The sequence below is a fragment of the Primulina tabacum genome, chromosome 2 (genome assembly GCF_025594145.1).
Source record: "Primulina tabacum isolate GXHZ01 chromosome 2, ASM2559414v2, whole genome shotgun sequence".
NCBI lineage: Eukaryota > Viridiplantae > Streptophyta > Magnoliopsida > Lamiales > Gesneriaceae > Primulina > Primulina tabacum.
The window spans coordinates 32,441,952-32,514,040 of NC_134551.1; the positions used below are offsets into that span (position 1 = coordinate 32,441,952).

The window sequence follows — 72,089 nt, forward strand, 5'->3', positions numbered from 1 at the left end:
AAAGAAGATTGGACTGTCAGATTAGACAGCTTGGGAGCTCTTTCCTTAATATAAACTTCTAAGCCAAACCTCTGAATCTATGACTGAAGAGGTCTCTGCACTGATAGCTGTGCTAAGATTGATACCTTTCTGCTCAATGAATCAGCAACAACATTAGCTTTCCCTTGATGGTAGCTAATTTCACAATCGTAGTCTTTTACCAACTCCAACCACCGTCTTTGTCTCATATTAAGCTCTTTCTGCGTGAAGAAATACTTGAGACACTTGTGATCAGTGAATATCTGGCATTTCTCGCCGTACAAATAATGTCTCCAAATCTTCAACGCAAAGACCACGGCAGCTAACTCTAGATCATGAGTCGGATAATTTTTTCATGCACTTTTAACTGTCTAGAAGCATAAGCTATAACCCGACCATGTTGCATCAAAACTGCTCCTAATCCGAGCTTAGATGCATCGGTGTACAACACAAAATTGCCTTGCCCCGATCGCATGGCTAAAACTGGCGCCAAAATAAGAGCTTGCTTCAAGGTATCGAAGCTCTTCTGACACTTTTCACTCCATACGAATTTGACATTCTTCTTGGTCAATGAGGTGAGTGGCACTGCTATCGAAGAAAATCCTTGAATAAACTTTCTGTAGTAACCTGCTAAGCGTAGGAAACTGCGGATCTCTGATGCATTCTTCGGCTCAACCCAATCCTTAACGGCTTCCACCTTTGCTGGATCCACCTCAATACCACTGCTAGATACTATATGACCCAAAAATGCTATTTTCTCCAACCAGAATTCACACTTACTGAATTTTTCATACAACTTGTGGCTATGCAAAACCTGCAACACTGTTCTCAAATGCTGACTGTGCTCCTCATGGCTCTTCGAGTATATAAGAATGTCGTCAATGAACACTATGACGAACTGATCTAAGTAGGGTTGAAATACTCGATTCATGAGGTCCATAAAAATTGCTGGAGCATTCGTCAGTCCAAACGATATCACCAAGAACTCATAATGCCCTTACCTGGTTCTGAAGGCTGTCTTATGAACATCTGCATCCTTTACCTTCAGCTGGTGATACCCTGATCAAAGATCTATCTTTGAGAACATTGTAGCTCCCTGCAACTGATCGAATAGGTCCTCGATTCTTGGTAGTGGGTATTTATTTTTGATCGTTACCTTGTTCAACTCTCGGTAATCGATGCACAGTCTCATGCTCCCATCTTTCTTCTTCACAAAGAGCACTTGTGCGCCCCATGGTGAGAAACTAGGGCGAATAAATTCCTTTTCAAGAAGCTCCTGAATCTGCAGTTTGAGGTCTAACATCTCAGCTGGAGCTAGACGGTACGGTGCCTTAGAGATTGGCACGGTGTCTGGCGCAAGATCAATGGCGAACTCCACATCTCTCTTTGGTGGAAGGCCTGTGACATCATCTGGAAAAACGTCAGGAAAATCTCTTACTACTGGCACATCAGATATCGATGGAGTGGCTACGTCAGTTGCGGAAATAATACTTGCGAAGAAAGCCTAACATCCCTTGTGAATAAGTCTCCGTGCCTGCATGCAAGAGATCATGCGAGGGAAACTTCTCCATCTGTCTTGCTCAAAAAGAAACTGCTCCATGCCCAACGGTCTTACAAACACTGACCTTTTCTGGAAGTCAATAAGAACTCTGTTCTTTGTCAGCCAGTCCATTCCCAAAATGATATCAAATTCTGGAATTGGCAACACAATCAAATCGGCATACACTAGGTGGCCCTCTCCCCATCAAAAGCCTCTCTGTCCTCATCCCTTTCTCCACGGGCAACCAAACATCTAGGAGGCATACCGTTCTAAAATTTACCCAACACATAACCCAGCATACAATAATCTAATATCAGTATCGTAGGATGCATGAAATTTGAACTTAAAACATGTACATACTGAATTTGTGACTTGATGCTTACTACATGAAAGAATTTAAAACTTTAAAACTTACAGACTTGAGGTGTGACTTCGTGAGCTTCTCGCAACTGGCAGAAGGCATAACCCTTCACAAGAACACCGCTCTGATACCAACTGTAACATACCATACTTTTAAAATATTTGAAATTTGCGGAAAGAAAAAATATTTCTTAAATATGAAATAAACTTTCAAATTGCGATCATCCTATAATCCGTTCTAAAAAAAATTACTGCAACCAAACGTTCAAAATTAAAAATATTGCTAAAGCATTTGACTAGGAATCATGACAGTAACATAAAATCATAGTATTTCAAAATTTCATAAATTCTTAAAAATATGGCGGTCCTCAGGGTTTAGCCTCCCGCTCAGTCCAAGACAGCTCACTGGTCCTCACCCCTCGTCTCCTCAGATGCATCCTCACCTGCATCGAACAAGTCTAGTGAGTCTAAAGACTCAACATGTATAAACTGAGAGTAACGAGTAATACATAATAAAATCACAGTGAAACCTTAAAATAGAGCGTACGTACTTGAAACTTGAATTTGCATACTTAAAACCCTGAACGTAACATACTTGAAACTTGTGCATACATACATAAACATGGACGTGCCATCATCATAAGACTTTTCTTAAACATGCTTGCATACTTGTACATACTTGAACATTCATAAACTTCATAATTTTGTGTAGAGGCATGTTTCAAAGCAAGTGACCCATACATAAATTCGCCTTATCAGACTAAACCACAGTACTGGGCTGACAGGAAAGATCCACTGCCACATACATGAGATCCCCGTTCATGCTTTAACGGGTGGATTGGTCCCCGTTAATGCTTTAACGCTTCCCAATCCTGATCTAAACCTGTTCATGCTTTAGCGGGGTGGAGAGGTCCTCGGCCACGTTCAACGACTTTCAAACACATTCATAATTAGGTCACGAGACATTTAGCATACCTCAAAAACTTAAAATATTTTCTTTTGCACGTCGAAAATACTTACTTGGCGTTGAGCGATTCGTTGGATCTCGCTTGGGCCCGCTGCTGCAACATACTAACATGAGTTCAAACATTTATCTTTCATAGCTTAGACGTAGGTACTCGTGCTCACCGCCGAAGTAAATAAATAACTTATGACATTCTAAATCTCTCGAGACTTGACCTCGTGTAGTAATAATCTTAATAAGCCATGATATAGAACCCAAAACAAAATCCTATATTTTTACATAAATAAATTTTAACTATCGTACTAAACCATGATATAGAACCCCGAAGCAAATCTAAAAAATATATATATATATATTTTTTAGAGGGAGGTACACGGACCCCGTGTAGGGGTCCGGGTAGGCACGAAAATTTCGTATTTTTGAAGGAAAAAGGACACGGACTCCATGTCGAGGTCCGGGAAGGGGTCCGTGTAGCCTCTGGACGTGGAAATTCACTAACTTAATGATTCATTCTTCCAACCCAAGCCTAAGGACCATGAACCAACACCTCAAGACTCATCCTAGGATGTTATTACATTGATTCGAACCCGTACAAACATCCCAAACATCCCCAAGCATCGTCAAACAACTTCAATACCCAATAACTCGTAATTCGACTTCGTTTCGCTTCCTACGACTCCTATTACATCCCATGCCAATCCCGACCCAAACGAACCACCAAATAACACCTAAACACATCTCACAACATATCTAAATGTAGTAGCACAAGCCCGGCGGTACCCAATGAATCCTGCAACAAAAAACTTCAAAACATGATAACATCATTTTCATAAGATCGCATGTTTGAGCAGTCACCCGAAAACAACCATAACTCACTCGTTTCTTATCCAAATATTCTGAATTTACTGTCAAATCGAATGTATCAAAAAGTTCTACATTTTATTTGCTAAAAGCTTATTCCAGAATATCGACCGAAAAGTCGCAGTTTTTAAAAATGACAGCCAACTTGTGTTTTGAGATCCAAATTGTTTCAAAAATCGATTCAATGCATAATCACTAAAAGTTTTCTCATAACAATCAAACTTTTACGCATAACAAACATCAAAATATCTACTATGACGAGATCGATGCATAAAACGAAAGAATATACATGTCTTTGATCTTTAAAACTCACGATACAGTGAATTTCGAAGCGACACGGTGCGGGAAATGATCCGGGCGACTTGAGGCACGATTTTTTTCTGCTAAATCAACGAAGGATTGTTGAAGGGAATTGGGAGAGGCAAGATGGTGATATGGAGGTTGCTGAAAGAGTGTTTCAATAAAACTTCTCTTCTCCTCTTCCATAATAAAATAAAGGTATGTGTGTGGTGTACGTGTGTTAGTATAAAGAAAAGTGTGTGTGTGTGTTAGGGGGTTAGTGGGAATGACATTAAAGAGTTTTAATTAATATATTAAAAATACTAATAATCAATTAGTATACCAAATAAAATAATAATTCCCCACTAAAAATAATATCCCTAAATTTGAATAAAAAAAATACACATGTTTTGAACCTCAAAAGTTTAAAATCTTAAAATCACTTAATAAATTAAATTAGGCTTTTAAAATTGTTAAAACTTCATAAATCATTTAAAAGTGTCATTTTCTTGACTTGAAATAAACTACCACATTTTAAAATTGCCAAAAATCGTCTCGGGTCTCTTTCCCTCGATCCCGCATCGAATATTCGCATGAAACATAAACTCGAGAAAATATTTTAACGTGTATCAAATAAACATAAATAATTAAAATAATGAAATTTCATAAATCATGCATCTCTAAAATCATTTTAAACTTAAATAATTAATTTAACAAATTAAATAAATGCACGAATTTCACGTATACTGAGTTTGGGCTCTACATGGAGTTTCTTCATTGTATTCTCCTTTATAGAATCAATCTTGAGTGTATGCAACAGTTGGGTTGATTTCATGTCGGAGACAGTTGAGATAAGATTGTGCAAAATGGACTGAATTTCTTCAAGCATGATGTCAGTTGCCATCGATATTTCTGGAGACAAGATTTCAGATGTAGCTGGTTCTTTGCCCTTGTCTTCTTCACTGAAAATAACCATGGCTAAATGTGGTGATTCAGTCTCAGTCTGGTCTAGTTTTTTGACAATTTCTTCAACTGCTTCTTGTTGAGGATCTTGAACTGAGGTAGAAGGTTGAGCAGTAGTTGAGCTGGATGGCACATCAGTTGGCACTTGTACATCAACCATTTTTTCAGGGTGCGACTAGGACGTTTCAGCTTTATTTTGTCAGTCATGGAAGTTGACTTAACCATTGCTTCAATATTTTCCAACATAGCCTCTGAGGCTAGTTGTTTTAATTAGCTCTGGTCTTCAACTGTCTCAGCTGGTTGAGCATATTCAAGATTCAGCTAGATGTCAGTGGCAACTTATTGGATAACTTCGTCAATATTGGCCAGTGACAACTCAGCATCTGTGTACAGTTGAAGACTGACTGGAGGATATTTTGGAGCAGCAGAAGTTGAATATGGTTGATCATCATGAGGAGTAGGAACAATCACTGGCTCAGAGCTCTGTTCAGCAACTGCTTCTTTGGATGGCTCTAACTGAGCTCCTGATGGCTGAGCCTGCTCCACAGATGTTGGGCTTTGGGAATCAACTTGTATATACAATTGTTGATCCATTTCCCATGATTTGATCTTCATTTGCAAGGATAAGAGATCTGAGTCCAGCTGCTGAAAGACGGCTCTGTGATTGTAAGAAATTGGACTAATCAGATCATAATTCATTTTCAACCGAGCTATCACTCTGGCTAGCTTCTTCACGTGCATCAGATCAAAGAAATAAGATCTCCTCTCTAGTGCCTGAGTGATGGTGAAAGCCTTTACTGTCTTCAGGACCGATGATTCCATAGCGATGAATTCATTTAAGACGGATTTCTTCTTTAATCGCCTGGCAAACACTTCAGTACGAAATCAAACCCATTCATCAAAATGTTCTAACTTCGATTCAGCTAACTCATTTATTTCGTTCCAAATTAAATCAATATGAGTCTGAATCAGGTTGGTTGGCCTGGGCTCTTCAATCATCTTGCCCTTGCCTTTCGGATCAGTTAAGGCGTAAAAGATATTCAACCCAAAAGTAGTTGCATCCACCTTGTGACTTATTTTATCACCACGCCTTTAGGACGAGCGATTGGTAGTACAATTGGTCTAGTGACAGTGATATGTGGTGCTCAGACTCCAACAAGTTTCAAATTTTCACCAGATTTGGTGACTATTTTCATTAGAGACTCAGTTGACTTCTTCTGCTGAGTCTCTTCAGCTATTTGTGCAACTGGAACTGCCCGAATAGGTATAGCTATTAAGGGTTGTTAAGCTCCAGTTGGCATCAACCTTTCAGCTTGAGTGACTTCAACCGCAACTGATTGGGTCTTTTGAAACCTTTTCTTCTTCACAATTTTCGGAGATGGTGTTTTCTCCGATTCACTTTCACTGACAATCAGTTTACTTTTGATTGTCAGTTTCTTCACCAAGTCTTTGGTTCTGGCCTTTTTCACGGATTTGGGAGCTAACATCATCCCAATCTCCAGTTTGATTTTGGTGAACTTCTCCTGTGAAATGTCCAGTTTTGTCATTGGTGGCTGAACATTTTTGGCGTTGAATACCTTGAACTTGGAATAATTCTCAGTTGAGTCATCCACCAGGCCTGAACTTTTCAGCAAATAGCTGAGCAGCAAAGCGAAACCGTTCGGCATCAGCAGACAATAAATTTATTGATGTTTCTCCCATCTGCAGACAATAAATTCTGCATCTCCTCAATATCTTTGGAATGCCAGAAACATCCTTAGGAAAGACGTTAGGAAAGTCTCTGACGACCTCAACATCCTCTAGCTTCCGACTGTCAGGAACATGTGCTAAAGTAACACATGCTAGAAAAGCTTGGCATCCACGTCTCTTAAGTTTCATCACACACATATAGGAGAAAATGTGCGGCATTTGCTTGTTCCTTGCTGCCTCAAAGACAAAAGATTTCCCGCTGGGCAGTCGAATAGAAACTGACCTCTGCTAAAAATCTATTGAAGCTCCATTAAATGATAACCAATCCATGCCAAATATAATGTCGAATTCAGGCATCGGGAGTACGATGAGGTCTGCCCTAACCACATTTTTATGCAAACGAAGCTCCAGATTCTTCACAATGCTCGAGGTGGCCATTTGTTCACTGGAAGGAATATAAACCTTGAAGCCCAATTCCATATCCTCGTTGTAATATTTAGTCACTTGACGAAAGTCTCGGATATGAATGAGTGTGTAACTCCCGAATCCAGCAATGCGTAGGTAGCCACACCTAGAACAAATATCTTTCCTCCGACGAATACACCGTCAAATCTATTCGTGTTGAAGCTTAAAGAATTTCTGTCAATAATTTCCCAAAATTTTGAAAATTAAGTGATTGGACCCTATTATTTCTCGGAAGAAATTGTAATTTAACCTTAAAATTTTAAAATCAGCATTTCAACTCTAAAAGTTTCGAAAAATTGCATTTTAGCCCAATAAATTTCGAACTTCATTAAATTAGGCCCCACACTTTTGGAAATTGCTAATTTAACCCTATGATTTCATAAATTGCGAAAACAGCCCCTAATTGTCTAAGATTTTCAAAACAGCCCCTAGACTTTTTGAAATTCGCAATTTAGTCCCTGAACTTTTTGAAAATTCCATATTCATCCTAGAATTTTTGGTATATGTCAATTTCAGTCCTTAGACTTCTCAAAAATACGGTTTGGTACTTTAAATCTCGACCAAGTGCAATTTAGCCACTTAAATTTTAAAATTTAAAATTCAGGCTTTATAGTTTTCGAAACTATCCATTCATGCTCAAATTTTGATTTTTCTCAATTTTAAGCCTTAAAAACTTTATTTGGATTTAATTGTCTCTTTTGCATAAATATGGCTCATAATTCATGTTCAATCTCTATGGTTTTAATTTTCATCTCTTAATTTCAACTATGATAGAGCATGCAACCTATTTTCTTCTAGGTTCTTGATTCCAAATCCATTCTCATAACTAATTTAACATTTCATGTAATAAAAGCAATATAAAAACATTAAATAACTATGTTACCAGTGATTAGGGTCGTGTCTGACTCCTCCTCAACTTCCTCAACGTGCTTCACATAAGCTCTACCCACAGTAGGTCCTTTCTTCTACGGGGAATCAGCAGGTGTATGTCCTTCTTCTATGCATTTGAAGCACTTGTATGTTTCCCACATGCACTTTCCATAGTATAAGCGATTGCATTATTTTCATAGTGACCTCTCCTCAGATTTTTGTGCTTCAGAATGCAGTGGTTTTTGCTGTCCCGACTTCTTCACTTGTCTGTGGGGCTTTTGTTACTCTTGAGCTCTAGGAGGTCCCGTGAACTACTTCTTATTCGGCTGGGAGTTCTGCTGGTGCTGCTGTCTCTTGCGTTATATCTCAAAATCAATGTCCTTCAGGGCTTTCTCATCTTGGAAAGCGCAAGCAGTGGCAACGGCAAAGTCCGCTGGTCGCATCATCATCAAATCACGACGTATAGTAGGTCAAAAACCATCTATAAAATGACTTAATTTTTCAGCAGCGTCTCTAGCAATGAGGGGCACAAAGTGGCAACCTATATCAAACTTCCTCACAAAATCAGCCACAATCGTGCCCCTCTGGCGGAGACTCGTGAACTCCCTCTTCAGGCACCCTCAGACATCAGCAGTGAAGTATTTTTCATAGAATATTTCTTTGTATTGTACGCAGATAAGTGTAGCCAAATCAATCTCATGTTCCGCCCCTTCCCGCCAAAGGGAAGAATCATCTCTAAGCATATGAGTAGAACACCTAACTCTTTCCGCGTCTCCCATATTCAGATAACTAAAGTGCACCTCAAGTGATCGAATCCAACCTTCAGGAGAAAACGGGTCGTTGGTGCCAGAAAATTCCTTCGGGTCTAGCCTCAGGAACTGATCATAAACATTAAGCTATGGACTCAAGGCCTGCTGAAACTACTGCTCAAAAAAGAGTTCTATGCCTTCTAGTGCACGAATAACAGCATCCCCATTAGGAGGTAGGGGTGAATTCCCTTGACGATCCCCATTAGTTTCGACTTGCTTGTCAGGACTAGGTGCGCGTCTAGGAGGCATTATATCTGAACGTTTTCCAAATTCTAAACTAAATCAACATGCATTTAAATCTAAGGTTTCTAATCATGCAACATGTAAATTTCATTTATCGTTCAACTTAAACATTAATATCATTAAGTTTTATTAAACATGCAAATTAAACATATGGATCATGCGATAATGTAGCTGCTAACCATAAAATCATATAAAACATTTAAACTTACAAATTTGAGGTTTGACGATTGAGCTTTCCAAAACTGGCGGTGACACAACCCTTTGGAGGAACATTGCTCTTATACCAACTGAAACGTCCACTACTCGTTTTTATTTAAAATACAATAGAAAATTTATTTCCATTCTATACTACTTTCTAATTCATTCGTCTGCAACACTAAGCCATTTAAAATATGAATAATTTGCACCATTTAAAAATAAACCAACCAACTATTATTTGAAAATCCAAAAGAAAGTAATTCAAAGCATAAAATCGTAAAATGTCGACCAATCTAACCTAATATTGTTTAAAAAATAACTTAACTCTAACATCCTCTAAAAAACCTCTCAAAAGCATCATGAGTCATAAAAAAATCTTTAAGTAATCATAAATCATAAACATTGTTTTATTTACGAAAAATTAGCGACGGACCTCGAGTTGTATGCACCTTCAGCCCAACTAGTTCAACCATCATGTCCTCCATTAACATCAACATCATGCTCAACTGCATCGATCACATCTAGTGAGTCTATGGACTCAGCAAATCTTAATCATGATAAAAAGTAATACATATACATCAACGTGCAATAGTGAAAATAGTTTTACTTAAAATAAATTTTCGTGAACATGCATAAACTTAAACATTTTTCCTTTCATCGTATCATATCATGTTTCCTTTCATCATATCATATAATATTTCTTTTCATCATATACGTATATATTTTTTTTATTTAATTTCGATCGTTAATTGTGACTTTCGTATCAGCTGAAGGTTGATGGATCCATCTACGTGTAACCACAGTACTGGACGACGCGGACACTAACGACACTCTCACCCATAAACAAATCATTGGCCTTACATATCATCGTATAAACATAATTATTGTATCATCGTATTAGTCATAATCACTTAACCTCCTTCAACTTTTCATATTTTCATCACTTATAAAAATTCATGCATATATAAATTATTTTTCTTTTTAACCAAGCATGCAATATGTACTTTTAGCATTAGTGTTTCATCATACAATTTCATAAGTAATTAAAATAAACATAGTAACAATATTTACAGCATTTAGGGAACTGTCAGGGCATCTAACAACTTTTAGGTATAAGATGACCGTTTTACCCCTAGGAGCATAACTTTCCATATTTATCCCTAGACCTCGAAACGACGTCCCAAATCATTCCAAACTTAACATATTACCTTAAAACACTCCCTTAAATATTCCTTAGGCTTAAAATTTAGTTTTCGATAGATCCTTGATTTGTTTTTAAACTTAGACTTACATCCCGGTTTTGACTCGTATGGATTCAAAATTTAACCAAAACTTACCAAACTTGGACCAAAGCTTAATAACACCAATTTATATCTTATAATACCCAAACCAAGCCAAATAAGGCCCTCGATCAGCCTAAATTGGCTACTGAAATTTTCGGCCCTATGTTGATTGAACCCTAACTCATGCCACCCTCCAAACTTTCGCGCCTAGATCCTATCCGCTTGGACCAGCCCCTGACCGACCATCCTAGGACCTATTAACCATGCTAACTAGGCTCATTAAGCCCATTAATAAAAATTTAAAATATTTTATTTAGGGAAGTTCGTGAAAATATTAGCCGAGTTCTTGAAAAATTCATATTTTAGTCGAAAATCGAACACTGGTTGAAAATACGTCTCTGCGTATAAAAACACTTCAAAACTTCCAAATTTGAAATTTCCATTTAAATACACCACAATTAAACAATTAAAATATTATTTAATAATAATATTTTCCTTCCTATGGTCCTTTCGTTCCTTGATCGCGTCTCGAATAACTTTTAAAACACATTTTTTTGCATTCTAACAGAAATCCCAGTTTTAAACAAGTTATCATGTAGGACAAGTAATTCATGCCATTAAAATCATTTATTAGTCATTTTCTATTTTCCCTAGATTTGTATGCAGTTTGATAACGTTATCGTATTTGTGGACCTTACACTTAAGGTTACTATAGTCAATGAGAAATGTGATTACACAAATGTTGGTGACCATGAAGAACTTTTTTTTTTTTGTGATTGTAATATCTCATTTAGTTCCTAGTCATTGAGCTCTCGAGAAGAAAGATCAGACATGATAATTCAATTCAATGCGTTGAATTGAATAGTTAGAAATTTATATCAAATTTCTAAGCTTATAATATTTATAATGAGTTAATTTTAAGTAGGCATAAAAATCTAGTAAAATTTATATTTAAGGAAATTTTCTATTTTTGAAAAGTCTGAAATTGGAAATATTGATACGAGAATCATAAGAATGAGCTCATCATGCTAGTCATAAAAATGATTTTGATTTATTTTTATGGACTATAATACTTTCGGGAAATTTAGGGTCCGATTCCGGGGAGTGTCACTAGTACAGAAGCAGGGTTTTGAAATAGTCCTGAGCCTGAAATTACAAAGAAGACCGTTAGAAGGGGGACAGGAGGGTGTCCTGACGTAGCCCCTCCGATGCTCAAGTCAATGACTCAAGATATGAGTGAAAAGCAGCTAAGGGTGCTGCTGAAAACAATATAGTGAATGAATCGAATGAAGACTCAAAATTGGTATTTATAGAAAAATACCTGGGCCCTTGATAGGCCTGTCTTCCATTTGGGCTTGGGATGGGTTAGGGGTAGTGGGCCCATCCATGGGGTATCACCAGTCTCCCCCTCCCAAGTCGAACTGAATCGCAGGTTTGAAGTTCGATTAGTTGTGCTGTCCTCGGGTTATCAGGTGCGAGTTTTGCATTTTCTTCCAGCGGTCCGTCAGTCTCCAAAAATTTGGAAACGAATCAAATCGCAATCTTGCTTCGAAGGAAAAGATATCAAATCAAATCGTAATCTCCTCCTGAATGGTAAGATTTTGTGTGAGCTCCCCTATAAGTATAGGTTCCCTCCTCTCTTCTTTCTCACTTTTCCCATACAAAATTTCCTCTGCTACTCACTCACCAGCTCTCCATCGTCTGGCAACCGTACGCTCCCACATACACTCGCCTCACGACCTAGCCCTCTCGCACCTGCTCCATCACCCTTTGAATGCTTGCCACACGTCCCTGCCTCGCCCTCCGCCCCTCCTCGCATCGCCTACGCGCTCGCGCACCCTCGCGCAGGTCCTGGCCGAGCCTAGCGCCTAGCCTTCCACCTCCCTGCTCACCACTACCATCGCCCGCTCGCCGCTTTCCACCGAGCACACGCCCAAGCACCTCGCATCGCACGCTCGCCCTCCTCTCCGTGCGCCTTGCCCACAGCGTTCAGCCCCCAGCGAGCTGTCTTGCCACCGTACAGCCCTAGTGCGTGTCCCAACTTCCAGCCCTCTCCCCAGCTTCCACCCACTCGAAAGCCCTCACCACAACAGCCTCACCTTCCGCCTCCCTGCTCGCACCTGCCATCGCATGCTCGCCCGCGCACCGCCTGCCGCTCGCCTGATGGGCCCTCGCCCTAGCACGCTCGCCCGGCGCGCCCTCGCCCCTCACGATCGCTCGCCCCAGCGCGCACGCCCAAGCACCTCGTCTACGCCGTGCATCATGCTCGCACGGCGCGCCCCCGCCCCCGCCCCGCACGAGCGCTTGCCTCAGCGCGCACCACCCCTCTGCCAGCTCGCCCCAGTACGCACGTCACGTTCGCTCGACGCGCCCTCGCCCAGTACGCACCACCCCTTTGCTATCTCGCCCCAGTACGCACGTCACGCTCGCCCCAGCGTGCACGTCACGCTCGCCCGGCGCGCCCTCGCCCCACACGAGCGCTCATCCCAGTGCGCCCCCCCCTTGTCAGCTTGTCCACGTGCGCACATCACGCCCTTAATCTTTTGCTCGAGTATTTCTTCATACTTCCTCCGGGTTAGTTCTCTTCTTTTCCTGTTTGATTATCCTTAACACTTATGTCTTCCTCCGATTCCAAGTCTAGTTCCTCGTGTGACTCCGAGAGGTTTAGCGAGTCTAGTGAGTCTAGCCAGAGTAGGACTTCCCTAGCTGATCCTGAATTTACCCTTGATTCTCATGAGGAGGAAGTCACCACCCACAGTCGTCCTTGTAAAGAAGTTTGTCACGTGACCCAACAAATGAACATATCTGAAGCAGATAACTTATGTACGGTCATTTGTCATCCCACATCCCTCCTAGTACCGAGTCAAAACTTAGAACTTGTGGCATATTCCTCCCTCCCATCAGAACATCCTTCCTACCTTTAATGACCGGCCCTATCTACCTCCCAAGGGTTGCTACACCTTCTTTCAACACCACCTTGATGCCGGTCTTCGTTTTCCCTTGTGTGATTTCTTCCAAAAATTGAGCAAGTACTATCAGGTGCATCTAGGTCTGCTCACTCCCAATGCTCTCCTCTTGATAAGCTGTTTCGCTGTGTTATTCCGGGCCTTAGACCTCCCTTTGAATTGCACCACTTTCTCTTACTTCTTAGTTCTGTCCAGATCAAAAGAAGAACCATTTTATGTGACTTCTCTGTCTAGCTATAAGCTTTTTGAGGGGGCTCCTGGTTATGTTAAGGACTGGACAAAATACTTCTTCTTTATCCAGCCACCCGAAGAATTGACTTGTTATACCGATTGGTACCCTACTTTCACCAAGCCTGAACTTTCCAAGAGTTACAAGAAGAATAAGGAGAATCTAGAGAATGAGTGTACTAGGAGATCGATGCTTTACCATTCCCCAAATTCTATCTGAAGATCTCCTGTGCCATGCTGGTTAAGCCCCGCGAAATTAAACTGAAGGAGGACGCCAGTAGATATTCTCATCTCTTCACCCTTTCTATCTCTCGTTTTTCTTATTGTGTTCTTTGATAATATTCTCATTCGGTTCACTGTTTTTATTTGCAGGTTCTAGAATCATGAAAGCCGCATTGCTTCGCGAGATTGCGAAAAAGAAAGCTGGGAGTTCATCTTCTGTCCCCCAAAAGTCAGTCGTTCCAGCAGTCACGACGGGCACAAAGGGAGATTGTAAAGCTGCTGAGAAGAAGAAAACAGGTTCTTTATCCACTACTGCGAAGAGACCTGCTAGCTCCCCTACTGTTGTGAAGAAGAAGGCAGGCACATCCTCCTCCGCCCCAAAGCGAGCCTCCTCTACACCTCCTCCGTCTAGTAAGAAAAAGGCGTCCATTGATCCTAGCCCGTCAGTCCCACCGCATAGTAAGCACAAGATTTCTGAGATCTCAGTCGTACCGGTCTCTTCTCCAGAAGGGTCCGGGTCAGATGAGGGGCCTCCCCCTGAATCGGGGGTACATCCTTTATGCACCTTGGATTCGGCCATCGTGGGGCGGGGTCCTACTCATCTGGCTCACAAGATAATGTATCAGCTTCCTTCCGACGCGGATGCAGCATTCATGAGTTCACTGGGGTGGTCTGAACTCACTCACCGGACATGCAGCAGTATCACTGAGTTATATTTCTCTTTCTAGTCTCTAAATTGATGTCCAATACATGTATGATTTTCTCGTCATCTTTTCACTCTTGTCTACTTATTCAGGGCATGATGTACATAGGGGAGTTGGTTGAGCGCGCTAACACCACTCGATCTACCGCCTGCCAAGACTTACGCGAGGGCAAGGGTCTTCGCGAACAGCTTCAGGTTTCTATTGACGAGATGAAAGTGACGCATGTTAAGGAGCTCCAAGCTCGAGGTGACGAGCTTCTGAAGGAAAAACAGGAGCATCAGCGGCAAACAGAGGACCTCGCGAAGGAAAACCAGAGGCTGAAAGAAGAGTTAAAGAATGCTCGAGCTGAAGCAGCACAAATCCATAGGGACCTCAAGAACGCCAAGGCGCAACTTGCTTCCGAAGCCTCTGCATTCAAGGAAGAATTTCTCCAGTGTGAGGAATTCAATGATATCTGCACCCCTAAAGCTTATCATTTTCTGGAGGTGGGTTTCGAGGGTGCAGTCGGCCTCTTCAAGGCTCAGGGCTATCCCCCGCCAGGCGCCCCTACTGACTTCATTGATATTGAGAGTTTCATAGCGAGTCTCCCCCCGTCCGATGCTTAGACTGAGCTCCTTTATTTATGTTATTTTTCATTTTACGTAGACATTGTATGCCTTCAGGCCATATTCTGTTATTTTCTGCACTGCTTTACTTTTCATATTACTATGCGACTATGGATTTTATGACGTTTATATCTCCCCTTTTGCGCACTTTTGGTACGTACAAACTCGTTTTCTACCATAATGAGTTTTTCGTGTTTGCATTCACTGCTTCTTCTGAATTTATCTCTGATGCTTATAAACCACTAGGGTGAATAAAATCGGCAGAGTGCGAACCCCTCTGCTAGGCGACGCCTTAGTATAAAAATTCAACGTCCTTGCTCTCTAACTCATCTACTAGGCGATGTCTTAGCAGGAAAATAAAAATTAAACACCCCCACCCTCTAATTCCTCTGCTAGGCATACCTTAGCAGGAAAACAAAAGTTTTTTCTCTACTTTGCCTCTGCTCCTCTACTAGGCAATGCCTTAATAGGAAAATTTTCATTTTTCTCCTGCACGATGCTGCTCTACTATGCGATGCCTTGGTAGAAAAATTTTAATCTTTCTCCTGCACGATGCTCCTCTACTAGGCGATGCCTTAGTAGAAAAAAAAAATTCAACACCCTCGTTCTCTAAATCCTCTGCTAGATGATCCCTTAGCAGGAAAATAAAAATGTTTTCTCTTCTTCTCAGCTCTGCTCCTCTACTAGGCGCAGCCTAAGTAGGAAAATAAAATTTTTTCGCTTCTCCGCCTCTGCTCCTCTACTATGCTATGCCTAAGTAGGAAAATAAAATTTATTCTCTTCTCCGCCTCTGCTCCATTACTAGGCGATGCTTTAGTAGGAAAATAAAATTTCTCCCCGCCCCAACTCTGCTCCTCTACTAGGCGCAGCCTAAGTAGGAACATAAAATTTTTTCTCTTCTTCGCCTCTGCTCCTCTACTAGGCGATGCCTTAGTAGGAAAATAAAATTTCTCCCCACCCCAACTCTGCTCCTCTACTAAGCACAACCTAAGTAGGAAAATAAAATTTTAATTCTTCTCGTCCTAGTGTGTTTGTGAGTGGGTGGGGCATGTGATATTTGTGTATTGGATATGGTTTAGGGCTTTTGTTTTGATTAAAAACTTAAGTGCAAGCACAGGCCCATTAACCATGGTTAAGTAGGCCCATTAAGTAGACATGTAAAAACGGATTGACGGAATAGGTCAGCCTGCAACCCGCCATTAGGCGTGGTGGGGTGGACCAGCCCGCATTTTGGCGGGTCTCAAAATGGCCAACCAGCCCAACACACCTTGGGCCATGGGTTAGACGGGTCGACCCACTTATTTTTTAAGAAAAAATACTAAATAGTATCACAATAAACATAGAAGAAAAATATATTTCAGTCAAATAGATTCATAAAATACTTAAAAACATTGAAACAAAAAATTAAAAAAACCTACAAAATAATCCATAAAAATTAAAGTGCTTAAACCAAACATGAAGAAATTAAACAAATACTATAAAGTTAATTCTCATTAAATTCCATTCAATATTTATCTACTACAATAGCTCCCTCCACTGTTTCTTCATCAAAAATTTCAAAAATTGGATCCTTCTCGGGATAATGTTGTTTTAATATTTGCACATTCATCATCGTCTGCATCTAAAAGACACGATATATGTTTCCACTTTTACAGGAAGGATACGACTTCTATACTTGGTGAGCACATGAGCACCAATGGAAAAGTTTACTCTAAAATTTTCATTAAAAACCATTAATTATTTGATTGACTGTATTAATTTGAGTTAAACATTACAGAAAAGGGAGGAGAGCATAACATCTTCAAAAAAAAAAGAAGCAGCACAGAGATTCAGATTTTATCAGAGTTAGGGGTGATCACGGTGCGGTTTTTTTAAAAAAATTCAAACTGAATTGCCTTATGAGGTCGGTTAGTATTTTAAAAATTAATCGCGGTTTGACATGAAAAATTAGCCTACGATTTTGAGCGGTTTCAAGCGGTTGCAGTCGGTTTATGATTTTTTTAAAAAAAAATATTAGAACATATATTCTAATTTATTTGAATAAACAACAATATATTGTCTTCAAATATAAAATATAGTTCAAAACATATAAAGATCAAAGCATAAAAATAATAATCAAGATTAAAAACTAAGTTAATAATTTAACAACACAACACATTCACAACAAAAATGACATTTACACTATTTTATCTTTTTTTTACTTTCAAACTTCAAACAAAATATTGTAGTAAAAGAAATATATACTTGAATAAAAGTATTTATGATTAATATTTATTAAATACTTTAATAAAAGACTAATATGATGAATATTTAAGAAAAAGATAAGTTTTATTTGTAAGAATAATAATTTTGAAGAGAGTTGAGATATAATGAATTATGATTTGTTTATTTGAATATGTTGTTTAAAAGTTATTATAATTCTAGGCCCAATAATATGGAAAGTGGTTTAGACTGTGCGGTTTGGTGCAGTTCTTGGCAAAAAAAATAACCGAACCGCATATGTGGTGCGTTTTATGATTAATATTTTTAATCGCGGTTTTTATAAAATATTGTGAAAAACAATGCGGTGCAATTCGGTTCAGGCGGTTAATAAAAAAATTTGATCGCCCCTAACCAGAGTGATGGAGGCGAGGCGCAGGAGAAAAACAAGGAAGAAATAAGATAAGAGAGTGATGGAGGCGCAGGAGACTTATTCTAATTTTTATATAAAACTTAAAAATATAAAATTCTACCCAAATTTGGCAGGCTAGCCGCCCCGACCACCAATAAAATAACTGCAGATCTTTATATATCTTCGTGCTTCCAGGATGAAAGGATTTTGGAGTATCGTAATGTTCCTTCATAATTACTTCTCGCAGTTAATCGCCCCTAGGAACCCTTAGCCGATCTCGATATCGAACTATGCCATCCTTCTTAGAATACATCTTTCGACCCTTAGCTTTATCTCTCAGTCTCCATTTATGTAATTTCTCATCAGAAGACCGACCTTCTTGAATTCTATCCCTCAGAATCGGCTGAACTGTCATAGTAGCAAGATTGGGGCCTCGCCCCTAGCATATACTGGAAACTCGAATCGCCGAATCTCGGACTACAGTGATCTTTGAAGTGATAAATAAGTAATGACTGCTGTCTTTCGACTCAATGCATCCGCTACTACATTAGTTTTTCCTGGATGGTAGCAAATATCACAGTCGTAGTCCTTTACCAATTCTGGCTATCTCTGTTGCCTCATATTCAACTCTTTTTGGGTGTAGAATTACTTCAAAATTTTATGGTCGATGAAAATCTTTCACTGCTCCCCATATAAGTTCTGTCTCCAAATCTTGAATGTGAATACCACTGCGGTGAGCTCAAGATCATGTGTGGGGTAATTTTTATCATGTACTTTCAACTGTCCCGATGCATATGCTATCACTCGATCGTCTTGCATCAGAACTGCGCCTAACCCAAGTTTTGAAGCATCCGTATAAATAACACACTCTCCTTGCCCCGATGGCATCGATAATACTGGCACCGAAATCAAAGCTTGCTTCAACTTGTCAAAACTTTTTTGGCGTTCGGATCCCCATATAAGTTTTGCATTCTTCTTTGTCAATGCGGTCAATGGCACCGCAATAGAAGAAAATCCTTGTATGAACATTCGGTAGTAGCCAGCTAGTCCCAATAAACTATGGATCTCAGTTACGCTTTTAGGTACAGGCCATTCTTTCACTGCCTCAATTTTACTCGGATTGACCTCAACTCCATCTCTAGAAATTATGTGGCATAAGAATGCCACTCTCTCAAGCCAAAACTCACACTTGCTGAATTTAGTGTATAATTTCTTATCTTGCAGTATTTTCAGTGATGTCCTCAAGTGCTGACTATGCTCCTATTTGCTCCTCGAATATCGTCGATGAAGACTATAACAAATTGATCCAGACACGGCTGAAATACGCGATTCATGAGAACCATGAAGATCACTGGCGCATTGGTCAACCCAAATGGCATGACCGTAAACTCTTATTGCCCATATCGAGTCCTAAAAGTCGTTTATGAACATGAGACTCTTTCACTTTCAACTAGTGGCATCCAAACAAAGATCTGTCTTCGAGAAAATCGATGCTCCTTGCAATAGATCAAATAGGTCTTCGGTTCTCGGTAAGGGATACTTACTCTTGATGGTGACCCTATTCAGCTCTCGATAATCTATACAAAGTCACATATTGCAATCCTTTTTCTTCACGAATAATACTGGTGCGTCCCACGGAGAACAAAGAGGGCGAATAAAACCCTTCTCTAGCAATTCTTGAATTTGATCCTTTAGCTCTTTCATCTCGACGGGTGCTAGACAATAGGGTGTCTTAGAGATTTGCACTGTGCCCGACATCAACTCAATAGAAAATTACACTTCTCGATCCGGTGGTGTTAGGATCGAATAGACGGGTGAAAGTGTTTAGAAGGGAGAGGGTTGAATAAACACTTTAAGATTTTCAAATATTTTTCGACGGGATTAATTAGTTTAGTGATAAACTAAATTCAAAATTCTTGTTGTCGATGTCAATCAGTTAACTAATATAATGAGGAAATAAATTGATTGACAGATTGAATACTCAAAAAATAATTTAAATAATGAACACAGAGATTTTATGGATGTTCGGAGACTTCAAATGCTCTTACGTCACCCCTTTTATCACATGGATATTATTTCACTAAAAGACTTTGATTATTTACAGAAATTGTAACAACCCACTTTAGTTTGGTCTTAAACACTGTCAAACTGAAACTCTTAATATCTTTAAAACTTTATCATTATACAACTGATATTATTTTCTAAGCACAACTGATCTTAAAAGATCGAACACAACAAGAGATGTGCTAGTTCTTTTGCTCGAAAGATAGCCTTAAAGCTATGGATATGTCTGTTAAGTGTGAGCTTTTTCGTAACTGATCTTGTAAGCTTGAATTCAAAAATTCACTCAGAATGAATGTGCACAAAGTTCTTTTCTCAGCTGAACTCCACGACTATTTATAGGCTTTGCTTTCGATGGCAATATTTAATGCATTCAAATGACTTATATCCGTTGATTTTTTCTTTCTAAACGTTTCGATATTCTTCTGACAATAGTACAATGTAGTGTTATGGTATGCGGTGCTCTCACTACAAGTTACAGTCTGCTTTGTACAGATTGTCGGTTGTTGGCTATGTTTCAGCTGATGACGTGTCCAACTGACTATTAGTTGAGTTTATAGCCGATTAGTTGAGCTGACTGTATAACTGAGCTCTCTTGACTGATAGTTGAGTTATCTTCATAGATTTGGTTGGCTTCGATTAGTTTGATTGCTTTCGATTATTTATCACATTAATTTTTAGTTCGGGCAACTTCAGCTTAAGTGATTTCAGTTCGAATAAGTTCAGTTGAGCCGATCAGTTCTTAAATCTTCAATCGCTTAATTTGTCAAACTCCAAAATTCTGATACCAAAAATTTTCCCTTTTTTAGTGTTTGACAAAACATAGAATTCAGGAACTGATATGAACTAAACTTTTGTAGATAAAATAATCTTTCATCGTACAAATTCGTAAAAAGAATGAAATAATTGTCTTCTAACAAAGCTTTGCAAAAAATACTCTTCCACTGTACAGATTCGTAGAAATCAATGAATGTAAAAATAAGCATTGTCTTCTAACTGATCTTTACTGCTCTTTAATTCTTTTCTCTTTTGTCAGCAGGTTCTTGATCAGTTGGTTGACTTGGTCTTTTCTTAGATTCATGTTGTTGTTCCTCTTCCCCCTTTTTGTCAACACCAACACGAGCTGATAGAAGGCAGACTTCATAACTGACATGTGATATGGCATTCAACATTTGTTCCTGCATCAAATCCATGATCTTTGTCATGCTTGTTTGCACGAATTCAATTCGTTTAACAAGCATTTCTTGAGTTTGGAAGAGAGCTGGAACTGTCGCTCCGTCCTTCTTCAGTTGATCTACTAGGAGAAATACTTAAGTGATATCCTTTGTAACCTGCTGAAGTTTCTTCACTGTATTCTCTTTTATAGAATCAATCTTGAGTGTATGCAACAGTTGTGTTGATTTCATGTCGGAGACAGTTGAGATAAGATTGTGCAAACTGGACTGAATTTCTTCAAGCATGATGTCAGTAGCCATCGATATTTCTAGAGACAAGAATTCAGATGTAGCTGGTTCTTTGCCCTTGTCTTCTTCACTGAAAATAACCATGGCTAAATGTGGTGATTCAGTCTCAGTCTGGTCTAGTTCTTTGACAATTTCTTCAACTGCTTCTTGTTGAGGATCTTGAACTGAGGTAGAAGGTTGAGCAGTAGTTGAGCTGGATGGCGTATTAGTTGGCACTTGTACATCAACCATTTTTTTAGGGTGCCACTGGGTCGATTCAGCTTTATTCTGTTGGTCAGTCATGGAAGTTGACTGAACCATTGCTTCAATATTTTCCAACATAGCCTCTGAGGCTAGTTGTTTTAATTAGCTCTGGTCTTCAACTGACTCATCTGGTTGAGCATATTCAAGATTCAGCTAGATGTCAGTGGCAACTTATTGGATAACTTCGTCAATATTGGTCAGTGAAAACTCAACGTCTGTGTACAGTTGAAGACTGACTGGAGGATATTTTGGAGTAGCAGAAGTTGAAGATGGTTGATCATCCTGAGGAGTAGGAACAATCACTGGCTCAGAGCTCTGTTCAGCAACTGCTTCTTTGGATGGCTCTGACTGAGCTCCAGATGGCTGAGCCTGCTCCACAGATGTTGAGCTTTAGGAATCAACTGGTATATACAATTGTTGATCCATTTCCCATGATTTGATCTTCATTTGCAAGGATAAGAGATCTGAGTCCAGCTGCTGAAAGACGGTTCTATGATTGTAAGCAATTGGACTAATCGGATCATAATTCATTTTCAATCGAGCTATCACTCTGGACAGCTTCTTCATGCGCATCAGATCAATGAAATAAGATCTCGTCTCTAGTGCCTGAGTGATGGTGACAGCCTTTACTGTCTTCAGGACCAATGATTCCATAGCGATGAATTCATTTAAGACGGATTTCTTCTTTAATTGCCTGGCAAATACTTCAGTCCAAAATCTGACACATTCATCAAAATGTTCCAACTTCGATTCAGCTAACTCATTTATATTGTTCCAAATTAAATCAATATGAGTCTAAATCAGGTTAGTTGGCCTGGGCTCTTCAATCATCTTGCCCTTGCCTTTCGGATCAGTTAAGGCGTGAGAAATACTCAACCCAAAATAGTTGGATCGACCTTGTTACTTATCACCACGCCTTTAGGACGAGCGAATGGCAGTACAATTGGTCTAGTGACAGTGATATGTGGTGCTCAGACTCCAACAAGTTTCAAATTTTCACCAGATTCAGTGACTAGTTTCATTGGAGGCTCAGTTGACTTCTTCTGCTGAGTCTCTTCAGCTATTTGTGCAACTGGAACTGCCCGAATAGGTATAGCTATTAAGGGTGGTTCAGCTCCAGTTTGCATCAGCCTTTCAGCTTGAATGACTTCAACAGCAACTGATTGGGTCTTTTGAAACCTTTTCTTTTTCACATTCTTTGGAGATGGTGTTTTCTTCGATTCACTATCACTGACAATCAGTTTACATTTGATTGTCAGTTTCTTCACCAAGTCTTTGGTTCTGGCCATTTTCACGGATTTGGGAGCTAACATCATCCCAATCTCCTGTTTGATTTTGGTGAACTTCTCTGGTGAAATGTCCAGCTTTGTCTTTGGTGGCTGAATATTTTTTGTGTTGAATACCTTGAACTTGGAACACTTCTTAGTTGAGTCATCCACCATACAAGAACTTTTCAACAAATAGCTGAGCAGCAAAGCGAAACCGTTCGGCATCAGCAGACAATAAATTTATTGATGTTTCTCCCATCAGCAGACAATAAATTCTGCATCTCCTCAATATCTTTGGAATGCCAGAAACATCATTCGGAAAGATGTTAGGAAAGTCTCTGACGACCTCAACATCCTCTAGCTTCCGACTGTCAGGAACATGTGCTGAAGTAACACATGCTAGAAAAGCTTGGCATCCTCGCCTCATAAGTTTCATCACACACATACAGGAGAAAATGTGTGGCATTTGCTTGTTCCTTGCTACCTCAAAGACAAAAGATTTCCCGCAGGGCGGTTGAATAGACACTGACCTCTGCTGAAAATCTATTGAAGCTCCATTAAATGATAACCAATCCATGCCAAGTATAATGTCGAATTCAGGCATCGGAAGTACGATGAGGTCTGCCCTAACCACATCTTTATGCAAACGAAGCTCCAGATTCTTCACAATGCTCGAGGTGGCCATTTGTTCACTGGAAGGAATATAAACCTTGAAGCCCAATTCCATATCCTCGTTGTAATATTTAGTCACTTGACGAAAGTCTCGGATATGAATGAGTGTATATCTCCCGAGTCCAGCAATGCGTAGGTAGCCACACCTAGAACAAATATCTTTCCTGCGACGAATACACCGTCAAATCTATTCGTGTTGAAGCTTAAAGAATTTCTGTCAATATTTTCCAGAAATTTTGAAAATTAAGTGATTGGACCCTATTATTTCTCGGAAGAAATTGCAATTTGACCTTAAAATTTTAAAATCAGCATTTCAACTCTAAAGGTTTCGAAAAATTGCATTTTCGCCCAATAAATTTCGAACTTCATTAAATCAGGCCCTACAATTTCAGAAATTGCTAATTTAACCCTTATGATTTCATAAATTGCGAAAACAGCCCCTAATTGTCTAAGATTTTAAAAACAGCCCCTAGACTTTTTGAACTTCGCAATTTAGTCCCTGAACTTTTTGAAAATTCCATATTCATTCTAGAATTTTCGGTACATCTCAATTTCAGTCCTTAGACTTCTCAAAAATTCGATTTGGTACTTTAAATCTCGACCAAGTGCAATTTAGCCCCTTAAAATTTGAAATTTGCAATTCGGCCTTTATAGTTTTTGAAAATATCAATTCATGCTCAAATTTTGATTTTTCTCAATTTTAAGCCTTAAAAATCTTATTTGGATTTAATTGTCTCTTTTGCATAAATACAACTCATAATTCATGTTCAATCTCTATGGTTTTTATTTTCATATCTAAATTTCAACTATGGTAGAGCATGCAACCTATTTTCTTCTAGGTTCTTCTTGATCCCAAATCTATTCTCATAACCAATTTAACATTTCATGCAATAAAAGCAATATAAAAACATTAAATTACTAGGTTAACAGTGATTAGGGTCGTGTCTGACTCCTCCTCAACTTCCTCAACGTGCTTCACATAAGCTCTACCCATAGTAGGTCCTTTCTTCTTCAAGAAATCAGCAGGTGTATGTCCTTCTTCTATGCATTTGAAGCACTTGTATGTTTCCCACATGCACTTTCCATGGTATAAGCGATTGCATTATTTTCATAGTGACCTCTCCTCAGATTTTTGTGCTCCAGAATGCAGTGGCTTTTGTAGTCCCGACTTCTTCACTTGTCTGTGGGGCTTTTGCTACTCTTGAGCTCTAGGAGGTCCCGTGAACTAATTCTTATTCGGATGGGAGTTCTGCTGGTGCTGCTGTCTCTTGCGTTATATCTCAAAATCAATGTCCTTCAGGGCTTTCTCATCTTGGAAAGCGCAAGCAGTGGCAACAGCATAGTCCGCTGGTCGCATCATCATCAAATCACGACGTATAGTAGGTCGAAAACCATCAATAAAATGACTTAATTTTTCAGCAGCGTCTCTAGCAATGAGGGGCATAAAGTGGCAACCCATATCAAACTTCCTCACAAACTCAGCCACAATCGTGTCCCTCTGGCGGAGACTCATGAACTCCCTCTTCAGGCACCCTCAGACATCGGCAGTGAAGTATTTTTCATAGAATATTTTTTGTATTGTACCCAGGTAAGTGTAGCCAAATAAATCCCATGTTCCGCCCCTTCCCGCCAAAGGGAAGAATCATACCTAAGCATATAAGTAGAACACCTAACTCTGCCCGAGTCTCCCATATTCAGATAACTAAAGTGCACCTCAAGTGATCGAATCCAACCCTCAGCAGAAAACGGGTCGTTGGTGCCAGAAAATTCCTTCGGACCTAGCCTACGGAACTGATCATAAACATTAAGCTATGGACTCGGGTCCTGCTGAAACTACTACTCAAAAAAGAGTTCTATGCCTTCTAGTGCACGAATAACAGCATCCCCATTAGGAGATGGGGGTGCATTCCCTTGACGATCTCCATTAGTTTCGACTTTCTTGTCAGTACTAGGTGCGCGTCTAGGAGGCATTATATCTAAACGTTTTCCAAATTCTAAACTAAACCAACATGCATTTAAATTTAAGGTTTCTAATCATGCAACATGTAAATTTCATTTATCGTTCAACTTAAACATGAATATCATTAAGTTTTATTAAACATGCAAATTAAACATATGGATCATGCGATAATGTAGTTGCTAACAATAAAATCATATAAAACATTTAAACTTACAAATTTGAGGTTTAACGATTGAGCTTTCCAAAACTGGCAGTGACACAACCCTTTGTAGGAACATTGCTCTTATACCAACTGAAACGTCCACTACTCGTTTTTATTTAAAATACAATAGAATTTTTTTTTCCATTCTATACTACTTTCTAATTCATTCGTCCGCAACACTAAGCCATTAAAAATATGAATATTTTGCACCATTTAAAAATAAACCAACCAACTATTATTTGAAAATCCAAAAGAAATTAATTCAAAGCATAAAATCATAAAATGTCGACCAATCTAACCTAACATTGTTTCAAAAATAACTTAACTCTAACATCCTCTAAAAAACCTCTCAAAAGCATCATGAGTCATAAAAAAATCTTTAAGTAATCATAAATCATAAACATAGTTTTATTAACGAAAAATTAGCGACGCACCTCGGGTTGTATGCACCTTCAGCCCAACTAGGCACAGCCTAAGTAGGGAAAATAAAATTTTAATTCTTCTCACCCTCGAAATACAAATACGTTTGTGAACTGAAAAGAAGAACTTGATTTTATTTAATCCCAAATGACTACATAGGAAAATTCGAAATGAAATACATCAACAAGAAAATCAAGGATAATATTTTCTAAGGTGATAAGCGTTCCAGGGCCTCTTCAACGCCTTGCCTTGTGCATTCTCTAGGTAATAGGATCCAGAGCTCAGCCTCTCGATAACTTTGAAGGGACCCTCCCACTTTGGGTCCAACTTTCCTCTCTACTCTTCTTGCACCTTCCTCAGGACCAAGTCACCTACCTGGAAGTTTCTCTGAATGACCCTCCGATTATAAGTTTGTGCAATGCAGTTCTTATAAGCTTTCATGTGAATGCTGACAGTCTCTCTCTTTTCTTCTAGAAGATCAAGGTCATTGGCCCGTCTCGCACCATTGTCCTCGTCATAAAACATTACCCTTGCTGATTCCAACCCAATCTCAGCCGGAAGCACTACCACATTACCATAGACCAAACTGCAAAGAGTTTCTTTGGTTCCTTCTCTTGGAGTGGTTCGATATGCCCATAAGACACTTGGTAGCTCATCCACCAAATTTCCCTTAGCATTGCCAAGTCAAACTTTCAGACCCTGCACTTGCGTCCGATTAGTCACCTCCACCTGCCCATTACTCTGCGGGTATGCTACAGATGTAAAGACTTGTTGGATCTTCATCTCTTTACACCTAGCTTGGATCTTAGTCCCTTGGAACTGTCTTCCATTATCAGAATCAATCTTCTAGGCACCCCATATTTGCACACTATATTCTTCCATACGAATTTCAGGAAGTCATTCTCAGTGATTCTAGCCAAAGCACTGGTCAAAAGGACAGGCGGCCATGATGGCCTTCATCATCGCGGTCGGCCGGTGATGCAACTGGGCATAACGTTCACAACTATCACAAGACATCACTAACTCTTGAGCATCATGCAGTACGGAGGGCCAACAATAACCGGCTAGCAGCACCTTCCTTGCCAACGCATAAGCCCCTAGGTGATTTCCACAGCACCCCTCATGAACTTCGTGGAGTACATAATCAGCCTCTTGATAACTCAAGCATCGAAGAAGCGGCCTTGCAAAAGATGTTCTATACAACACTTCTCCGACCATCACATAATGCGAACACTTTGTCTTCAACTTACGAGCTTCGCGAGGGTTATCAGGAAGCTTTCCCTCTTTCAGGTAGTTAATTATGCCAGTCCTCCAATCCTCCTCCTCCTGCTCAACTTTGGGAGAACTCATGAGAGGTGTGAGTTCAACTTGTAATACCACATCTCTAGTCTTCCAACTTCCCATTGTTCCAGTCATTTTGGCTAGAGTGTCCGTCTTTTCATTTTCTTTCCTGAGAATCTATTCAAATGTAATCTTTATGAATTTCTCTCTGACTCTGTCCACTTCTTGAGCATACTCAATAAGTTTTTCATGTTTCACATCATACATTCCCTTTATCTGTTGTGCTACCAGCTGTGAATCAGAAAAAATAAGCACCTAGTAGCTACCACGTTTCTGGCCGCTCGAAGTCCTGTCAACACAGCCTCATATTTTGCCTCATTGTCGGATGCTCGAAAGTCAAACCTCACCGCTAACTTCACCTCCTCCCCAGCTGGTGAAATCAGTACCACTCTCACTAAACTTCCCTCCTTCGAAGAGGAACCATCCACATATACTTTCCAAGGGTCCTCATTTTCTTGATGCACGGTCTCAGCCAGAAAATCGGCTAGGTCTTGCGCTTTAATAGTTGTCATTGGCTCATACTGGATGTCATACTCTCCCAGCTTAGTAGTCCACTTAACCAAACGGCCAGTGTAATGCCCGAGAATTTTGATATTGTAATCTGAAATGATTTACTGATAATTGATGTCATTATAGATGGAATGGATCTGACCAGAAAAGCCGGAATGAAGATTGGAATTATGTGCGAGGATGAGCCCTCGCGCATATGCGCGACCCAGCCGGGCGCGTATGCGCGAGGTAGGCAGAGAACCTCGCGCATATGTGCGACAGGACACACGCATATGCGCGAGTATGGCAGAGAACCTTGCGCATATGCGCCGGACGAGGGCGCGCATATGCGCGAGCTGCCGTAAGGTTACGCGCCGAGACAGAATGTCTCGCGCATATGCGCCTAGGAGGGTCGCACATATGCGCGAGACGTGCAGCATAAGGATGAAGCCACTTGCCCTTGTACCATGCAATATATATATAAAAATCATGCAATTCTTCAAATTCAGGGGAAGAAAACGAAGAGAATCGCTGGGAGAAAACTTAAGTTCTTCAAACAAGAGATTTGTGATTTACGAGAAATCCGTCCGTCAGAATTTCAATCCGACTTCATTACCGTGTTCCTATCGACAAGAGCTTCAACTGGACGTAAGTTTTCTTATGTTTTGATATGATTTGAAATTATGATATGGAAGAAATCTTGATACTACTGATATATGGTGTTACTGAGATTGTAAACATCGTATAATTGAAATCAGATTGAAGAACGGATACCGTATGGAATTGTTATGATTTTTCAGAATTGATTTGATTGATATTATACAGATTTGATATCAGAATTGTGTTGTTATCGATTATGAGATGTTGGGATTGATATTTGATTGATATTTTATCTCTGGGTATATTGAGATTGTGATGTTATGCCGTCGAAACTGAATTAGATTAAGTTTGATTATATCTGGTATTGATTGGAATATACGTTGATATTGTATTCCTCGAATATGCCATTCCAGATTGATATTGAAGGTTTTGAAGACAAATCAGAGCTGAACACCAACGAAAGAAAGGTATAAACAAATGTTGAACCGGGAAGATACGACTCAAGTTTGAATTGAATTGAGTTTCCCAAAAACCACATACTTTAATTTATTGCATTGATATTTGCAATTCATGAGATTGATATGCTTAGTCTATTGATTTATAGCAAAGCACGTGTCGAGTCATGGGCGGATATGCCTAGTCTTTGGCGGATATGCCAAGACACTGGATGTTTGATTTATATTGATGTTGCATAGGAGCAGATCGGCTTTTATTGCGGAGATTCGGTATATTGTAATATCCAGGAACCGGGATCCCTAGATTAGAGATGAGTTGAGTCTTAGATGATGAGTCACTAGTTGATTTACAGATTTATATCGACTCATGTCTTTCAGATTTTGCTACATGTTATTGATATCTGTTTCATGCTTTTATATATGTTATATGATTGCATGTACACATTGTTTATACTGGGAATGTATTTCTCACCGGAGTTATCCGGTTGTTGTTGTGTTTGTATGTGTGCATGACAACAGGTGGGACAGGATCAGGGTCAAGAAGAGGATGAGAGATTACAGTTACCGTGGAGATCCGGCCCAGAAGTATATTAGGATTCAGCACTTGATATATAGTAATTGAACCCTAGTTTGACAAGAATGTATTTAGTACAAGACATGTACTTTTACTTTTGATATGTATATCAGATTCATTCCATTATGTTTCCGCACTTTTATTTTAAAAAAAAAATTAGACCCTGTTTATCTTAATTGATTCAATTATTCCCAAAGATGATTAAGAAATGAATTAGCGTCCGGGTCCCTTCAGCAGGTGGTATCAGAGCAGTAGGTTCCTTAGACTGAGATAGAAGCTAGTGAGCGGGGTAGATTAAGTTTTCTTTCCTGCTTTTATGTGCTAGCATGTTTACTACTTTGAAATGCATGTTTACCTGTGTCGAGGCCCGTATTTCGTATTTGAAAATTTGCGGAATTATTTAAAATTTTCCTTTAAAAGTAAATAACTTGCTTCATTCATAAAATAAACTGATAAAAAGTTTAAATGTTCAAAGTAGCAGCGGAAGTAAATACTGTTTCAAAACAATCACTTAAAAATATTTCAACAAGACAAAATGAGTTTGAGCATAAAAATGGTAAATAACTGAAACATGAGGTCCTCGGGTTCCTACTACTGCCGACCCAAGATGGCTCACTGGTCCCCGTCCTTGGCCTCGACCTCATCAGTACCTACAACAATCAAGTCTAGTGAGTCTAAAGACTCAGCATACATATATCGTGAATAACAAGTAAAATATATCATAAATTTGGCGTAATGTAAAAATATCGTATCGTAAAGCGTGAGTTGAAAATCGTGTCATGGATAATTATAAATACGTGCATAACTGATAATCGTACGCAAAATGTTTGCTCGATAGAGCCCTGTCATAAAATAGCATATCATAATTTTTTGTTGAGATAATGTTCTACGCAAGTGGCCCATAACATAACATAACATAACATGCACGTCTGATCAGACTAAACCACAGTATACTGGGCGGTAGAGATCATCACAGCCCTTGTACTGGATATCCTTACCCATACATGAACATGAACCGGTCGTAAGTCACCGGGTGAAGTAATAATCCCATAAGCTGCAATCCCATAAGCGTGAAGTGGCCACAAGACATATTGCATATATCTCAAAAATAAACTTTTCTATTTTTATGCACGTAATATAATTATAAATCCTGTTTTATTTTACCAATTGGGTTGGATCGTTTCCACGCTTGCTGCGACCTAATTCTAACATGAGAAACATGAAAATAAACTTAACTTGACCAACACTTCAAAATCGAACTAAAAACGAGACTATTACGCCCAACAACTTAGTAACTAACCATGACTCCGTACCAATCAAAACCAACATCGAACCATCGTTTAGTCATGATTAAAATACGCCTAAAATACTGGAAAATAAATACCAAGGGCTGTAATACACGAAAATTGTGCATGGAGGCCAAAATCATGAAACGCTCTTTCGAGAGTCACTTTGGCACATCGCACCGTAAATTCTCGTACGACCTCTAAACTTAACCAAATCACAAACGGCCAAACACATGACCTTTCTAACTCAATGAGATACTGTCCAGTCCAAGGCCATAGGCCAAAATCCAAACAAGAACTCGTATGTGACCTCTAAACCGCAGCAAAGTTGCTGTAAAATTCCAGCGGAAGCAACTATGCTTGCATCGCTTCGTTTACAATGCTATTGGCCATTGGGGCTTGAACCGCAAACTAGAGCCTCTTTCGAACATCCTAACGTGTGGTTTGAACCTTGGCTAAGGGCCCTAGGCCAACCACAATCCAAACAAACACCTACGACAAATCCGAAGCTCCAGCAGAGACGCCATTGAGCACGCGTGGGGTGTATTGCTTCACTTGTTCTCTTGGTCATTCCAATGGTCATGAGATTGACAATGTCTTGATCTAGACATCATGAGGTATTTTGTGAACCATGGCTAAGGGCTTGAAGCCAATCCAGATCAACCCAACATCCTCAAATTCGAAACTACTCACACAAACTCGAAAATGAAAACCGAAGGGGCTGTTTTGTGTTGTTTGCTTTAAAACCGATGGGACCATGAACAAAGCCATGAAAAGCCATCTTGGTCATGTCCTAGACATGCTAAGTAAGTGCTCAAACCATGGTTATAGGCCCTAGGCCAACCAAGATCCGAACCCTCGCCTTAGACAAACAAGAAGGGAAATCGAGACTCAACAATTGCAACTATGAGAGTTGCTGTCAAATCTCTTCCGTCAGCGTGTAGGGGCTGGAACCAATGGACTACCATGACTCTAACATGTCCTAGTACATGTCTAGATTCATCCTTGCACGCCTGGAACCGAGCCAAACCCTGAAACCATCAAAACAATACCAACGTGAAGCACAAGGAAGAGAGCCGAAAATCTGTGCAGAATTTTTGTTCATGTTGCTGTAAAAATTTCGGTTTTTGCTTCATGATTCATGTACATATAAGGTTTTAAATTATTTATATAACTTGATTGAAGAGAAAAGAATGATATAGACATGCCTTGGATTTGTTTGAAACGAAAACAAATCGATTACGACGAACGCGGCGCGGCAGAGACGGAGTTCTCTTTTCTTGTTTAATTTCTCTCTTTTCTCTCTTGATGGCTCACGATTATTGGATGAGTTTTCTTCGGAATTTTTGAGAATATGGTGGAGAGGGAAGACTAGGAGAATGAGGGGAAGTTTATAAATTAAATGGGGATAGAATGGAAACTTTAAAATATTTCTATCCTAGTTGTTTGAGAGATAAGGAAGTTGCTATGATATCAAGGGATTTGAGGGATATATTGGAGGTGTGATGGCCGAAAATCATCTATCAAAACAAGATAGAAATATTGCTTATTTAAAAATTATTGAGGATTAAAAGGAAGGGAATCATCTTACCAAGAAGGGATAAGGAAATGAATCAAAATGGTGAGTTGCCAAAAATTTTAAATCATTTAAAGTGGGGTGGCCGAAATCTAGAAATGAAATGGTGGGAAATATTTCTTAATCTAGTATTTTAAATCTTTAAAGTTTTATCTACCCATTAAGTATTTTAGTGAATTAAATAATTAATTAGTTTAGGTTAGTAATTATCTTGCATGCATGGCTTATTCTTTAAAAATAAATTACTAACATGTTAAGTTACAATTTCTTAAATAAAATAAGCCTAGATTAATCTATCTCAATTGGTCATACATTTTAATTTAGGCTTTTAAGTAATTATTGAACCTAGAAGAACTTATTTACTACTTAAGTCCAATTAATTAATTAAATCCCTAAACATTTTTTTCATTAAAATAAATTATTCTCTATCTTAAATAAATTATAGGGATATTTTCTTATCATTAAATTTTTTCTCAATACTCCAACTCCGGTCCGGCCTCGCTTATTTAACTGAAAAGATAAAACTATACTCATGCGATTTAAAAAAAATAATCAATATTAAATAACTTTAAAATGCCTAAAAAAAAAAAGAAATCATTTTTAATTTAAATACTAGAAATTATACATGGCTTATATGTAGTCTGGTTTAACGGGTTCTACAATTTTCTCCCCCTTAAAAGAAATTTCTTTCTCGAAATTAAAACTCACCGAATAACTCGAGATATCGACTCCTTATCTCTGGCTCAGATTCCCACGTAGCTTCTTCCTCTGAATGATTAAGCCATTTGACTTTCACTCGCTTAACCAACTTGTTCCGAAGCTTCTTCTCCTGTCTGTCTAAGATTTGCACTGGTCTCTCTTCATAAGACAGGTTCGGAGTGAGCTCCAACGGCTCAAAGTTCAAGACATGCGAAGGATTCGCCATATACTTCCTCAGCATAGAGACGTGGAACACATTGTGTACTCCGGCCAGATTCGGCGGAAGAGCAACACGATAAGCTAACGTCCCAACCCTGTCGAGGATCTCAAAGGGTCCGATGAATCTCGGACTAAGCTTTCCATTCTTCCCGAACCGCATGACACCTTTCATAGGTGCTATCTTCACAAAAACATGGTCGCCAACGGAAAACTCTAGATCTCTCCTCCTCTGATCCGCATAGCTATTATGTCGGCTCTGAGCAGTCCTCATCCTATCACGGATCTTGACTACTACATCGGAAGTCTGCTGAATAATCTCCGGACCCAATTCTGATCTTTCCCCTACTTCATCCCAATGAATAGGCGATCTGCACTTACGACCATACAGTGCTTCATATGGAGCCATACCTATAGACGAATGAAAATTGTTGTTATAGGTGAACTCTACCAATGGCAACTTCGACTCCCAACTCCCTGAGAAATCGATAACACAAGCACGGAGAAGATCATCCAAAATCTGGATAACTCTCTCTGACTGCCCATCTGTCTGTGGGTGGAAAGCTGTGCTAAACAACAACTTTGTACCCATAGCCGAATGCAAACTCTTCCAAAATGAGGAAGTGAATCTAAGATCTCGGTCAGACACTATAGAAACGGGAATACCATGAAGTCGGACTATCTCTCGGATATACAACTCTGCATACTGAATCATGGTGAAAGTCGTCTTAATGGGCAAGAAGTGCGCTGATTTGGTAAGACGATCAACAATCACCCAGATAACATTTGATCCTCTGACTGACTTCGGCGAACCTACCACGAAGTCCATGGTAATATTCTCCCACTTCCACTCGGGAATAGGAAGAGGCTTGAGCAAGCCTGCTGGTCTCTGATGCTCCACTTTCACTAGTTGACATGTCAGACACTCGGATACAAAATGTCTGATATCCTTCTTCATTCCGGGCCACCAATACAACAACTGCAGATCTTTGTACATCTTCATACTCCAAGGATGAATAGAGTACGGCGACATGTGGGCCTTGGATAAAATATCTGCTCGAATGGAATCACTGCTAGGAACCCACATTCTGTCTCGATATCTCACAATACCGTCGCTAACTGTATACAAAATAATGCCCTTGGCCTCATCTCTCTGCTTCCACTTTGCCAACTGCTCATCTGCTAACTGCCCACTGCGAATACGATCTAGAAGAGAAGACTGAATCGTCAAAGTAGATAGGCGAGGAACTCTACCTCGAGGATATGCCTCTAGATCAAACCTCTGCATCTCAAACTGAAGATGTCTCGAAATCGTCAAATGAGCCATCACTGCGACTTTCATGCTCAATGCATCCGCAACTACATTAGCTTTTCCAGGGTGGTAGCTAATGTCACAGTCATAGTCCTTCACTAGCTCCAACCAATGCCTCTGACGCATATTCAGCTCCTTCTGCGTAAAGAAGTACTTGAGGCTCTTATAGTCGGTAAAGATCTAGCACTTCTCTCCGTACAAATAATGCCTCCAAATCTTCAAGGCAAAAACTACGGCGGCCAACTCTAGATTGTGGGCAGGGTAGTTCTTCTCATGGATTTTCCAATGATGAGAAGCATAAGCTATCACCTTCCCATGCTGCATCAACACTGCGCCTAGACCGAGCTTCGAAGCATCGGTATATAAAACTTTTATGCACGTAATATAATTATAAATCCTGTTTTATTTTACCAATTGGTTTGGATCGTTCCCAAGCTCACTGCGACCTAATTCTAACATGAGAAACATGAAAATAAACTTAACTTGACCAACACTTCAAAATCGAACTAAAAACGAGACTATTACACCCAACAACTTAGTATCTAACCATGACTCCGTACCAACCCGAACCAACATCGAACTATCATTTAATCATAATTAAAATACGCCTAAAATACTGGAAAATAAATACCAAGGGCTGTAATACACGAAAATTGTGCATGGAGGCCAAAATCAAGAAACGCTCTTTCGAGAGTCACTTTGGCACATCGCACCGTAAATTCTCGTACGACCTCTAAACTTAACCAAATCATGAACGGCCAAAAACATGACCTTCCTAACTCAATGAGGTACTGTCTAGTCTAAGGCCATAGGCTAAAAGCCAACCAAGAACTCGTATGTGACCTCTGAACCGCAGCAAAGTTGCTGTAAAATTCCAGCGGCAGCAACATTGCTTGCATCGCTTTGTTTACGAGGCTATTTGCCATTTGGGCTTGAACCGCCAACTAGAGCCTCTTCAAACATCCTAAGGTGTGGTTTTAACCATGGCTAAGGGCCCTAGGCCAACCACAATCCAAACAAACACCTACGACAAATCCGAAGCTCCACCCGAGACGCCATTGAGCACGCGTGGGGTGTATTGTATCACTTGTTTTTCTTGGTCATTCCAATGGTCATGATATTAACCATGGCTTGATCTTGACATCATGAGGTATTGTGTGAACCATGGCTAAGGTCTAGAAGCCAACCAAGATCCACCCAACATCCTCAAATTCGAAACTACTCACACAAATTCGAAAATGAAAACCGAAGGGGCTGTTTTGTGTTGTTTGCATTAAAATCGATGGGACCATGAACCAAGCCATTGAAGGTCATCTTGGTCATGTCCTAGACATGCTAAGGAAGTGTTCAAACCATGGTTATAGGCCCTAGGCCAACCAAGATCCGAACCCTCGCCTTAGACAAACAAGAAGGGAAATCGAGACTCAACAATTGCAACTATGAGAGTTGCTGTCAAATCTCTTCCATCAGCGTGTAGGGGCTGGAACCAATGGACTACCATGACTCTTACATGTCCTAGTACATTTCTAGATGCATCCTTGCACGCCTGGAACCGATCCAAACCCTGAAACCATCAAAACAATACCAACGTGAAGCACAAGGAAGAGAGCCGAAAATCTGTGCAGAATTTTTGTTCATGTTGCTGTAAAAATTTCGATTTTTGCTTCATGATTCATGTACCTATAAGGTTTTAAAGTATTTATATAACTTGATTGAAGAGAAAAGAATGATATAGACATGCCATGGATTAGTTTGAAACAAAAACAAATCGATTACGACGAACGCGGCGCGGCGGAGACGGAGTTCTCTTTTCTTGTTTAATTTCTCTCTTTTCTCTCTTGATGGCTCACGATTATTGGATGAGTTTTCTTCTGAATTTTTGAGAATATGGTGGAGAGGGAAGACTAGGATAATGAGGGGAAGATTATCAATTAAATGGGGAGTTGGCAAGAATCTTTGCCACTTTGTGAGTTTTCGTACAATAACAGCTATCAGACGAGTATAGAGATGGCTCCATTTGAAGCGTTGTACGGCAAGAAATGCAGATCCCCTCTGTATTGGGATGATATCTCTGAGGTACCTGAGATTGGACCTGACATGATTAGAGATATGACCGAGAAAGTTAATGTAACGTCCCGAAAATTTAAAGGTCCACGCGAACCACATCCGCAAATTATTAAATTCATTGTGTATATTAATTAAATGTTTTAATTGCATGGATTAATTTTGTTGTGCATATTTGCATGTTTAAAATATATTTTTTCTACATTATTGCATTAAAATGTAATTTTTAAAGGAATATTCAAGTGACGATCGAGGAACGGGGACCGAGGGCTGAAAATGTAAAATGTTTTTATTAAATATTTATTTTTAATTATTTAAAGGGTGATCGATGCTTTTAGTATTTTTGAAAATAAGGGGGTTTTGAGGTGATTTTATACGACGGGACGTAAATTTTATCGGTGTTGGTTTTTCAACTAAAATACGAGCTTTTTGGCAACCCGGCTAATAAATTCACATATTTATTTAAAACAAAAACTTTGTTAAAACTTTATTTAAATCCTAATTAGACTAATGAGCCTAATTTAATGGCATAATAGGCCTAAGGTCTAGTTAGTAAACAATTTAGTATTTAAAGTATTTATTAGTCAAAAAAAAACCCTATACTTTGCACACAACCTCACGGCCACCCTATTTTTAAACTTGAAAACTCTCCCCACCCCTCTCTCAAACCTTACGGCACACACACTCACAATTTGGCAAGGATTTTCGAATGGTGCAAGCAAGAACAAGCCAAGGTTCGCGTCCTGTTCTTCGTCGTCAACGGATATTCGAGCGTATTTAAGGCAAAGGCACGCCATATTTCTTTCCTTCAAATATCTATCACATCATAATATTTATTGGAACATGATTTGAAAGAAAACAAGGCACACAACTTGATATTTTCGTAACTATGCATATATGTGTTCTAAACTCTTGATTTTTCATCCAAAAACATGTTGTTTTGTTGTCAAAGGGGCTGCCATGATTAGGAATTGTTAGGGGATGTTTTTACATGTTTTAAAGAGTCCTAAAACACACCAGAAACGTTGCAATCAAGAAGAACAAAAACTGAAGGCATGAGCAGCAAAGTAGGGGCCGAAGTGTGTTGGGTTGTGCAAGAGTCAAGTGGCTCGTTCTTTGCATGGGCTGTTGGGGCTCGTCCAGGGGCAGTGGGGGTCTCAATCTAGGGCTATGAAGGGTCCTAGAGTGGCTAGGGTTCGAGTTCTAGGCTTGTGGAAGGAGTCCACCCGAAGTGGGACTCCTCCCATCTTCACGCGCAGGTTCTGTTGAGGCTGAGAAAAAGGGGCTTGCGGCTAGCCTGGGGGTGAGCCAGGTGGGTCCTTTAGGGTCTAAGGATGATGGGCAAGGGTTGGGCCAGGGGCTGGAGTAGCGATGCTGGCCGCTGACTCGAGAGGAGAGGGAACCCGTGAGTTGCAAGGGGTAGTAGCGCAGGTTGCTGTCATCTGGTACAGAGCTTCGCTGCTTGGGTTCAGGGGGCTGGGTCGGTCTGGGCTTGGTCTGGGCGTGGTCCAGGGAAGGTTAGGTTCATGAGGGGTCGAGCGATTCACAGCTAGATGAGTCCTAGTTCAATTAGGAGTCCTATGGCTCAAGGATAACACACGCACACACAGGGGCAGAACTTGGGTAAGTTTCCAGGAAGGTTTTGTGCGGCTTAGGGGCTGGTTCTTGGGTGTGGGGATGGGCAGTAGGGTTCATATATGGGTTGGCTAGGTTTTGGCTCAAAGTGGCTCGGGCATGGCTCGGGTAAATTAGAAGATGGCTTGGTGTGTTCGATTAGGTGTCAAAAACAAAAATTAAAAGGCTAAAATTGAATCCATGGGTCCACGGGTGTGGTTCATGACTTGGAAGGATAGAATAAATCTTAAAATTGCTATGTTTAAAATTTGGGATCAAAATAACGAGTTTTGGATTTATTCGTGATTTAATCGCCGCACGAAACGTTAATTAAAAAATTAATTGAAATGCCTAGTTTTAAGCTTTATAAAATTATGAAAAATTAGGTTTAAGCTTAATTAATTATTATAAGTCTAATTTTTAAATTTGGGAATTTTATATTAAGGTTTGGTTTAATTCGGGATTAAAACGCATTAATACGTTACATTTAAAGATTAATTTAAAAGTCCTTTATTTAAGCTAAATAAAAATATGAGAAAACTCATGTAAGCTTAAATAATTATTTTTGATATGATAGAGTCAATGAAATTACGATAATATCAAAAACGTGAAATTTTACGTCCAGGGGTAAAACGGTCTTTTTACATCTAAAAATTAGTAAACGTCATGGCAGTCTCCTGAATGCTGTTTTATATGCTAATATGATTATGGATGTTTATATGTTCATATGTCAATTTTAAATGTTTATGGATTTTTAAGATAATATGTTTGATGTTTTATGATTTAATATGTTAAAACGTTTATTTTAAATATTTCTGATTTAAATGTTTATTTTAAACGTTTACGATGTTAAAATATTTATATTAAAATGTTCATCGATGTTTATGATTTTTAATATGTTAAGTTATAATTTTTAAATGTCTATGATTTTTATGATTTAAATATGGGCATTTAAAAGACATGTTGCATGCTTGGTTTCAAAATAAAAATGATATTATATGCATGTTTTTATTAAGTAATTATAACATGTTGAAGGACGTGAAGGGATTGTGACTACTATATGTTGGAAATATCGTGAGGGTTATGGTCCCAGTGGGAGCCCGACGATCGTGTTTTCGTTGATACGAATACGAATACGATGATATGATTGGAGATGTCGTGAGCGGAGAAGGCCCCAGAGGGAGCCCATTTATGGGAAAAGGCCCCAGAGAGAACCCCGACGATCGTATTTTCAATGACATGATATGTTAATACGTTGGCCAAGGCCCAGTTGACGGGTGAGAGTGTCGCTGGTGTCCCCGCCGCCCAGTACTGTGGTTTTTTTAGATGGATCCATCGCCCAATACGATCAAGAATACGAGTCACAATCACGATCTGAATTCAACAAACACGAACATGAACATGAATACGAATATGAATATGCATACGAATATGGATATGCATATGAATATGAATACGAATATGAATATGAATATGTTTATATTTTTATGAAAATGTTTTTATGCATCATGAAAATATTTACGAAAATGTTTAAGTTTAAGTTTATGCATGTAACGTCCGGAAAATTTAAAGGTCCACGCGAACCATATGCATAAATTATTAAACTCCTTTGTATTTTAATTATATGTTTTAATTGCATTAATTAATTATGTTGTGCATATTGACATGTTTAAAATATACTTTTCTACATTGTTGCATTAAAAATGTATTTTTAAAGGTTATTCGAGTTGCGATCGAGGAACGGAGACCGAGGGCTGAAAATAGAAAATGTTTCTATTAAATAGTTGTTTTTAATTATTTAAAATATGAGTGATGCTTTTTCTTATTTTTAAAAAAAAATATGAGGTTTTGAGGTGATTTTATACGCCGGGACGTAAATTTTATCGGTGTTGGTTTTTCAACAAAAATACGAACGTTTTGACAACCCGGCTAATAAATTTGCAAACTTATTTAAACAAAACTAATTTAATATTTTAATTAAATTCTAATTAAGCATTAATGGACCTAATTTGTATGCTTAATGGGCCTAAGCTTAATTAAAGAATTATTAACTATAAAATATGTTAATCACCCCCATAACCCCACAAACACCCACGCCTCCCTCACCCCAACAAATTCAAGGAATCCTTTGCACCTTAAACTCACGGCACACACATCATATTCTTCAAGGAGGATCAAAATTTTGCAAGGAAAAATCAAGCCATCGTCTTCGTGTCGTCGTTCTTCAATCGTCAACGTATAATCGTGCGTTAATAACGCAAAGGCACGTCATATTCTTCTTTTACTCATCTTTCGCACCATATTATGTGTTTGATACATGATTGCATGAAAAACATGATACAACTTTTATATTTTCGTTTTTATATTTATACATGCACAAAACAAGAGTTTTTCTTTTTCAAAACTCTTCATAATGATGCACAGAGGGGCTGCCATGGTAGGGGTACTTGAAGGGATGTTTTTTCACATGTGTAAGGGTCCCTAGGTGTATGTTTAAAGGCTGAAAAAAATAGGGAAGGAATAAAAACGAAAATAGACTCCTTAAGGGAAAGGACTCTTCGACTAGGAGTCTTTGAGTGTCACGGCTGCTAGATGCGGTTAGGGAGGGTCCACTAGACTTAATTGGGCTGCATAGGAGGGATGGGTAGAGGCTGGACATGGTGGTTAAGGGCTGGAGGCAAAGCTAGCCTAGGTTCGAATCATATTAGGACTAGGACTCTTGTGCAGAAAAATTCAGTAGCTTCCTAGGCATATCCAAGGGACTTAATGGGATGTAATTTGGTTGTATATGGGTTAGTTAGGTGTTATTAAGCTTTGGTTCAAGTTTGGTTAAGTTTCGAGTCCATACGAGTCAAAACTGGGAAGTACGTCTAAGTTTAAAAACGAATAGGGAAACACCTAGATTTAAGCTTAATAAAATTATGAAAAATTATATTTAAGCTCAAATAATTATTAGAAGTCTAATTTTTTAATTTGGGAATTATATATGAAGGTTTGGTTTAATTCGGGATTAAAACGCATTAATACGTCACATTTAAAGATTAAATTAAAAATCATCGATTTATGCCAAATAAAAATATAGAAAAATTCGTGTAGGTTTAAATAGCTATTTTAGACATGTTATAGTCAATGAAATTAAGAAAATGTCAAAAACGGGAAATTTTATGTCCAGGGGTAAAACGGTCATTTTACACCTAGAAATTAGTAAACGTCATGGCAGTGTCCTAAATGCTATTTTATATGCTAATATGATTATTTTCAATGATTATGGATGTTTATGAATTTTTATATGTTAAAACGTTTATTTTAAATGTTTATGGATTTTTATGATTTAAATTGGACATTTAAAAGATGTGTTGCATGCTTGTTTCAAAATAAAATGATATTATATGCATGTTTTTATTAAGTGATGGAAATACGACATGTTGAAGGATGTGAAGGGATTGTGACTACTGAATATGTTGGAAATATCGTGAGGGTTATGGTCTCAGTGGGAGCCCGACGATCGTGTTTCCGTTGATACGAATACGAATACGAATACGATGATATGATTGAAGATGTCGTGAGGGGAGAAGGCCCCAGAGGGGGCCCATTTATGGGAAAAGGCCCTAGAGGGAGCCCCGACGATCGTATTTCCAATGACATGATATGTTAATACGTAGGCCAGGGCCTAGTTGACCGGTGAGAGTGTTGTTGGTGTCCCCCGCCGCCTAGTACTGTGGTTTTCTTTAGATGGATCCATCTCCCAATACGTTTAAGAATACGAGTCACAATCACGATCTGAATTCAACATACACGAACATGAATATGAATATGTTAATAGGAATATGAATATGAGGACATGAATATGTTGATATGAATATGGATATGAATATGAATATGTTTATGTTTATATGAAAATGTTTATGCATAAGATTATGAATATGTTTATGTTTATATGTTTTATGCATCATGAAAATATTTACGAAAATGTTATGTTTATGTTTATGCATCTTCATGAAAACGATAGTTTAAGTACAGGTATTTTTCACTGTTATATGTTAACTGTATCACGTATTACTCGTTATCAAGAATATGACGTGTTGAGTTTTTAGACTCACTAGGTGTGATTGATGCAGGTGATTATGATAATAATGATAATGGAGGTCTTGATGGTTGACTTTGCTGGACTGAAGCTGCACATAACCCGAGGACCGACTCTAGTTTTCCGCACTAGATATGATTTATGATTTTAAGTTATGTTAAAGTTATTTTTATGACTTTTATTTAGGTAATGAGAAATTTCTGAGAGGTTATAGTATGGGCTATAATTTTCAAATAATGTTTTTAGGATGGTAAAACGTTTAACGATTTTATGCTTTAAAATATTTTCCTTTGGATTTTAAATGGTAGTTGGACGTTTATTTTTAAAATGGTGACAAGATATTTTAAAGTATTTATATATAATATTTTTAATTAAGGAGAGAAAAAAAATTTTCCAGCACGTTTTAAGAAAACGATTAAGCAGATGTTTCAATGCATCTTCATGAAAATGATATTTTAAGTACAATTATTTTTCACCGTTATATGTTAACTGTATTGCGTATTACTTGTTATCAAGAATATGATGTGTTGAGTCTTTAGACTCACTAGGTGTGATTGATGCAGGTGATTATGATAATATGTTAATGGAGATCTTGATGGTTGATCTGACTGGACTGGAGGTGCACATAACCCGAGGACCGACGCTAGTTTTTCGCACTAGTTATGATTCATGATTTTAAGTTATGTTAAAGATGTCTTTACTACCTTTATTTATGTTACGAGAGATTTTTGAGAGGTTATAGTATGTGCTATACTTTTCAAATAATGTTTTTGGGTTTATAAAATAGTTGGTTTTTTTACTTTTAAAATGGTTCCAAAATATTTTATGATTCGGCCGAATGTTACGTGAGGTTTGGAAAAAAAAAATTTCTATTACTTTTTAAGAAAACGAATAAGCAGACGTTTCAGTGAAGGTGATTCAGAAGAGAATGAGGACAGCTCAGGAGAGACAGGCCAAATATGTCAATATTCGACGTAGGCCGTTGGTATTTGAGGCAGGAGACAGAGTATTTTTTAAGATTTCTCCTTTCAGAGGTGTTGTCAGATTTGGCAAGAAAAGGAAGTTGTCTCCACGATACATCGGTCCTTATGAGATTCTCGAGAAGATAGGAGATCGTGCCTATCGATTCGCCTTACCGCCTTCTCTATCTGGAATACATGATGTCTTTCATGTATCATTATTGCGGAAGTATATTTCTGATGCTTCACATATTATTCAGCTAGACGAAGCCGAACTTAACGAGACACTGAGTTATTTCGAGAAGCCGATCCAGATTCTCGATCTTAAAGAAAAGCAACTCAGAACGAAGACTATTCCGCTTGTGAAAGTTCAGTGGAGTAGTCATGGCATTGAAGAAGCTACCTGGGAGACTAAATCGGACATGAGACATAAATTCCCAGAGTTATTTCACTGATGTGAGTCTTGTTATTTAGCTTCTATTCTACATTCCTTATTGTATCTGATTTGATTGTCTTTGATTTCGGGGACGAAATCGGATCTTAGGGGGGTAGAAATGTAATGCCCGAGAATTTTGTTATTGTAATCTGAAATGATTTACTGATAATTGATGTGATTATAGACGGAATAGATCTGATCGGAAAAGCCGAAAAGAAGATTAGAATTATGTGCCAGGATGAGCCCTAGCGCATATGAATGACCCAGCCGGGCGCATATGCGCGAGGTAGGCAGAGAACCTTGCGCATATGCGCGACAGGACCCGCGCATATGTGCGAGTATGGCAGATAACCTCGCGCATATGCGCGAGCTGCCGTGAGGTTACGCGCCGAGACAGAATGTCTCGCGCATATGCACTTAGGAGGGTCGCGCATATGCGCGAGATGTGCAGCATAAGGATGAAGCCACTTGCCCTTGTACCATGCAATATATATATATATACAAGAGATTTATGATTTACGAGAAATCCATCCGTCAGAATTTCAATCCGACTCTAATACCGTGTTCCTATCGACAATAGCCTCAGCTGGACGTAAGTTTTCTTTTGTTCTGATATGATTTGAAATTATGATATGGAAGAAATCTTGATAGTACTGATATATGGTGTTCCTGAGATTGTAGACTTCGTATAATCGAAATCAGATTGAAGAACAGATACCGTATGTAATTGTTATGATTTTTCAGAATTGATTTGATTGAGATTATACAGATTTGATATCAAAATTGTGTTGTTATCGATTATGAGATGTTGGGATTGATATCTGATTGATATTGTATCGCTGGGTATATTGAGATTGTGATGTTATGCCGTCGAAACAGAATTAGATTGAGTTTGATTATATCTGATATTGATTGGAATATACGTTGATATTGTATTCCTTGAATATGCCATTCCAGATTGATATTGAAGGTTTCGAAGACAGATCAGAGCTGAACACCAACGAAAGAAAGGTATAAACCAATGTTGAACCGGGAAGATACAACCCGAGTTTGAATTGACTTGAGTTTTCCAAAAACCACATACTTTACTTTATTGCATTGATATTTGCAATTCATGAGATTGATATGCTTAGTCTATTGATTTATAGCAAAGCACGTGTCGAGTCATGGGCGGATATGCCAAGTCTTTGGCGGATATGCCAAGACACTGGATGTTTGATTTATATTGATGTTGCATAGGAGCAGATCGGCTTTTATTGCGGAGATTCGGTATATTGTAATATCCAGGAACCGGGATCCCTAGATTAGAGATGAGTTGAGTCTTAGATGATGAGTCACTAGTTGATTTACAGATTTATATCGACTCATGTCTTTCAGATTTTGCTACATGTTATTGATATCTGTTTCATGCTTTTATATCTGTTATATGATTGCATGTACACATTGTTTATACTGGGAATGTATTTCTCACCGGAGTTATCCGGCTGTTGTTGTGTTTGTATGTGTGCATTACAACAGGTAGGACAGGATCATAATCAAGAAGAGGATGAGAGATTACAATTACCGTGGAGATCCGGCCCAGAAGTAGATTAGGATTCAGCACTTGATATATTGTAATCGAACCCTAGTTTGACAGGAATGTATTTAGTACAAGACATGTACTTTTACTTTTGATATGTATATCAGATTCATTCCATTATGTTTCCGCACTTGTATTTTTAAAAAAAGTTTAGACCCTGTTTATCTTAATTGATTCAATTATTCCCAAAGATAATTAAGAAATGAATTAGCGTTCGGGTCCCCACAGCCCGACATATCCGCATGAGTGAGGATTCTGCCCAAAGGAATGTTGGTGAGTACCACAATTGGATGAGATTGGAAGTAGGGCCTCAAGCGTCTTGCTGTCATCACCAAAGCCAAAGCCAATTTTTCCAAACCTGAGTATCTGATCTCTGTCCCTTTGAGTGCATGCGAAACATAGTAAACCGGCTGCTGAATTGATCCTTCTGGCTTGACAAGGACCAAACTCACAGCCTCTTCAGTGGCAGATAAATATACCCACAAAGGCTCACCTGCTGTCGGTTTGGCCAAGACAGGAAGCTCAGCAAGGTACTCCTTCAATTCTGTGAAAGCTTTCTCGCAATCCGGACCCCATTCAAATTTTTTCGCCTTACGTAAGGTCCGGAAGAATGGTAAGCTTCTGTGAGCGGACCTCGAGATAAAACGTGCCAGAGCAGCAATCCCCCCTGTCAACTGTTGAACATCTTTAGGTGCCCGGAGAGGGAGACCATATCTTGGATAGCTTGAACTTTCTCGGTGTTGGCCTCAATCCCCCTCTCTGTCACCATATAACCCAAAAACTTTCCACTCCTCACCACGAAGATACACTTCTGAGGATTCAACTTCAGCCCGTAGGATCTGAGGGTGGCAAAGGTTTCCACCAAATCAGGTATGAGCTGGGATGAGTCTTTGGATTTTACCATGATGTCGTTCACATACACTTCAACATTCCTTCCCACCTGCTCAGAAAATACCTTATCCATCAATCTTTGATACATGGCTCCGGCATTTTTGAGTCCGAAGGGCATGACCACGTAGCAGAAAGTTCCTTCAGATGTGATGAAGCTCACTTTAGCTTGGTCCTCCACAGCTAAAGGGATTTGGTGATATCCCTGATAAGCATCCAACATACACAAATATTGATGTCCCGCTGTGGAGTCCACCAACTGATCTACCCGGGGGAGAGGATAACAATCTTTAGGACATGCCTTATTGAGATCTCTGAATTCCACACACATCCTCCATTTTCCTAAACTATTCGGAACAAGGACGACATTCAAGAGCCAAGTAGGAAATTGTACCTCTCGAATGTGCCCAGCATTGAGCAACTCTCCCACCTCCTTCTTTATAACTCTATTCTTCTCGGGCCCGAAATGTCTCTTTTTCTGCTTTACAGCGGCAAGATGTTCAACTGATGCTCCGCCACACCCGGGGTCGTCCCGGTGAGCTCTTGAGCTGAACAAGCGAACACGCTGAGATTGGTCTGTAAGCAAGTAATGAGTTCCTCCTAACCCTTGGGTCAAGGTCGGGGGCTATTCTTAGCATCTTCTTCTCGAGTCTAGTGCTATGACCTCCGGTTCTTCATCCATCACTTCTTGAACCTCCTTCCTTACCACGGGCAACCCGCTTCGTCCCCTTCTAATCATATTGACCTCCACACGCGCCCTCTTCCCCTCTTCTTTCACTATTCCTTCATAACATCGTCGCGCAAATTTATGGTCTCCAAACAAGACTCCCACCTCCTTCCCCACAGGAAACTTCAACTTTTGATGATGCGTGGAAGCTACGGCTCTGAAATCCTTTATAGCTGGACGTCCCAGGATTCCATTATATTATGAGGGGGTATCCACCACGGTAAATGTTAACATCTTTGTTACCCGCCGAGAGTCACATCCCAAATATAGGGGAAGAGTAATCTGACCCAGCGGCGGAATGGCATGGCCCGTGAACCCATATAGAGGAGTGGAGACTGGATCAAACTCGAATCCTTCCACCTTCATCTGATCTAACGTGCCCTTAAACAATATATTTACAAAGCTCCCATTATCAATAAATATCATTGCCACATCGTAGTTGGCAATGGTGGCCGTCACCACCAAGGCCTCGTTATGAGGAGCCACGATGCCTCGAAGGTCTTCCGGCCTGAAGCTGATGACAGGATCTTGGGGTAAGTCTGCACCCCTAGATATCTCAAAATTCTCCAACCTCCTCCCGTGCGCTTTTCGGGCTCGCCCAGAGTCTCCATCAGTAGCATCCCCTGAAATCATGTGAATAATTCCTCTCGTGGGGTGGTTATCTTCGTTTTCTCTCATCCTCGGCTCGACAGGTTCTCGAGGAACATCCTGACCCCGCCTTTCTCTTCTTGGCTCTCCGACCCTCTAGTTGATCAAAGGATGACCTCGACCCCGCCTAGGAGACAGACGAGATTTTGGTCGGTCCCCGGATGAGGATCCCTCTCGTCTGTCCACCGGAGGCATCCTAACTCCGCCCTCCGCTCTCTGCGACTTATCCCAGCTTCCCTCTGGCTCCCTCACCTCCATCACTTTATCACGATTCCTATTCAGAGGCACATGTGAAGAGAATTGTCCTCTACCTCTAGTTTTATCCTCCTCCCTTTCACCTGCACCCCTCTTCCATCCTCCTCTCTCTAATCCCTCAAATCTTCCTGCCCCAAGCCGCTGCTCCATCCTCTTGTGTCGTTGGAAATCCTCTAGATTCACATACTTTTCTGTCCGAGTTAACAGATCATCATAGCTCGACGGAGGTTTATTGACCAGTAATTTAAAAAACTCCCCTCTTCTCAGGCCTTGGGTGAAAGCACTTATCATGATGTCCGGGGTAACTGCTGGTATCTCCAGCAACGCATTGTTGAAATGCTGGACAAATTCTCGCAAAGTTTCAGGCTCTTGTTGTTTCATCACGAACAGGCTCAAATAATTTTTTTGATGTCTCTTGCTGCTGGCGAACCGGTGCAAGAAAGCCGTAGAAAACTCCTCGAATGACTGTATGGAGTTGGGCTGCAGGGTGTAAAACCATTGCTGGGCTTACCTTACCAACGTGCCCAGAAACACCCTGCACCTGACTCCATCCGAATATTGATGCAACATAGCCGCATTCTCAAATCTCCCCAAGTATTTCTCCGGATCAGTATGTCCGTCGTACTCTCCCACATTCGACTGTCGGAAATTTGGAGGAAGCCCCTCTTCCAAAATGGCAAGTGAAAAAGTGCTTCCTTTCTTGGCGGTCGGTGCTCGGCTTCCCACCTGCTGCCTCAGCATCCGTATTTCCTTCCGCATCTCTCCCATCTCCGCATTCCCTTCGCTCGGGAGGGGTTGTGTCTCTTCAATCCTGCTCTGTTGTCCCTCAACATTTTCCTCTCGCTCCTGGCGAGTGACCTGCTCTTCAGCGAACATAGATTCTTGGTTGCTCTTCATATCTTCGTCCACTGTCCGAGTGATGAATTGGCCCAGCTACTCCAGGGTCAAGTTCCCCACATTTTCATTGGGACGGGGTTTCTCGGCCCTGGTCTCTTGAAGAGGTTGTTCAGTTCTGGTATCTTGACGAGGTTGTTTCTGTCTCGCCTCAGCATGAGACTATTCGGGTCCCCTCTGAGGACGCGATGATGCTTATGTAGCTCTTCTACTCCCTCTCTTGTCTACCATCTCTACGTCTCAACTCACAGTTTCCCACAGACGGCACCAAGTGATACTCACAAAAAATTTAGGGTCCGATTCCGGGGAGTGTCACTAGTACAGACACAGGGTTTTGAACTTGTCATGAGCCTGAAATCACAAAGAAGGCCGTTAGAAGGGGGCTAGGAGGGTGTCCTGACGTAGCCCTCCGATGCTCAAGTCAGTGACTGAGGATATGAGTGAAGAGCAGCTAAGGGTGCTGCTGAAAACAATATAGTGAATGAATCGAATGAACACTCAAACCTGATATTTATAGGAGAATACATGGGCCCTTGATGGGCCTGTCTTCCAATTGGGCTTGGGATGGGCCAGGGGTAGTGGGCCCATCCATGGGGTATCAGACTACGATATAGTAGTTATGATATATTTTATGTAAGGTCCAAATTTAATACGACGTAATCCAACTGCATGCAAATCTAGGAATTTTGAAAATAAGTACTAATCACTTGATTTAACTGCTTAATTATTTGTGTGACATGCATGATTTTTATATTAAATATGATTTAATTGTCATTTTGCATAAAACTGTATTTTTAAGGAATATTCACGTTGCGATCGAGGAATGGAGACCGAGGGCTGAAAAACGTAAAATGTTTTTATTAAATGATTATTTTTAATTATTTAAAATATGGTTGATGGTTTTTCATATTTTTGAAAATAAGGGGTTTTTAGGTGATTTTATACGCCGGGACGTAAATTTTATCGGTGTTGGTTTTTCAAAAAAAATACGAACTTTTTGGCAACCCGGCTATTTAATTCACAAACTATTTTTACAAAAACTATTTTAATATTCTAATTAAATCCTAATCATGACTAATGGGCCTAAATTGTTGGCTTAATAGGCCTAAAGCCTTGTTGATATTTAATTAGTATATATAATATATTAAGTCTCCTAAACCCCTACAAAACTACACGCCTACAACTCTAAAATTTCACACCATATGCACGACACCACACAGCACCATATTTTGAAGAAATTTTCAAAGAAAAAAGCTCAAGGGAAATTCAAGCCAAGGGTCTTGTCCGTTTTTCGCAAATCGTCAACGATTTTTCATGCGTTAAATATGCAAAGGCACGTTATGTTCTCCTTTTACTCATTATCACAACATAGTATTTTTTTATGCATGAGTTTTTGGGAAAACATAGCACACAAGATAAATTTTCGTAACTACATGCTTATGGATTCTAAATTAGTGTTTTTAATTTCCAAATTCATGTTTTATATGTGTTAAAGGGGTTGCCATGATCACGACATGTTTAGAAATTGTTTTACATGAATATAGAGTCTTAGAAACAGCACCTAAACACCAAACACGAACCACAAGACACAAGCTGGTGCATAAGTTACTGTCATGGAGTACAGGGTTCGGTTTTATTGTCTTCACGACCTAGGCTTGGTTTGGTTGGGTCCAGGGGCTAGCCAGGGTCATGGGGGAAGTCAAGGGAAGAGTCCTAGCCATGCTAGGACTCGAGCTAAGGGGCTGGGAGGAGTCCTTGAAAGCAAGGACTCCTACCCGAGATAAGCCAAGGGGGATGCGCGCAGGTCCTGTGCTTGTTGCAGGCTTGTGGACTCGGTCCAGGGGGCCTGGGGTGGGTCAAGGTGTGTCCTTAGGGTCCTAGGTAAGTACACGAGAGGCTGGTTCAGGGGCTAGGTTGGTTGGCTAAGTCCTAAGATAGTTTGAAGAGTCCTCTTGTCCAATAAGCACTTCTCGGCCTGCTTAGGGTAGAGGAGTAGGGGCTTGTTTTTATGGTTGGGGCGTTTTCCGTGGGATCTTTGGGTACAATAGGGTGCTCTAACATGTTGGTCAGGGTTTGGAGCAACATGGCTCGGGGGTGACTCGATAAAATCAAGAGATGGCTCGGGGTCGAAGATATTGTGTCATATTAGGGTTTCCTAAACTTAAAAACTTGAAAAACGGCTCAAGGGGGTCGAGTCGTGGTTCATGGGGACTAAAATTATATAAAAAGACTAAATTTAGAATTTAGAAATTTTATATTTAAGTTTGGGATTTTTCGAAATTAAAACGCCTTCAAAAACGTCTAATTACGAATTTATTTAAAAGCCTAGTTTTTAAGCTAAATAAAATTATGAGAATTTTAATTTAGGCTTACATAATTATTTGGGACATGTTAGAGTCAAGAAAATCAAGAAAACGCCAAAAACGTAAAATGTCACGTCCAGGGGTAAAACGGTCTTTTTGCACCGAAAAATTAGTAAACGTCATGGCAGTGCTCTATTTGCTGTTTTTATGCTAATATGATTATGTAACATATTTATGAATTTTTACATGTTGAAATATGATTTTTTTTTTTAAATGTTCATGGATTATCAGGGTTAAATTGGACAATTAAAAGATATGTTGAATGCTTGGTTTTCCAAATAAAAATGATATTATGCATGTTTTTATTAAGTGATGATAACATGTTGAAGGACGTGAAGGGATTGTGACTACTACATGTTGGAAATATCGTGAGGGTTATGGTCCCAGTGGAAGCCCGACGATCGTGTTTCCTTGGATACGGATACGAATACGAATATGTTAATACGTAGGTCAAGGCCCAGTTGACTGGTGAGAGTGTTGCTGGTGTCCCCGCCGCCCAGTACTGTGGTTTTCTTTAGATGGATCCATCGCCCAATACGATCAAGAATACGAGTCACAATCATGATCTGAATTCAACAAACACGAACATGAACATTAATATGATTATGAATATGGAAACGAATATGGATATGAATATGAATATGTTTATGTTTTTGAAAATGTTTAAGTTTAAAGTTTATCATTATTAAGAAAATGATATTTTAAGTACAAGTATTTTTCACTGTTATATGTTAACTGTATTATGTATTACTCGTTATCAAGGATATGACATGTTGAGTCATTAGACTCACTAGATTTATATGATGTAGGTGATATAAATAACTATGATGTTGGAGGTCTTGACGAGTGACTTGCTAGACTGTCGGTGCACATAACCCGAGGACCCGCGCTTCTATTTCCGCATTTAAGTTTACGATTTTAAGTTAAAGATTTTTACGACATTTTATTTTATGCTTTTTGAGAGATTTTGAGAGGTTTAGTATGGGCTACACTTTTCAACATTTATTACTTTTTAGGTTTGGTAAAACGATTTACGATTTCATGTTTGACTAATCCCTTTGGATTTTCAAGTACTAGTTGGATGTTTTATTTTAAAAATGGTGACAAGATATCTTAAAGTATTTATATATATGTATATTTTTTATTATGGAGGTTAAGGAGAGAAAAAATTTTCTAGTACTTTTTTAAGAAAACGAATAAGCCGACGTTTCATTTTATGAGAATGATTTTAAGTATATTAAATTTAAATTATATTTAATAGATTTCAAATTAAATAAAATTACCCAAAAAATAAAAAATACCATATCAAATAAAAAAAATGATTTCGTTTCTTATCGTATATTTGGATAGAATGATCTACATAAAATAGGATGGTAAAAGATGATAATATATTTGATTTTTGAAATCAAATCAAATTATCCTAATTAAAAAATATAATTAGTAAAATAATATTATTTATAAATGAATGATCGTGGATGAATAATTATGAATCTAGAATTGAGATTCTTCTGGGTCAGAAAACTTTTGGAAATTTTTTTTAATTCTTTCGTGTTTTTAACAATCTATATATCTGCAGTACCATGAAGATACTTGATTTATTGTTTTTGTAAATAGAATAGTTGCCTAGTGCCAAATTTTTGTGGTATATCTATCCAATGGAAGATCGGATTTTTGACGGTAGCGAAAAAATCTACAGTTGAGGTTAGAGTGAAATAAGACAAAACAAGAGTATCCTTCAACGACCTAGGTCGTATAGTAATATTTTTGAAAAGGGATCGGTTACAGTGCCCAGATACGCAACGGAAGTTTCAAAAAATATTTTTACAAGAAGAAAAACCGAGCACCTCACAATGATGTGTAGCAAATAATATAAAACACAAAATGTCATACATAGGGTGTTTAAAAATTTACCTATCAATCACAAAGAATTGATGATGGCTCCAACCAAGTTGTAAACAACTTTGGCTCTTGAAAGGTAGACAAATCTTCAAGCCTCCCTTGAGCACTCCTTGCTCAAATTCCTTCTTTCCTTCAAATTAGGTCCACCACTAACAAGGTAGATCCACTCTAATTTTGCACTAGAAAAATTAGAGCATTTTTTTTTTAGAAGTGTATACTTTCCTCAACCAAAATTAAGAAGAAAATTGGGAGAATATGGGAGTGAAAATTTCGGCCATATTGAGTGAGGAAAGTAAGCGAGAAATTTTTCTTGGGGCTTGTAAAACTGAAAATGTATGAGCATGCCATGCCTTGTTTATTGAAAAAATTGTCACCCAACTCTTCACCTCCCCATGCATATTATTTGGACCTGTAACATTTACAAAGTGCAGGGACTTTTATTTAAATGTCTCAAACAAATTTGAGACCAATAAAACTTACTTGAATTTACTCAAGCCCGTGTTGAATAATTATTTCTAATTGAGCTCTACAAGACCCGATGTAATTTAATTAATTCAACACTTGAATTAATTTAATAATTTAGACTCTACTAGGTCCACTAGTGTTTAATCAGTTCAACACTTGAATTAATTTAATTTAGTCCATAATAATGTTTATGAAAATCACAATTTTCAAATACATTATTTATTTGATCCAACTTTTAATTTAGAAACACTTTCACAAATTTAAATTTACATTCCTCATAATCCTCTTATAGAAGTCATACTTCTATTTTCCTTTGTGCTTATAAACTCCTTTATAATCGTTCTACACATTGAACTGTTTTACTTCTCAACGGAATCTAGAAAGTCAGCACTTGTGTGACCCTCAATGGTTAATTGATACAACTAGCAATGGGTTCACATCTCTATGTGATTCGGGACTAAACATCCTTATATGAGCATACCCAGTTACTCCATTCTTATTTAACAACTCCTTGATAATAAGAATGTCAGAACTCAAGTCTGATAGTACCTAACCAATCATGTTAAACGCCTAGCAGCATCGCTCACATGATTCCCTAGATATCAAATGATAGTAACTGGAAAAACCATTCTATTATGGTTAGCATACAGTACGGATCCTTCATCTCAAGTATCCCGACCGATTCGACAACTATTGGTAAATCGAGGGCTGTCAAAGAATCGATACTATGTGTCATGTCGTAGTTGCATCGATGGTGTAATCTATGAAATCCCTTTTGTAACATTTCTGACCGATTTCATAAAATAACAGCGGAATTTTTCTAAAATTTATTTGAAGGGAGGAAGGATTTAAAATTTTCTTGACATAAACACATTTTCAATATATACAATCAAAAGTATATACATGATCAAATAAGTGTTGCATCAAAATACAAAATATCATTTTGATCATGTCCAAAAATGCTAACAAAATAGCCTTCTTCCTTCTATCTTCTATGCATATGACCTCGGCTCCAATCAACGTCCTGGCCCGTCACTCTTATCTGCATCACATGAAATAACTAAAATGAGTATAAAATTCAGCAAGTGGAACTCTTACATAACAATGTATACATATCATACTCTGTAAAACATGGCTTTGAAATCATTAAATACCATCTAACTCTTTAAACATGAATAATATAGTAGAACATGAACATAACGATGGTATAACTCTTTTCTCTGATGGATTGATATTTCATTAGTATCTATGTGTCTGTACCTATATCCCATCGATATAAATCGATTACTCTGTTGGGATATAAGCCTATGGTCGTTGATCAACTAATTGCATGCAATCTCTGACTATCTCTTTATCAATTCAATAAATCAATTTGAACTCTCTCTTGGACATTAAAACAAACACTTTGCATACTCTTTCCTTTGCATTCTCTTTTACATAATTGAGACATAAAAATGCCTCTCATATACAACAAAGTATATTCTATACATAACATGAATCAAATGGAAGAGAATAGCATGTTAAAACCATTGAAATACAATACATATACTTCATGTGAGCACAAGGAATGAATTCCACTTACAACCAATAGAAAGCTTGAATCTAATCTCTTGGTACAAAACCTACAACAATAAACCATGTATTGCACCATCAACAACCCAATAATCAAACAACCATACCATAAAACCCATAAAACCAATACAATAATGAATCCCATAATTTCTCCAACACCAAAATCCAAGAATAACTAAACCACAAGCTTACCTTAGCTTCTTGAACCCACAATGATCTTGTTCTCACTTCAAATACCCAACAAGAAGCTTGAATCAAAGGAAGGAAAGAAAGAAATCGAGAACCCTACGTCTCCCTTGAGATGAATAACCGAGAAGAAAGGGCGGAAATGAGTGAAAATGAGGCAAACTCTTGTATTTAATCACTTAAATCTCGAAAACACGACTTTACTATTCACGACCGCGGGTGCGCTACAGTTCATATCGCGGGTGCGCTAGGCAATCTGTACTACTTCCGAAAATCCAAAGGCGACGACCGCGGGTGCGCTGCTCAACAGACCGCGGGTGCGCTGAAGGTTCTGCTCAAACACCGCGGGTGCGGTCTCTTTTTCAGTGCGTGTGCACTGACTCTTCTGTCCAATCACCGCGGGTGCACTGCATAATGGACCACGGGTGCACTCTCCTCTGTAGCCAACAAATACTCTTTGCAACTAAAATCGAATCACAACGTCGCTTCTCCTCAAAATTCGGTAACACTCTCAACATGAAAGTTGCACCTCTATGTCTTATCTAACCACTACAATTGGCCTCATACCAATTGGCTCAATATACAAATTATCATGAATTAAATCGCAACGATGCTACACTATGACTACACACCATCTATAATCAACAATACTATAAATCATAAATCCAAATTTTTAACATCTAAAATATACTTAAACTTAACCGAATAGTCCATAAACATAAGAAATCTTAAATCGTACCGTTCACCAAGCTTGGATATTACAATATCTCCTCCTTAAAGGAATTTCGTCCCCGAAATTGACGTCACTACGCAAACAACTCAGGATACTTTCCTTTCATCTCATCCTCTGGTTCCCACGTGGCTTCTTCAATCAATTGATTCCTCCAATGGACTTTAACAATGCCGATCTCTTTGTTTCTCAATACTTTAACTTTGCGGTCCAGAATCTGGACTGGAATCTCTTGGTACGTTAAATTCGGCGTCAAATCCAATGGCTCGTGACGAAGAACATGGGAAGGATTCGCAATATACTTCCTGAGCATGGAGACATGAAAAACATTATGAACCCTATCAAGATCTAGTGATAGGGCTAACCTGTAAGATCGATCACCAACTCTGTCCAATATCTCTAACGGGCCTATAAACCTTGGACTCAACTTTTCCTTTTTGCCAAACTGCATCACACCTTTAAGAGGTGCAATCTTCAAGAACACGTGATCGCCAACCTCAAACTGCAACGGCCTTCGCCGTACATCAGCAAAACTCTTCTGTCTTGACTGTGCTGTCTTCATCCTCTCTCGAATAACGGCAACAACATCCGCTGTCTGTTGGACCAACTCTGGACCCAACATCTTTCTCTCACCAATCTCGTCCCAATATAAGGGGGATCTACACTTTCTGCCATAAAGTGCTACATACGGTGCCATGCCAATCGTCGCTTGGTAACTGTTTTTGTACGTGAACTCAACCAGAGGCAATTTGGAATCCCAGCTACCTGGATAGTCGGTAGTACAAGCTCTGAGCATATCCTCTAAAATCTGAATAACTCTCTCTGATTGACCGTCGTTCTGAGAATGATATGCTGTACTGAATGCTAACCGTGTACCCAAGGCTCTGTGTAAACTCTTCCAAAACTCTGAAGTAAATTTAGGGTCACGATCAGACACGATCGACACAGGAACATCATGAAGTCTGAAAATCTCTGCTATGTACTCTTCGGCATACTGGTTTATGGAATACGTTGTCTTGACTGGGAGAAAATGCGCTGACTTGGTCAACCGATCATCGATAACCCAAATAGAGTTATAATCTTTCTGCGTTCTGGGAAGACCAATCACAAAGTCCATTGTAATGTGCTCCCATTTCCATTGAGGAATCGGCAATGACTGCAATGTCCCAGCAGGTTTCTGGTGTTCGATTTTCACCTGCTAACAAGTGAGACACTGAGAAATAAAAATGGCAATATCCTTTTTCATACCTGGCCACCAATAATGTCTACGAAGATCTTGATACATCTTGGTACTACCTGGATGTATCGAGTATGGCGCGGTATGTTCCTCTGTCAAAACGACTCGCCGAATATCATCACCAGTAGGAATGCATATACGGCATCTGAATGTCATCAAACCATTTTTATTCATCCCAAACTCTGAATTACCTCTCTCTTCTGCTCTGGCTCTCATCTCTGTCAATTGTGCATCAATGGCCTGCTCTTTATGGATTCTGTCCGTCAATGTAGCCCGAATTATCAACGTTGAAAAGCGAGCAATGGTTCCCGGTATTACCAAAACTATCTCTTCTCGTTGCAAGTCTAACAACAACGGTTTCTGGATCATTGAACTCAAAGAAGAACTTGACTTACGGCTCAATGCATTCGCTACAACATTCACTTTCCCAGGGTGGTAACTAATCGTCACATCATAATCTTTGACAAGCTCTAAACACCGTCTCTGTCGCATATTGAGTTCTTTCTGAAAAACAAGTACCTTAAACTCTTGTGGTGCGTGAAAATTTCACATTTTTCGCCATATAAATAGTGTCTCCAGATTTTCAAGGCAAATACCACAGCTGCCAGTTCCAGATCATGCGTAGGATAATTTTTCTCGTAGTCTTTCAACTGACGAGAAGCATAGGCTATAACCTTTCCACGTTGCATCAGCACTGCACCGAGACCCTTCTTCGACGCATCGGTATAAACAACAAAGTCCTCTGTGCCACTGGGCAATGGAAGTACCGAAGCTGTCGTCAACCTATCTTTCAACTCCTGAAATCCACTTTGACATTCATTGGACCACTCAAACTTCACAGTCTTCCTCGTCAGATTGGTTAACGGCAGGGCAATCTTTGAAAAATCTGAAATAAAATGACGATAATAACTCGCCAAACCAAGAAAACTGCGTACCTCTGATACAGTGCTAGGGATAGGCCACTTCTATATCGCCTCGATTTTTACTGGATCAACAGCTAAACCATCCTTCGAGACAACATGGCCTAAGAAAGAAATCTGCTCCAACCAGAACTCACATTTCTTCAACTTAGCATACAGTCTCTTCTCTTTCAACAACTGAAGAACGACCCTGAGATGCTCTGCGTGAAGCTCTCTGGTCTTGGAATAAATCAATATATCATCAATGAAAACAATGACAAAGCTATCCAAATACAGTTTGAACACTCGGTTCATAAGATCCATGAAAACTGAAGGAGCATTAGTCAGACCGAATGACATAACAAGAAATTCGTAATGACCATACCTGGTCCGAAACGCCGTCTTAGGGATATGGGACTCCCTAACTTTCAACTGGTAATAGCTAGATCGCAGATCAATCTTTGAAAACACTCTAGCCCCCTGCAGTTGATCAAAAAGATCGTCTATTCGTGGCAACGGATATCTATTCTTGATCGTCACTTTGTTGATTTCCCTGTAATCAATGCACAACCGCAAAGACCCATCTTTCTTCTTGACGAAAAGAACCGGAGCTCCCCAAGGCGAAGAACTCGGCCAAATAAAACCTTTATCTAATAGATCTTGCAACTGCATCTTCAATTATTTCATCTCTGTCGGGGCCATTCTGTACGGAGCTTTAGAAATAGGAACCGTCCCGGGGACTAAATCAATCACAAACTCTACATCTCTGTCTGGCGGTAAACCCGACACATCATCCTCAAATACATCAGGGAACTCTCTCACATCATTAATATCATCAATATTCAACTTCACAATTCTATCCATATCCACAATCGAAGCCAAAAACCCATTTCAACCTCTAAACAACAACTTCTTAGCCTCAAGACATGAAATAAAAGGTAGGACCAGCGAAGTACCTGCACTGGCGAGCATACCTTCCTTATTTCCATCATCTGCAAATTTCACAGTCTTGGCAACGCAATCAATCACTACACGATAGGTTGATAGCCAATCCATGCCAAGTATAATATCAAACGCAACCATTGGAATAACAATCAAATCGGCATAAACCACTCGCTCATCAATTTGAACAGAACACGCATACAAAATAGACATCGGGCATAACACATCTCCAGAAGGCAATACAACATTAACCGAAGGGGAAGAACAGAAAGAACTAAACCCAAAGATCTCAAAAATAGTTCAGACATGAAAGAATGAGTAGCACCTGTATCAATCAATGTCGTAGCTACTCTGCCTGAAATTAAAATAGTGCTAGAGATCACAGAAGAATCATGGTTTATACCTTCCTTCGTCATGGTGAAGATGCGACCCTGCACCTTCTCTTTACTCGATCCTCTCGGACAGTCCTTGGCGATATGGCCTGCAGTGCCACATCGGTAGCAAGTGTGAGTACCAAATCTGCACTCTCCCCTATGTTGCCTACTACACTTGGGACACAACGGCTTCTCAGGATCAAATGGAACTGTCGGTGCTTTAGAACTCGGCTCTATCTTGCCTTTCCCCTTGAAATTGCCTTTTCCTCTTTTGCTCGAACCTTGACCTCTTTGAGCAATAGCCTGCTGCCTCGCCTGCCTCTCTCTAGAGATATCTTTATCATCTTGCTCGGCTAGCAAAGCCTTAGCCACAATCTCTTTAAATGTCACCGCCTTAGACATATTGATGTCCCTTCTAATCTCTGCTCGAAGTCCTCTAATGAAATGAGCACCCTTATCTTTGTCATTGGAGGCAATAAAAGGAGTAAACAGACAGCCCTCCTTAAACTTCAAAATATACTCGTCAACATTCAAACCTCCCTGACGAAGCTCTAAAAACTCAGTCACCTTCCGAGCTCAAAATGCATCCGGGAAATACTTGTCATAGAAAAGATCCGTAAAATCTTGTCACTTCAATGCCGGAACATCAACACTTACCTTGGTGGCATTCCACCAAATACGTGCAGCTTTGACTAGCATGAATACTGCACAACCAACTCTGTCTTTGTCTTCATACCTGAGATGATCAAATATCGCCTCAAGTGCTTTAATCCACTCTACAGCCACCAATGGATCAGTGCTTCCTGCAAACTCAGGCGGATCCATCCTCTTAAAAGCAGTAAAGATTCCATCAGTCCCAACCGCTTGAACCACTTGGCCTCTCCCTTGGCCTGTACCTTGCAAACGAAGTAACTGCTGAATCTGTTCACTGTGAACCTTGGCTTGCTCTTTCAGTAATTTGTCGAACTCGTCGACAACTCTCGATGAAGAGCTATCCTTACCCTCTGAAGCCTTTCTCTTAGGAGGCATTAACTCCTACAATGTGCTCACATAATACATATGAACCAATACTATAAATAGATGTAGAAGAAGACATACCCAGACTGTTTAAAGTAGACGAAGTCATATGCATTGGTCCGAAGAACGTTGCTCTGATACCACTAAATGTAACACCTCTGACCGATTTCATAAAATAATAGCGGAATTTTTCTAAAATTTATTTGAAGGGAGGAAGGATTTAAAATTTTCTTGACATAAACACATTTTCAATATATACAATCAAAAGTATATACATGATCAAATAAGTGTTGCATCAAAATATAAAATATCATTTTGATCATGTCCAAAAATGCTAACAAAATAGCATTCTTCCTTCCATCTTCTATGCATATGACCTCGGCTCCAATCAATGTCCTGGCCCGTCACTCTTATCTGCATCACATGAAATAACTTAAATGAGTATAAAACTCAGCAAGTGGAACTCTTACATAACAATGTATATGTAACGCCCCGAAAATTTTAAGGTCCACGCGAACCACATGCATGCAATTATTAAATTATCTTGTATTTTAATTAAATGTTTTAATTGCATGGACTAATTATGTTGTGCATAATTGCATGTTTAAAATATACTTTTCTACATGGTTGTATTAAAATGTATTTTTTTAAAGGTTATTCGAGTTGCGATCGAGGAACGGAGACCGAGGGCTGAAAAAAATAGAAAATGTTTTTAATAAATAATTGTTTTTAAAATATGATTGATGCTTTTTAGTATTTTTGAAAATGAGGGGTTGTGAGGTGAATTTAATACGTCGGGACGTAAATTTTTATCGGTGTTGGTTTTTCAACTAAAATACGAGCGTTTTGGCAACCCGGCTAATAAATTCACATGTTTAATTAAACAAAACATTGTAAATATTTTATTTAAAATCCTAATTAGACTAATGTGCCTAATTTAATGGCTTATTAGGCCTAAGGCCTAGTTAGTAATCAAATTAGTATTTAAAGTGTTAAATAATTAAAAACCCTATTCTAGCAACAACAAACTCTCGGCCACTCTTTTAAAATTGAGAAGACTCTCTTCAAAAAGCACAACATATACGGCACACACACAGACCACAATTGGGAAGGATTTTCGTGAGGTTCAAGGGGTTTCAAAGCCAAGGTTCATGCATGTTCCTCAATCGTCAACGAATAATCGTGCGTTAAATACGCAAAGGCACGCCATACATCTCCTTTTCTCATTTATCACATCGTAGTATCGTTTTAAATATCGTGTGCATGAAAAACATGAAATTCTTTTGATTATTTTCGGAATATTGCACCTACATGTATGAAATCCATGAATTTTGATTCCAAAATCATGTTTTATTGTTGTCTAAGGGGCTGCCATGAAATAGGATGTTAAGGGGAAAGTTTTACAAAAGTTTAGGGCCTTAGAAAACATGGAAAACGCTGCAAAGAAAAAAGAAATATGCTGGAACCGTGGGCAAGAAAGTTAAGTAGGAGCCGTGACTTTTTTTTTAAGAGTTCATGTGCATGTGTGGTTCAAGGGACTCGATTGTTTGCATGGGCTTCGGGGGCTCGATCAGGGTCATGGGTGGTCTTGGTCTAGGGCTGGGTTGGGTCCTAGGGTGGCTAGGGTTCAAGTTCTAGGCTTGGGGAAGGAGTCCACCCGAAGTGGGACTCCTCCCATATTCACGTGTAGAATCTGTTCGGGAGAGAAGAGAGGGTTGCAGCTCGGTCTCGGGGCAAGCTAGGTGGTTCAACAGGGTCCAAGGGTCATGGGCAGGGGTCGAGCTAGGGGCTGGTGCGGCTGGCTCGCTGCTGGCTCGACCAAAACAAGGAAACTGTGAGGGTTGCATCATAGAGCCACGCACAGGCTGTTTTCTCCTTCAGCTGGCTTGTGCGCTGGTCCAGGGGTCTGGGCTGGTCTGGGCTTGGTCTTGGCGTGGTCCAGGGGTAGTCAGGGTCGGCTGGGCTTGGGGGTGGCTCGGCTGGAGGTGACCTACGAGGACGTTTCAGTTGGTATCAGAGCAAAGGTCCTGTAAAGGGTTGTGCCACCATCAGCGCCGGGAAGATCAGTCGTCAAGCCTCAAATTTGTAAGTTTTACATGCTTTATATGATTCAGTATGATGTTACCTGCATGACGATATGAAATAAGAAATTATTTGATTTTAACGCATGTTGGTTTTGTGGTGGGATTGGACGATGTTGATTTTTGGGTTTTAGAATTGACGTTCTACTTTTTGGGCTATAAGTTAATCGAGAATATTATGAATGCTTTGTGACACGTAGATTCTCTAAGAAAATATTTATGATTCATGGTTACTAGTCGAATTAATTTTTGGGAATTAGACGTAAGTATAAATTATTCGAGGATTACAACGACTTTGGGAATAAGAAAATAGATAAATTGGGATTTTAAGTTGATGAAAAGTAAGATTGGTTATAGAAATTTATTTTTGGGTAAATAAGTTTAAGTTTATTGAAATTATGTCATGGAAAAACCCGTAGAAGGAAATTAAGAATAATAAAAACTTATGAGTTAATCGTAGGATTTTCGAAATTAAAGACCAATTAAGATAATTTTGAGGAAATTAAGAATTGATTGTTGCAATTGTTAAGGAATTTGGGGACTAGTTTAGCAATAAGCGATAATTATATGGGTTAAATAGTAAGAATTTTGAGGGTTTAGATTTTTTTAAGAATATTTGAAACCTTGGGATATATTGGGTTACAATGTTATAAGGAATGCTGATCAAGGGTTTTTAAGGATGAATCGATATTAGGCTTTAAAATTTAAGAGTTAGCGGATGCGTTTGGGATTTTAAGATTGAAATTTGATAAGTTGATGAAAGTTTTGGGTATAAAATAAGAAAAACAATATACGATAAGTTTAGTTATTCGTCTCTCTATATTGGGAATTGTAAGCAAAATTGAAATTCGAGGTCATAGTAGTAAGAACACTAAGTTATTATCGGTCTTTTTAAGTTGCAATTCGCAAATAAGGATTTAGAAGGAAAATTTAATTGGGATCAAGGAGACGTAAGGACCTTCTAGAATTTAAGTTTTATCTGAGTAGCGCAGCGGAAGCGTGGATTTTTGCGATACTAGAATTAAGTCTAAACTTTGGGTTATTAAGAATAAGCGAATTTCGAGGACGAAATTCAATTTAAGGGGGGGAGATTGTAACGCCCCGAAAATTTTAAGGTCCACGCGAACCACATGCATGCAATTATTAAATTATCTTGTATTTTAATTAAATGTTTTAATTGCATGGACTAATTATGTTGTGCATAATTGCAATTTTAAAATATACTTTTCTACATGGTTGTATTAAAATGTATTTTTTTAAAGGTTATTCGAGTTGCGATCGAGGAACGGAGACCGAGGGCTGAAAAAAATAGAAAATGTTTTTAATAAATAATTGTTTTTAAAATATGATTGATGCTTTTTAGTATTTTTGAAAATGAGGGGTTGTGAGGTGAATTTAATACGCCGGGACGTAAATTTTTATCGGTGTTGGTTTTTCAACTAAAATACAAGCGTTTTGGCAACCCGGCTAATAAATTCACATGTTTAATTAAACAAAACATTGTTAATATTTTATTTAAAATCCTAATTAGACTAATGGGCCTAATTTAATGGCTTATTAGGCCTAAGGCCTAGTTAGTAATCAAATTAGTATTTAAACTGTTAAATAATTAAAAACCCTATTCTAGCAACAACAAACTCTCGGCCACTCTTTTAAAAATTGAGAAGACTCTCTTCAAAAAGCACAACATATACGGCACACACACAGACCACAATTGGGAAGGATTTTCGTGAGGTTCAAGGGGTTTCAAAGCCAAGGTTCATGCCTGTTCCTCAATCGTCAACGAATAATCGTGCGTTAAATACGCAAAGGCACGCCATACATCTCCTTTTCTCATCTATCACATCGTAGTATCGTTTTAAATATCGTGTGCATGAAAAACATGAAATTCTTTTGATTATTTTTGGAATATTGCACCTACATGTATGAAATCCATGAATTTTGATTCCAAAATCATGTTTTATTGTTGTCTAAGGGGCTGCCATGAAATAGGATGTTAAGGGGAAAGTTTTACAAAAGTTTAGGGCCTTAGAAAACATGGAAAACGCTGCAAAGAAAAAAGAAATATGCTGGAACCGTGGGCAAGAAAGTTAAGTAGGAGCCGTGACTTTTTTTTTTAAGAGTTCATGTGCATGTGTGGTTCAAGGGACTCGATTGTTTGCATGGGCTTCGGGGGCTCGATCAGGGTCATGGGTGGTCTTGGTCTAGGGCTGGGTTGGGTCCTAGGGTGGCTAGGGTTCAAGTTCTAGGCTTGGGGAAGGAGTCCACCCGAAGTGGGACTCCTCCCATATTCACGTGTAGAATCTGTTCGGGAGAGAAGAGAGGGTTGCAGCTCGGTCTCGGGGCAAGCTAGGTGGTTCAACAGGGTCCAAGGGTCATGGGCAGGGGTCGGGCTAGGGGCTGCTGCGGCTGGCTCGCTGCTGGCTCGACCAAAACAAGGAAACTGTGAGGGTTGCATCATAGAGCCACGCACAGGCTGTTTTCTCCTTCAGCTGGCTTGTGCGCTGGTCCAGGGGTCTGGGCTGGTCTGGGCTTGGTCTTGGCGTGGTCCAGGGGTAGTCAGGGTCGGCTGGGCTCGGGGGTGGCTCGGCTGGAGGTGACCTACGAGGACGTTTCAGTTGGTATCAGAGCAAAGGTCCTGTAAAGGGTTGTGCCACCATCAGCGCCGGGAAGATCAGTCGTCAAGCCTCAAATTTGTAAGTTTTACATGCTTTATATGATTCAGTATGATGTTACCTGCATGACGATATGAAATAAGAAATTATTTGATTTTAACGCATGTTGGTTTTGTGGTGGTATTGGACGATGTTGATTTTTGGGTTTTAGAATCGACGTTCTACTTTTTGGGCTATAAGTTAATCGAGAATATTATGAATGCTTTGTGACACGTAGATTCTCTAAGAAAATATTTATGATTCATGGTTACTAGTCGAATTAATTTTTGGGAATTAGACGTAAGTATAAATTATTCGAGGATTACAACGACTTTGGGAATAAGAAAATAGATAAATTGGGATTTTAAGTTGATGAAAAGTAAGATTGGTTATAGAAATTTATTTTTGGGTAAATAAGTTTAAGTTTATTGAAATTATGTCATGGAAAAACCCGTAGAAGGAAATTAAGAATAATAAAAACTTATGAGTTAATCGTAGGATTTTCGAAATTAAAGACCAATTAAGATAATTTTGAGGAAATTAAGAATTGATTGTTGCAATTGTTAAGGAATTTGGGGACTAGTTTAGCAATAAGCGATAATTAAATGGGTTAAATAGTAAGAATTTTGAGGGTTTAGATTTTTTTAAGAATATTTGAAACCTTGGGATATATTGGGTTACAATGTTATAAGGAATGCTAATCAAGGGTTTTTAAGGATGAATCGATATTAGGCTTTAAAATTTAAGAGTTAGCGGATGAGTTTGAGATTTTAAGATTGAAATTTGATAAGTTGATGAAAGTTTTGGGTATAAAATAAGAAAAACAATATACGATAAGTTTAGTTATTCGTCTCTCTATATTGGGAATTGTAAGCAAAATTGAAATTCGAGGTCATAGTAGTAAGAACACTAAGTCATTATCGGTCTTTTTAAGTTGCAATTCGCAAATAAGGATTTAGAAGGAAAATTTAATTGGGATCAAGGAGACGTAAGGACCTTCTAGAATTTAAGTTTTATCTGAGTAGCGCAGCGGAAGCGTGGATTTTTGCGATACTAGAAATAAGTCTAAACTTTGGGTTATTAAGAATAAGCGAATTTCGAGGACGAAATTCGATTTAAGGGGGGGAGATTGTAACGCCCCGAAAATTTTAAGGTCCACGCGAACCACATGCATGCAATTATTAAATTATCTTGTATTTTAATTAAATGTTTTAATTGCATGGACTAATTATGTTGTGCATAATTGCATGTTTAAAATATACTTTTCTACATGGTTGTATTAAAATGTATTTTTTTAAAGGTTATTCGAGTTGCGATCGAGGAACGGAGACCGAGGGCTGAAAAAAATAGAAAATGTTTTTAATAAATAATTGTTTTTAAAATATGATTGATGCTTTTTAGTATTTTTGAAAATGAGGGGTTGTGAGGTGAATTTAATACGCCGGGACGTAAATTTTTATCGGTGTTGGTTTTTCAACTAAAATACAAGCGTTTTGGCAACCCGGCTAATAAATTCACATGTTTAATTAAACAAAACATTGTTAATATTTTATTTAAAATCCTAATTAGACTAATGGGCCTAATTTAATGGCTTATTAGGCCTAAGGCCTAGTTAGTAATCAAATTATTATTTAAACTGTTAAATAATTAAAAACCCTATTCTAGCAACAACAAACTCTCGGCCACTCTTTTAAAATTGAGAAGACTCTATTCAAAAAGAACAACATATACGGCACACACACAGACCACAATTGGGAAGGATTTTCGTGAGGTTCAAGGGGTTTCAAAGCCAAGGTTCATGCATGTTTCTCAATCGTCAACGAATAATCGTGCGTTAAATACGCAAAGGCACGCCATACATCTCCTTTTCTCATCTATCACATCGTAGTATCGTTTTAAATATCGTGTGCATGAAAAACATGAAATTCTTTTGATTATTTTCGGAATATTGCACCTACATGTATGAAATCCATGAATTTTGATTCCAAAATCATGTTTTATTGTTGTCTATGGGGCTGCCATGAAATAGGATGTTAAGGGGAAAGTTTTACACAAGTTTAGGGCCTTAGAAAACATGGAAAACGCTGCAAAGAAAAAAGAAATATGCTGGAACCGTGGGCAAGAAAGTTAAGTAGGAGCCGTGACTTTTTTTTTAAGAGTTCATGTGCATGTGTGGTTCAAGGGACTCGATTGTTTGCATGGGCTTCGGGGGCTCGATCAAGGTCATGGGTGGTCTTTGTCTAGGGCTGGGTTGGGTCCTAGGGTGGCTAGGGTTCAAGTTCTAGGCTTGGGGAAGGAGTCCACCCGAAGTGGGACTCCTCCCATATTCACGTGTAGAATCTGTTCGGGAGAGAAGAGAGGGTTGCAGCTCGGTCTCGGGGCAAGCTAGGTGGTTCAACAGGGTCCAAGGGTCATGGTCAGGGGTCGGGCTAGGGGCTGCTGCGGCTGGCTCGCTGCTGGCTCGACCAAAACAAGGAAACTGTGAGGGTTGCATCATAGAGCCACGCACATGCTGTTTCCTCCTTCAGCTGGCTTGTGCGCTGGTCCAGGGGTCTGGGCTGGTCTGGGCTTGGTCTGGGCGTGGTCCAGGGGTAGTCAGGGTCGGCTGGGCTCGGGGGTGGCTCGGCTGGAGGTGACCTAGGAGGACGTTTCAATTGGTATCAGAGCAAAGGTCCTGTAAAGGGTTGTGCCACCATCAGCGCCGGGAAGATCAGTCGTCAAGCCTCAAATTTGTAAGTTTTACATGCTTTATATGATTCAGTATGATGTTACCTGCATGACGATATGAAATAATAAATTATTTGATTTTAACGCATGTTGGTTTTGTGGTGGGATTGGACGATGTTGATTTTTGGGTTTTAGAATTGACGTTCTACTTTTTGGGCTATAAGTTAATCGAGAATATTATGAATGCTTTGTGACACATAGATTCTCTAAGAAATATTTATGATTCATGGTTACTAGTCGAATTAATTTTTGGGAATTAGACGTAAGTATAAATTATTCGAGGATTACAACGACTTTGGGAATAAGAAAATAGATAAATTGGGATTTTAAGTTGATTAAAAGTAAGATTGGTTATAGAAATTTATTTTTGGGTAAATAAGTTAAGTTTATTGAAATTATGTCATGGGAAAACCCGTAGAAGGAAATTAAGAATAATAAAAACTTATGAGTTAATCGTAGGATTTTCGAAATTAAAGACCAATTAAGATAATTTTGAGAAAATTAAGAATTGATTGTTGCAATTGTTAAGGAATTTGGGGACTAGTTTAGCAATAAGCGATAATTAAATGGGTTAAATAGTAAGAATTTTGAGGGTTTAGATTTTTTTAAGAATATTTGAAACCTTGGGATATATTGGGTTACAATGTTATAAGGAATGTTAATCAAGGGTTTTTAAGGATGAATCGATATTAGGCTTGAAAATTTAAGAGTTAGCGGATGCGTTTGGGATTTTAAGATTGAAATTTGATAAGTTGATGAAAGTTTTGGGTATAAAATAAGAAAAACAATATACGATAAGTTTAGTTATTCGTCTCTCTATATTGGGAATTGTAAGCAAAATTGAAATTCGAGGTCATAGTAGTAAGAACACTAAGTCATTATGTGTCTTTTTAAGTTGCAATTCGAAAATAAGGATTCAGAAGGAAACTTTAATTGGGATCAAGTAGACGTAAGGACCTTCTAGAATTTAAGTTTTATCTGAGTAGCGCAGCGGAAGCGTGGATTTTTGCGATACTAGAATTAAGTCTAAACTTTGGGTTATTAAGAATAAGCGAATTTCGAGGACGAAATTCAATTTAAGGGGGGGAGATTGTAACGCCCCGAAAATTTTAAGGTCCACGCGAACCACATGCATGCAATTATTAAATTATCTTGTATTTTAATTAAATGTTTTAATTGCATGGACTAATTATGTTGTGCATAATTGCATGTTTAAAATATACTTTTCTACATGGTTGTATTAAAATGTATTTTTTTAAAGGTTATTCGAGTTGCGATCGAGGAACGGAGACCGAGGGCTGAAAAAAATAGAAAATGTTTTTAATAAATAATTGTTTTTAAAATATGATTGATGCTTTTTAGTATTTTTGAAAATGAGGGGTTGTGAGGTGAATTTAATACGCCGGGACGTAAATTTTTATCGGTGTTGGTTTTTCAACTAAAATACGAGCGTTTTGGCAACCCGGCTAATAAATTCACATGTTTAATTAAACAAAACATTGTAAATATTTTATTTAAAATCCTAATTAGACTAATGGGCCTAATTTAATGGCTTATTAGGCCTAAGGCCTAGTTAGTAATCAAATTAGTATTTAAAGTGTTAAATAATTAAAAACCCTATTCTAGCAACAACAAACTCTCGGCCACTCTTTTAAAATTGAGAAGACTCTCTTCAAAAAGCACAACATATACGGCACACACACAGACCACAATTGGGAAGGATTTTCGTGAGGTTCAAGGGGTTTCAAAGCCAAGGTTCATGCATGTTCCTCAATCGTCAACGAATAATCGTGCGTTAAATACGCAAAGGCACGCCATACATCTCCTTTTCTCATCTATCACATCGTAGTATCATTTTAAATATCATGTGCATGAAAAACATGAAATTCTTTTGATTATTTTCGGAATATTGCACCTACATGTATGAAATCCATGAATTTTGATTCCAAAATCATGTTTTATTGTTGTCTAAGGGGCTGCCATGAAATAGGATGTTAAGGGGAAAGTTTTACACAAGTTTAGGGCCTTAGAAAACATGGAAAACGCTGCAAAGAAAAAAGAAATATGCTGGAACCGTGGGCAAGAAAGTTAAGTAGGAGCCGTGAGTTTTTTTTTTAAGATTTCATGTGCATGTGTGGTTCAAGGGACTCGATTGTTTGCATGGGCTTTGGGGGCTCGATCAGGGTCATGGGTGGTCTCGGTCTAGGGCTGGGTTGGGTCCTAGGATGGCTAGGGTTCAAGTTCTAGGCTTGGGGAAGGAGTCCACCCGAAGTGGGACTCCTCCCATATTCACGTGTAGAATCTGTTCGGGAGAGAAGAGAGGGTTGCAGCTCGGTCTGGGGGCAAGCTAGGTGGTTCATCAGGGTCCAAGGGTCATGGGCAGGGGTCGGGCTAGGGGCTGGTGCGGCTGGCTCACTGCTGGCTCGACCAAAACAAGGAAACCGTGAGGGTTGCATCATAGAGCCACGCACAGGCTGTTTCCTCCTTCAGCTGGCTTGTGCGCTGGTCCAGGGGTCTGGGCTGGTCTGGGCTTGGTTTAGGCATAGTCCAGGGGTAGTCAGGGTCGGCTGGGCTCGGGGGTGGCTCGGCTGAAGGTGACCTAGGAGGACGTTTCAGTTTACATATCATACTCTGTAAAACATGGCTTTGAAATCATTAAATACCATCTAACTCTTTAAATATGAATAATATAGTAGAACATGAACATAACGATGATATTACTCTTTTCTCTGATGGATTGATATTTCAATAGTATCTCTGTCTCTGTACCTATATCCCATCGATATAAATCGATTACTCTGTTGGGATATAAGCCTATGGTCGTTGATCAACTAATTGCATGCAATCTCTGACTATCTCTTTATCAATTCAATAAATCAATTTGAACTCTCTCTTGGACATTAAAACAAACACTTTGCATACTCTTTCATTTGCATTCCCTTTTACATAATTGAGACATAAAAATGCCTCTCATATACAACAAAGTATATTCTATACATAACATGAATCAAATGGAAGGGAATAGCGAGTTAAACCATTGAAATACAATACATATACTTCATGTGAGCACAAGGAATGAATTCCACTTACAACCAATAGAAAGCTTGAATCTAATCTCTTGGTACAAAACCTACAACAATAAACCATGTATTGCACAATCAACAACCCAATAATTAAACAACCATACCATAAAACCCATAAAACCAACACAATAATGAATCCCATAATTTCTCCAACACCAAAATCCAAGAATAACTAAACCACAAGCTTACCTTAGCTCCTTGAACCCACAATGATCTTGTTCTCACTTCAAATACCCAACAAGAAGCTTGAATCAAAGGAAGGAAAGAAAGAAATCGAGAACCCTAGGTCTCCCTTGAGATGAATAACCGAGAAGAAAGGGCGGAAATGAGTGAAAATGAGGCAAACTCTTGTATTTAATCACTTAAATCTCGAAAACACGACTTTAATATTCACGACCGCGGGTGCGCTACAGTTCATATCGCGGGTGCGCTAGGCAATCTGTACTACTTCCGAAAATCCAAAGGCGAGGACCGCGGGTGCGCTGCTCAACAGACCGCGGGTGCGCTGAAGGTTCTGCGCAAACACCGCGGGTGCGGTCTCTTTTCAGTGCGGGTGCACTGACTCTTCTGTCCAATCACCGCGGGTGCACTGCATAATGGACCGCGGGTGCACTCTCCTCTGTAGCCAACAAATACTCTTTGCAACTAAAATCGAATCGCAACGTCGCTTCTCCTCATAATTCGGCAACACTCTCAACATGAAAATTGCACCTCTATGTCTTATCTAACCACTACAATTGGCCTCATACCAATTGGCTCAACATACAAATTATCATGAATTAAATTGCAACGATGCTACACTATGACTACACACCATCTATAATCAACAATACTATAAATCATAAATCCAAATTCTTAACATCTAAACTATACTTACACTTAACCGAATTGTCCATAAACATAAGAAATCTTTAACCGTACCGTTCACCAAGCTTGGATATTACACCTTTCATAATTTCCACCAACACTTTGATCAGATATTTCAAACTACATACAC

At 39.1% G+C, this 72,089-nt stretch overlaps 2 protein-coding genes across 2 annotated transcripts; both read right to left on the bottom strand.

Moving 5' to 3' along the window:
- Positions 1-26,503: 26,503 nt before the first annotated feature.
- Positions 26,504-26,950, bottom strand: LOC142537628 (uncharacterized). Its single transcript, XM_075643129.1, has 2 exons — positions 26,891-26,950; positions 26,504-26,836 (listed from the first exon to the last, which is right to left on the bottom strand). The coding sequence occupies exons 1-2, from the start codon at positions 26,948-26,950 to the stop codon at positions 26,504-26,506; spliced, it is 393 nt and encodes a 130-aa protein (XP_075499244.1).
- A 129-nt stretch (positions 26,951-27,079) lies between these two features.
- Positions 27,080-47,744, bottom strand: LOC142537629 (uncharacterized). The gene is made up of 6 exons (XM_075643130.1): positions 47,354-47,744; positions 47,004-47,239; positions 46,161-46,904; positions 45,678-46,041; positions 27,764-28,109; positions 27,080-27,617 (listed from the first exon to the last, which is right to left on the bottom strand). Exons 1-6 carry the CDS (start codon positions 47,742-47,744, stop codon positions 27,080-27,082), a joined length of 2,619 nt encoding a protein of 872 aa, XP_075499245.1.
- Positions 47,745-72,089: the final 24,345 nt, after the last annotated feature.

Bases quoted from the DNA above. Each gene is read 5' to 3' on its own strand.
- LOC142537629 (XM_075643130.1), bottom strand. From the start codon at position 47,744: ATGAGAGAAAACGAAGATAACCACCCCACGAGAGGAATTATTCACATG. The intron at 47,240-47,353 runs GTCAGATTACTC...TGGGACGTCCAG, and splicing joins CCATGCCATTCCGCCGCTGG to CTATAAAGGATTTCAGAGCC. The intron at 46,905-47,003 runs GTCATAGCACTA...GACCAATCTCAG, and splicing joins TGATGGATGAAGAACCGGAG to CGTGTTCGCTTGTTCAGCTC.
- LOC142537628 (XM_075643129.1), bottom strand. From the start codon at position 26,950: ATGAAGATCCAACAAGTCTTTACATCTGTAGCATACCCGCAGAGTAAT. The intron at 26,837-26,890 runs GTGACTAATCGG...GGCAATGCTAAG, and splicing joins AGAGTAATGGGCAGGTGGAG to GGAAATTTGGTGGATGAGCT.